Source organism: Adiantum capillus-veneris, chromosome 6 (genome assembly GCF_014529385.1).
Source record: "Adiantum capillus-veneris isolate H3 chromosome 6, ASM1452938v2, whole genome shotgun sequence".
Lineage (NCBI taxonomy): Eukaryota > Viridiplantae > Streptophyta > Polypodiopsida > Polypodiales > Pteridaceae > Adiantum > Adiantum capillus-veneris.
The window spans coordinates 11,600,793-11,672,881 of NC_140936.1; the positions used below are offsets into that span (position 1 = coordinate 11,600,793).

The following is a 72,089-nucleotide window of genomic DNA, read 5'->3' on the forward strand; positions in this document are numbered from 1 at the left end:
AGCTGGCACATGAGTAAAGGGAAGTGCCATGCCCTGAGGACAGGATCAGTCTACAAAGGGGAGTAAGCCCAAAGCTTTGCGGAAAGCTTCAAGCTTCTCACGAGACAATGCCTTTGTGAAAAGATCTGCAAGGTTGTCCTGTGTTGGCACATAAGCCAAGCTGATCTCTCCTGCTGAGAGCCTCTCCCTGACATAGTGGTAATGCACCTCAATGTGCTTTGTGCGAGCATGAAAAACTGGGTTCCTCGCAACTGCCAATGCGCTCTGACTGTCAGTGTAGATAGTGTTGGCAGTGTCCTGTCCAACACCCAAGTCAGCCATAAGGCGTCTGAGCCATACACACTCAACCGTAGCTGTGAAGACTGCCCTGTACTCAGCCTCACAACTCGAAGTGGCCACAGTAGGTTGCTTCTTGCTCAACCATGATATACATGAACTGCCAAGCATGAAACAAAAACCACTTGTGGACACTCGCATGTCAAAACAACCAGCCCAATCTGAGTCCGAAAAGGCATGTAAGTCTGGCGGCAATGATCCCCCTTGGGATAAAACAAGCCAAGATGTAAAGTGCCACTAAGGTAGCGGAAAATCCTCTTGACAGCCTGCCAATGCTTAGACCCTGGGCTATGCATAAATCTGCTGACCTGCGAGACTGCAAACTGAATATCTGGCCTCGTGTTGCATACATAAATGAGGCAGCCAAAAGCAGTTTGGTAAAGAGTGACATCAGCAGGATCGCCAGCATCATGTAGACTCAACTTCAAACCTGTTTCCATGGGAGTGGCAATAGGTTTGCAATCCTCAAGTCCAAACTTACATAGCAATGTCTCTATGTAACTTTTCTGACACAAGGCAATACCACCATCACACTGCTTAAACTGTATACCCAAGTAATGATGCAACAGCCCCAAATCTTTCATCTTGAAAGTAGCATTCAAATCAGCCTTAAATTCAGCAATATGTCTCTCATTTGGTCCAGTGATCAGCAAATCATCAACATAAAGAACCACAATGAGAAATACATCATCCTCACGCTTTACATACAATGTGCTTTCTGTTGGACTGTTACGAAAGCCTCGTTTAACCAAATGAGTGTCAGCTTTCTCATACCAAGCACGAGGAGATTGCTTCAACCCATACAAAGCCTTCTTACATTTGCACACTTTGTCTCTTGTCCTTTTATGACAAAACCGCGAGGCTGCGTTACATAAACTTCCTCAAATATGTCACCATTCAAGAAAGCAGTAACAATGTCTGATTGATGTACATCCCAACCAAAATGAGCTGCCAATGCACATAGAAAACGCACAGTAGTCATATACGACAAGTGGGAGCAAAAGTCTCTTCATAATCTATGCCTTTTTGTTGTGCATAACCCTTTGCAACAAGTCGAGCCTTATGGCGATCGATCTCACCATCCCTTGCGTTTCAACTTGTAAACCCACTTTGTACCAATGGCCTTTTTGCCAGGAGGCAAATCACATAAAGTCCATGTGTCATCTCTATAAGTGCATCATATTCTGATTTCATGGCAACAATCCATATTTCTGAATTCTGTGCTTCATCAAAAGACAGAGGCTCCTCAACATCATGTAAACTAGACACAGCCAAAGCATAACAATCTGAATGCATAAGATGCATGGCGAGAGCCTGAACGAGTACGACTAGATAAGGGTGCATCCAATTTTACTGTCACGCAAAGTGTGCACCAGCCATTTTGGCATACCTCTAGCCTGCTCATTTTCAGCCCTTTCCTCATCAAGTACATCATTACATCTGCATCAGTAATAGGCTGTTCTAAAACATTTTCAGAAAACCCCCCATAGGCTGTACATTTGCCTCATTGGAACTTACATTCGTATTTCCACCACTGAAAGAGGCAACAAAGTGTCATAAATGTCCTGTGAGCTTACATTACTGTCTCTCGTCGACATGATAGCAAGGGTTGAACAGAATCTTCCACAAACACTACATCCCGTGAAACCAGAATAACGTTTTGTTTGCGGATGATACAACTTGTAACCTTTGCTTTCAGCACTATAACCAACAAAAATACATTTGACAGCCTTATCATCCAATTTTCTGCGCTGCACTTGTGGCACCAAAGCATAATGCCAAACAGCCAAAAACACGCATGTGCCTCAATAGAAGGTTTTCTATCATGCCATGCTTCATATGGAGGTAATAGACTGCCCAAAGCTTTAGACATATACTCCCCCCCTCGATCGGAACGGAGGGTGCCCATAGTACATTCAGCAACACCATTTGGCTGAGGTGTATAAGGCACTGTACATTGGTGTTTTATCCACGACTAGCCATAAATGCATTAAATTCATGAGACATATACTCCCCCCCTTCGATCGGAACGGGGGTGCCCATAGTACATTTTGAGACATTTTCAGCCATAGCCAAAAAATTGTTTGAAGCACATTTCGGACTTTGCTTTAAGCGGAAATACCCATGCATGCCTGGAGTAATCATCAATGAAAGTCACGAAGTACAGGTAATTGCCCAAGGACGGAGTTTGCATGGGCCCACAAACATCACTATGCACAAGCTGCAACCTGCATGTGGCCCTAACTGAACCATCCTTTGGAAACTTAGAACGCTGCATTTTACCCAGAATACAGCCTTCACAAACATGTTTGATAGGTGCTTCAAGAGGCGGCAAAGAAGCAACCATATCAGATTTCTGCAAACGCAGCAAACTGGCAAAATTCAGATGACCAAAACGTGCATGCCAAAGTTTTGCATCTGAAATAGCCCTTGAATCTGCAACAGCATTTGCAAAATTTTGTCCACACTTGTCATACAAAGTGAGCTTATACAGCCCACGGCACAAAAGCCCAGATGCAACAATTTCATCACCAAAACTGAGATCATGAACTGTACATCTGTCATCCACAAATTTGACTACAAGTCCAAGTCTAGCAAGTGCGGATACAGACAATAGATTCTTCTTGATCCCAGGTACATAAAGTGCATCAACAAGTGTGAAGGAACTGCCATTAGCAGCAATGAGCACAATCTTTCCAACTCCCTGAACTGGATAAGAGGCGTTGTTGGCACAAGTGACTGAATTCCCATGAGGGACAGACTCGAGAGAGGTAAACAATTCACGATGTGAGGTAATGTGCTTTGTAGCACCACTGTCGAAATACCACACATGTGAATCTGCAGCAACTGACAAGCATGCATCATGGACAGCAGGATTGTAAGTGCACTCTGCGCTAAAAGCCCATTCTGCATCAACATCAGCATCAAAATCTCCTTTCACAGAAGACTCAACAATGGCTGCATTTGTAGTGGAACCAGCATTTGCAGTGGAACCACCCTCTTTCTTCTTAGCCTCTTTGGCCTTCAACTTAGGACACGACTTGATCAAGTGATCATTGGCTTTACAATAATGGCAACGCATCTTCTTTTTGCCCTTATCACAAGAATTGCCAGACGAAGTGCTGCCAGCAGAAGCATTAGGAACAGAAATTTTGCCACTCGCAGTAGAACCATAAGAAGTGGCTGCATTACTGTTACCACCCTTTCTTTGAGAAGCAATAAAAGCCTGTTCAACTGCACGCTGCCTAGTCCTGTTTTTTCTAGAAAGTGACTCTTGCAACAGCAATGTGCATAATGCATCAAACTTGACAACTTCAGGATTTCCTTGGGTCATCAGTCTCCAAGTACTAGCAAAAGTCTGGTAGGAATCTGGTAAGGCATCAAGAACAGTCTGCACAAGGGAACTGTCAGAAATGACTTCACCTGCAGAAATGAGTTGCTCATTGATATCCTTGACACTAGCAAGGAAAGTGTCCATATCATCTTCCTCATGCATAATCTTCGACTCTAGCTCTTTACGCAGCAAAGCAATTTTAGCCTCATTGCGGCTTGCATAAAGACCTGCTAGAATATCCCAAGCCTGTTTTGCAGATTTTGCTGAACGGATGTGAGGAATAATGGTGCGCTTCACAGACAACGCAATCAATGCATGAGCCTGCGCATCCTTAACATCCCAACGAGCTTGTTCTGCTGTAGGCAAAAACAACTCTAACAGCTGCAATCCTTGCAGCAAGACCTGCAACATCCTCAATATCGCCTACATCTTCAGAACCAGGACGTACATCAATGCCCTGCACAATGTTCCAGACACCTTTTGACACAAGAACGTGTTGCATCATATAAGCCCACATAGGGTAGTTGTCCCCATCCAACCTGTCCTCAGCAGCAAACATCTTGAACACATCTGTGTTGTTGTTGTCAGCCATGGTAAATGCTGCACCTGATGTGAAAACTGCCCGAAAATAGGAGAAATGGAGCGGGAACAACTTGTGCTATATAGCACAAACCGTAGAAGACTATAAGGCACCTGTTATGCAGAAAACGGCACTGACAGAAAATTTGCACAAAATGACGAAATAACCTGTGCAGTACTGCCCGTAGTGGAAACGGAGGCCGAAATGAGCCCAAATCAAAATTCTGAGCAGACCAAGCTCTTCGAGCTTACCCAAAATATTTGTCGACCTGCGAACGCTTGCCAAAGCTCACTGAAATCGGAGAAAGTGAGCAGGCGTGTGCTGGAGCAGTTGGCGACTAAGCCCGGGAGGACGTGACCTGCTCTGATACCAATTGTTGGAATTAGGGTTGCAGAGAAACACACACAGCTTGGAGAAGACGAAGGAAGCTCAAGGCACACAATAGAGAGTGTGTTACTTAGTGTGCAATGGAAAGATAGATAGCCCTAGAGTGATGGGCGTATATACAATGCACGGGGGAAAAAACCTCCTAAAGAGGGAAAAAATGCCCCGGCGGTCCTAGTGTGTTCACACACATCACTACCACATGTATATGGTAACATTTTTAACAAAAGCCTTGGCTTCCAAAATCTGGCAGGGATGAATGTTTATGAAGCTGAAGTTGATTGCACAAAGAAGGTCGAGTTTATCTAAAATTTGGGTGTACATCATGAGATGGCATTTGGTATGACAGTCATCTAAAAGTTTCATGTCAATGTTAAGTGTTCTTGTTTCTTTTTTCCACTTTGCATAGTGGGGTATTCAAAAGTTATAGGTGTTGTACATTGTTGGCCAACCATCCTCGTTCAAACGATGAAGCTATTCGTGCGGCCGATTCCACATGTATGCCGTGAGTATTTTCACTTTTATATCTGGGGGCAATGTACATTGCAAGCTTTGCTAAAATTGTCTAGAGTAGCACTTGTGTTGCTTTATTTGGGAACCTGCATAATTGGAAAGAATGCATGTGCAAGGTTTTTAAAAGTAAGGAGAGCATGATGGTGAACACAGTGGAATTGAAACAATTGAAAATGACATGAAGGGATAAAGTGCAGAGAAATATCTTAATGGCAAGGGGGGTCTTTCGAGCATGAGATTTCTTCCTAGCTTCGAAGTCTATTGTGGCACCTATGTACATCGTTGTGTTCATGGTACATGTAATGGAGTACACTATGTATTCGGTTTCCTCGATCATCGTTGTCTCTTTGCCCGTGGCATGTTGATGGAGGTTGATGCAAAGGTGTCCGCTTGATGTGCCATTGTCCTTGCAGGTGGTTGTCTAGTGTTTACTTATTCTCTTGCACTGTAATTGAGAATGTAAGCATATCAATCATTGATATAACAATTCAAAGTATAGCATTGTATATTGATAGTTTATTCACCCGGTTGGTTCTCCTTTTTGGCGAATGAGTTCGTCCCATCTCCAAAGCGTATGTTGTAAATCTCTTTATCGAAGTGCCAAGTGAACTTGTCATTGGTCTGTATAGGCTCGTTCTCTGCATATCAAAGCTTTGTCAAGTGTGGTGCACTTGTTAGTCCAACAAGTCCTCGACAAGCTTGCTGTTCAGAATGTCTCCTCTAGGAGTGTATTGATTGTGGATATGTCCAACATGGGGATAGCGCCAGTGAGGGCTGCTTTCAATAGGTGTGACTTGAGGACACTATGCAAGACATTAATACAAGCAAAACAATTCATGTTGATATGGTTAGTTAAGGGTTGTTGAAGAAAGACGTTGAGCTTAAGGAGTTTCGCGTCTAGAATGTCATCTCTTGGAGCGCACGAATTATAGGATATGCCCAAGAAGGGGGTATTGCTAGGTTGTTCTCATCAGATGTGAAGCAAGGGCATCGATCCTAATCCACTTGTGTACACTTGCATCTTGACAGAATATGAAACTACGTAAGATGCTAAAACGGGCACGTCAACCTTGGCACTCTGTTGATCGACATGTATGCGAAATGTGCTTTACTTCAAAAATCACAAGAAGTGCTTAAGGAGCTTCTCGTTTGGAATGTCATCTGCAAGGTATGCCCATCGGAATGGAGCGAGAAAGCACTGTGTTATTTTCTCTGGATGCAAAGCGTGGGCATCTCTCTAGATGCAATGATCTATGCTTGCATCTTGAAGGCATGTAGCGTTGTGCAAGATGTTGATATGAGAAAAAAAATTCCTGTTGATATTGCTACTCAAAGGATGTTGAAAAAAGACGTCTAGCTCAAGCAGCTTCCCATCTGGAATGTCATCTCCTAAAATGCAATGATTGTAGGATATGCGCAAGAGGGCGGAGGTAAGGAGTACTAGGCTATTTTCAATGGGTGGAAGCAAGGGCATCTTTCGATATAAAATAATCTACGGCTGCATGTTGAAGGCATGTGGCATCACACAAGACACTGATATGGAAAGAACAATTCACATTGACATTGTTAGTTTGTGGATGTTGTAAAAAGATGTCGTGCATGGGTATGTTGCCTCTTGGAATGCACCGATTACGGGACATGCCCAACATGAGTAGGGTCACGAGGCACTGGGCTATTTTCACTAGATGCAAAGCAAGGCATCTCTCCAGATGCAATAATCTATGCTTGCATGTTGAAGGTGTGTGGCACTACGTAAGATGCTCCGGTGACAATAGACCAGTGCTTCCTGGCCCCGTCATGGTGGGCATATCCCGCAATGGCATTGCCAAGAACGATGTCTTTTTTCAGCAGCACCTGACTGACAATATCAACTTGAATTGTTTTGCCCATATCAGTGTCTTGTGTGGTGCCACGTGCCTTTAAGATGCAAGTGTGGTTGATTGTATCTGTAGAGATTCCCTCACTTTGCACCCACTCAAAACAGCCCATTGTTTCATGGCCATGCCCTTGTTCGGCATACCCCACACTGAGTGGATTCTAAGAGACAACGTCCCAGAAGAAAAGCTCCTCAAACACTGTTTGCGCTTTTTGAAGTACACCACATTTGGCATACACCTTGACCACGTCATGGCCAAGCACGACGTCTTTGTCAATAGCGCTCAACTAACAATGTGAACGTGGATAGCGACATCTCTTCAGATGCAATCATTGACGCTTGCATCTTGAAGGCCTGGCGATGTCTTGGCTGACATGAATGCCAAATGTGGTGTACTTTAGAAAGCACAGAGAGCACTCGAGGAGCTTCTCATTCAGAACGTTGTGTCTTGGAATGCACTGGTTGTGGGATATGCCCAACAAGAGGAAGGCTAGGTAGCACTAGGCTTCTTTAGTGGGTGCAAAGCGAGGGCATCTCTCGAGAAGCAATCATCCATGTTGATATGGGCAAAACAATCCACATTGATATTGTTAGTCATGGCTTGTTGAGGGCCAGACAACACTAGGCTGTTTTCAACCAGTGTGAAGCAAGGACATCTCTCCAGATGCAATCATCCATGCTTGCTTCTTGAAGGTATGTGCCACCACGCAAGATGCTGATATGGGTAGAACAATTCACGTTGATATTGTTAGTCAAGGGTTGTTGAAAAAAGATGTCGTGCTTGGCAATTCCATTGCGAGATATGCCTAGCATGGCGGGCCAGAAAGCGTTGGGGTGTTTTTATCAGATGTGAAGTGAGGAAATCTCTCGAGATGCAATCATCTAGGCTTGCATCTTGAAGACATGTGGCACTACACAAGATGCATCTTGAAGGCCTAGCAATGTCTTAGATGAAATGCATGCAAAATGTCGTGTACTTTAGAAAGCACAGAGAGCGCTCGAGGAGCTTTCCGAATGAAACATTATGCCTTGGGATCAGCTTTAACTCTTGCGAGGTCCCTGGTCTTGCCTCATGACTAAAGAACATGGGGTCTTAAATGACCCCCCAACCATGGGATCCACGGAGGAGAAGTGCACGCACAAAAGAAGAGACACTCGGCGCCGTCAGATTTGGAAAAAGCAAACTCCGACAGATTTTGTAAACTCGAACATCTAGAGAGTAAACTCAGACAAGAATAAGTAAATGTAAACACATCTAGGTAACAACATGCACATGCGCGGCCGATTAGGGCCTTGGGCTTCTGCAACATCCGTCTGAGTTCGATTACATGAGCACACGACGATGCAGATCCAACACGGGTCGGTGAGGGGCAAAGCGGGGCCGCATGGCATTTCGGTGACCTAAAAGCTGATGTGGGCATTGCCTCGTTGGAGAGAGAGAGAGAGAGAGAGAGAGAGAGAGAGAGAGAGAGAGAGAGAGAGAGAGTCTGTGGGTACTAGACTTGAGGCTCCTCCAATCGACAAAGAGAAAGAGGATGTACAAAAGATTCCACTTATTTTCCCATTTTTCCCATCGAATCTTTGAAAACTAAAAGAAAAGTGCACTGCATGTCTGTGCTCCCACCCCCAATGACTGCCTCTGCGAGCACCTCTCTGCCATCCCCCTCTCTCTTGCCATAGCTTGGTCTGCATTGCATTACAGAGCATAACCGCTTCGCTATGCCATGCCAAACTAGATCCTTAACTCCATTGTCATCATCACCACCGGCAGCACTAGTACTGTCCTATTGGCAGTGCCCTCCGCAAAAAGAAAGTGGGATGCGACTCCTTCAATCGGGCCTACCTTGCACAGATAGCGATAGGGGACCAGGGAGAGAGTCAGGTTGGGGATGCGAAGAAGAGAGACAGAGTCTCTGCAGGAAGGAAAAAGCGAGAGAGAGTTAGGCTGGCGCTACAACTTCGGCCCCCCTCAGATAGGGATACAAAAAAGACAGAGAGAGTCTCTGGTGCGTCGGCTAACTCGGCAGCTCTACAAGTCTTGTCGTCAGACATGCGACCCACCTCATGCTCTCCCCCCTCCTCTCTCCTCCACGTGGGACTTTCCCTCTTTTTAACCCTTGAGGCATGGAAGCATCTGTGCTTGATTCCCTTTAACACACCCAAAACCAAAATTGGCGAGGCTTAGTCGTCGTCAAATTTTTGTTTGCCGTCGGAGATCCACGCCCTCACTTCTCCTAGTCGCTTGGCTTCGTTATTACCTGATGACACGTGGCTCACTTAGGCCCCGCGCGCTCTCTCTCGTCTGTCTGGAGAGCTACGGTGGTGTCATGAATCCAGCTGGTTCGGGCAGCGTACCCCCTCCATCTTCTGCATCCGCATCAGCAGGTGGGGTGGGTCGCTCACTTTCCTCGTCTTCTTCCTCTGCAGCCCTCTCCTCTCTCCAGCACGCCGCTGAGGAAACTCTTTTCGCCCATCTTGAGGACCTTACCTTCTCTCATGACGCGAAGCTCGAAACACAACGAGGTACCCCGCAACTTCTGTCGTTGCTAAACATCCATTCTCGTTACATTCGCCGTGTCATGCACGAGAGAGAGAGAGAGAGAGAGAGAGAGAGAGAGAGAGAGAGAGAGAGAGAGAGAGAGCTGCAAAGGGGAGCACTAGGGGGCTAGGGGGAGGAAATAAAGGGAGAGGGGAGACGCGGGGGTGACAGGCGATGGTGACGATGAGAGGGAGGGGAAAGAGAAAGAAGTTGGGGTTCTGGTCTTGGCAGTGCATCTCTCTTGCTTTACAGTTACAGTTTTGGTCATGCATTTGGAGCTTAAGGATATGTTACTTCATGTGGCTGAGTGTACATGCAGGACTCCTTGTTAGCACTTGGGTTGCACATACTGGCCATGACCAGACATGTAAGCGATGTACTACACAGTAGGAGGGGCATGCCTATACACACAACCGGTTTGGTGGGCAGTATTTTATTTGCTTAACAGAGTGGCATGCATGAAGGGCTTGTGACCAATCATCTTGCTCTCATCTTTGGGCTGAAGACAAGGCACTCTTGATATGCTTCCACACACCGTGCATCAGTTTGATCTTTTTCTGTGGGTATGGTTTTTACCAAGATCTGTTGCATTATGTTATAGATTATTGGCTCGTTGTACTCATAGCTTTCCCTAACATCTACTCCCTTGACAACTATTTGGTCAAAGTTGGTGGGTACTCTTCGCGACAGGTGGGATACATTAGCACGCTTCTCTCAGGGCTGCGAAGCGGAGTGGATACTCTTTTCTTTGGCTATGGTGTGGTCTTTTGTGTTTTTTAGTTTAGACATGGGACACATCATATGGCATTATGCACATCCTCGGTGGTTCATACTGCATTCTTCCTATATGCCACCGCAATGTATAGCTAGCACCAATATTGCACTGCTCCAATTTGTACTTGCTCTAGGAGATGGGCCTATTGAGCATCCCCATCCCCCAAGGTCTCTTATACACAATATATAGCTCCATTTTGAGAGAGAGAGAGAGAGAGAGAGAGAGAGAGAGAGAGAGAGAGAGAGAGAGAGAGAGAGAGAGGTGTCAACTACTCCGCCAGATCAGCCATTGCAGGACATACGCTCTACTTCGAGGTCTCCACCTTAGGGCTCCTCAACATCTAGGCCCATCACCACAGTTGCTGCCTCACACTTAGCTATGGAGACTAACTTTCCACCTTTGCCATCTTCAATAGCACCTCCGTCCCTTCAGCCTCCATTCACTGATAATCTAATCACCCCCACACGTGCCCCTCCCTCAACCTCTCCACTTCTATTGTGTGCCCCACCACCTCCTCATGTTCCTCGATTCGTCATAGCTAGTGCTTCAAGAGCTTGGCAGCTCTCTCGAGCCGAGCACAGTGGTGATAGCATAGGTCCGCTTAGTATTTTACGATGCGCGCCTTCTATCCGCTGAGGGTCGACATGAAGTGGTGGATTTTTGCTTCTAGATGTACTGTCCCCAAAGTTTTGTGCCCCACAAAGGTACGGGAGACTTGTCCTCTGCTTCCGCACAATGGAATGCAGAGTGAGTCCTTAAGACACGTTTTTAAAGGTCCTTGGCCTAAAAGCATTCAACATGAAAAGCTTTTGCAGTCAAAAGCTAACACCCGGAAGGTTGCTCCATGTTTTGTGGCCTTGTCCATATAGTTTGCCACGGCAGCAGGTGCTTCCGCAAATCGCACTTGTTCCGTACAGCCACGACATCATGTTTATGCGATCTCTTTCTTTTAGGATTTAGGCCCCTTGGTCGGTGAATCCAAAGCAATCGCTAACCCCCTAGGAGCCTTGCCACGTAACTAGCTTGTGACATCGGAAGGAAACACACAATTTGCAACACTTTCACTTTAAACAACTCGAAACAACTGAACTAGAATAGAGAGTTAAAGGAGAGAGGAAGATGTCAGAGCGGGATGCCCCTTAACGTAGTTGGTGGCCTTGAATTGCCACTGTTGGCGTTCCCATTCGGGTATTTCTTCATTGATTTTCTCGTACAAGGAGTCAGATTCATGTGTCATTCTGCAAAACCTATGTGTGTCAAGTGAACAGGCAGGTTGTGTTGGCCTCGTGAACCCTAATAATAATCTTTCTAAACTTGGAAATTTTGATTCTAAGAGAGAAAATTAGAAATTTAGGTAGAGAGAGAAAATTAGCGCTCTCTAGAGAAGAGGAGAGAGAATCTAGAGAGAGAAAACGCGTAGCCGAAAGGATTCTAGCTTTCACAAAGAGATTGGCATGGACCACCTTTCTAGAGAGAGAGTTTTGATTGTCAAAACGAACGCAATAAATCCTAGCCCTAAAACTATTAGTTTTCATTTTTGTCGTGTATTTGCTGTGGATTTACTGCCTTGGAAGTGGCTTGCCGGTCACACAAGGAGTTCTTTGACAAACGCTTGCGGCTTGTTCATCTATAAACCCAAGGTCTTATATTAATCTCAGGTGCAGTGGAAATGAATTGGTGAAGGTCTAGGTTTTACACTTCCACAAATCCTTTACATCTTTTCCTTGCGTTAGTGTTTGCTTCTAACTTGAATGATGGTTCCTTACCTTTTTTTCTTTTTGCAAGAAAAGAGATCCTTCCATTAGTTATTGATAATTGCTTGAAGGCTACAAACCACCTCTACGAGAGAGGGCTACAACAGAAAAAGGGGGAGACCCCCAGTGAGAAATAATATGTACAATGAAGCTACATCAAGAGATGGGAGGAGGGAAAAGCCACGTTGGTGGCCTGTAGTGCCATCTAGGCACACCTTGAACCATGGTGAAGAAAGGCCGTGGGTGCCATAGTGGCAAGAAAGCCTCTCGACGCTCCCGCATGCAGTGGCATGTCACAACTGGGTGACATGGCAGCAGACTCGGACACACACTGACACGTGGCAACAGTACAGACCCCCGCATATTGCGTTGGTTGGCTGTCGTGGCCACTGTACGGATTTTTTGAATTTTGCGGCAGCTTTTGTGGAGCTGCTGACGTGGCATTGCGTACGGAAAATCTGCTGGCTGATTTACGCAAGCTTTTGGGATAGATGCTTTTGAATTGGAAGCTTTTAAGTTGAATGCTTTTGGGGCTCTGCTTTTGGGCATCCCTTGTAACAATAAATAAGTGGGCAGGGTCTCACTTCTAGAGCATCTGGACGTAGAGTATGAGATTGAGCACCGGGCACCCTCCCACTCTCTTGGTACTTTCAACATAGATTAATACAAAAAGAAATATCGAAAGGGGCGCTAGTCTTTGGGGCCAATATCTCTAGGCACGGAACTACGCCGGGCCGTGTCGACTCAAGTGTGAATTGTGAACTGTTTTGAAGTGAATCTCTGCTGTGTTGCGATAGAATCTTGACTTGGAGTGTCCAAGTTTGTTACAGTGGTATCAAAGCGGCTGGTGGATAGTCAATTAAGTTTGTCACTTTTTCTTGATTCCGAGATGCTTTGAGGGCTTTGGCATTCATACTGCAGTTTGATATAGCTTTCTCTGGAGGGCATTACTCAGAGCACTCCAAGATTCGGAGGGCTACCTCTTTCTTCAAGGGAAATGCTCAAGCATGGTGGTCCACTCTTCTATTGAACAAGGAAGCTCCAGCTACATGGTTGAAATTTAAAGGCTCTTGATTTTTTCTTCTTGGTTGACTCGGGAGTACGAACGAGATATACGAACTGCTTGGAATCATCTTCAGATGACCAAGGGAGATTCTCTGGACGTTTATTGTGAGAGATTTTGGAGCTCTTTTCTACCAGCCTCTTCATTTAAGAAGGTCTCGTTTAAAGAATAGAATGAGCAGTTTTGTTGCGGACTTCCTCAGAGATTCGAGACTACTGCTTAGAACAAAAGTCAAATTCTATTCAAGATTTGATGGGTCATGCAAAACGGGCTTTTGCCATACATTTGGGCAATCTAACTCAACCCACAGATGAGATCTTGACTTAGAGAACCCAACAAACTTCTAATAATAAAAGTAGAAAGAGAAAGAGTTTCCATGACAAAGCAAAGAACGATACACGTTCTCGACAGACTCTTCGAGAAAGGGTTAACTATCTCAAAGGAGGGGAAGTGTTTTGGTTGCGGGGAATTTGGACACATCTCCGCAAAGTGCCCCAAAAAGCACAGAAACAGACTGAGGACAGGCCAGAGAGTTCTAGAGCAATAGAGGAATGTGGCAGAAAAGGCAGATGAAAACAGAACTGGTACCGCATTGCATGGGCCCTGAACTGAATCAGATGAACGAAAGTACAAAACTTTGCCGCACTTAGGGCAAAGTTAAAGATCAGGAAGCCCTCATTTTCTTTGATGGAGGAGCCAAGGCCAACTTCTTTTCACTTGAATTGGCGGCTTGATTTGGAATTACGCCCGATAGGCCACAAACGGAGGCAGTTCTAGTGGCACCCGATCAAGATGTTACCATTACACCGATCATTGGCAAACTTTGTTTGCAATGTCAGAGGTGTTTAGGGCACGAGGACTTTTCTGTAATGCCCTTGGGAGGTTGTGACGTCCTCCTTGAAATCCCTTGGTACCACAAGAACAACGCCGTGGTTGACTATTGGATTGAGAAAGCGACTTTGACAAACGAAGGGCAAAGAGATTGTACTTGATGTAATACAGTTTCTTTACTCAATTTTTTGGAGAGAACTGAATGATGATTGAAGGTCGAATATGTTTTGACCTTGATAAAGCACGCCAAGATTTTTCTCCACACTCATGCCGATTGCTTTTCAAAGGGCCTGCCAGGCGAGCTGCCACCAGCTCGTCCTGAGGTTCATACCATTGATATGATACCTGGAAGCACACCACAGATGCCAACAGATGCCTTGATGATGCTAAAAAAGAGTATGCTTAAAGTGAGCACAGATGGGAGTTTATGATTTTGAACTGCAGTGCTTGAAGTGCTCTACCGGTCTGTCTTTACGGCTCGTCGATAGGAGCTAGGGTGAGAAAGTTATGTCAATTTGAAGTTTGAGTTGATGCAGATCTGTACCGGATTGGGCAACCGCAGCTCAAGGGACAGAAATGAAGTGAATGCATGGGGCTAAAGTGCTCACTTTGTGGAGCGCGTCGGTCTTTTCAGATTAGTGATTGGAGTTACGATTACCAAGATATCGCTAGATTAAATTTCACCGAGAGCCAGTTCCGAGTATGGTCGGCTCGGGTCAGAGTGCCATCCGGGAATTTTATAGCCTAGTAGGGTTTGCATCTGTTCTATGCAGCTTGAGAAGTCTTCAAGAATTTACGACTCATCAGACAGAGTCCGGGTTGATGAGATAATACGGTTTGAGGCCGGTGTCAGTTGTCGAAACTGCTGAGCTGGATGAATTTTTGACATTATTTAAGACATTGATATGAGCAATGAAATTCGGGACGATATTGTCATTTAGGGGCTGTCGGATGTTGATAAGGTTGTGGCAAAGAAGCTCAGTGAAGTTCTAACCGAATGCGATTGGAATGCCTTCCGGCGAATGCAATCACCTATACTTGCATCTTAAAGGCATGTGGCATTATACGAGGAGATGTTACGCGCATTGAAATTCATGATGATAATGTTAGTCAAGGACTATTGGAGGAAGATGTTGTGCTTAGCCATGCTTTGGAGTGTTACGACTTACTTCTTCTGGCCGAGACTCAAGAAGGATGTGGACGATTTTGTACGTAGTTGCTTGGTATGCCAGAAGGTCAAGTTTGACAGGCATAAAGCACAGGGATTGTTACAGCCTTTACCCATTCCCACCCGCCTCTAGGAAAGTATTGCTATGGATTTCATTTTTGATCTCCCGAAGATAGAGTGGGCACGATGGTATGTGGACTGTTATTGACAGATTAAGCAAGCTCATTTCATTCCAGTGAAGAAAACAATCAAGCTGGATCACTTAGCGAGACTGTGCATTGCTCAAGTATTCAGATTACATGGCATGCCTGAGACAATTGTCTCTGACAGAGATCCTCGATTCAAGAGTTTATTTTGGAAGGCTATTTGGGAGAACATTGGCACGCAGTTGTAGTTCTCGTCATCTTTCCACTCGCAGACAGATAGGCAATCTGAGATTGCAAATTCAGTCGTACTGGATTTATTTAAGTCTTACATCTCGGATCAGAAGACTCAATGGGAAAAGTATTTGACCTTGGTGGAATTTGCCTACAATAACAAGATTCACTCTTCGACGGGGAAGGTGCCATTTGAGATTATTGAAGGTGCTCCAAAGGTTCCACCCTTCTTAAGCACGAAAGATAAGATTTTTGAAGCCGACCAGTACACGAGTGACTTGGACACTGCTTTTGCCAAGGTCCGGGAGGCTTTAGAGAAATCTCAAAAAAGACACAAAAAGGCAGCAGATCGACATTGTCGCAAATTGAAATCAAAGGAGAACGATTGGGTGCTCTTTTGTTTTGAGAAGACACGCCTGAGAAAGAAAAGGAAAAGGAGCAGCTTTTTACAAAGCTTAGCATGAGATACTATGGATCTTTCCAGATAAATGAAAAGATAAATGATGTCTTTTTTAGACTGAAGCTGCGCGATACTCGGAGAATTCACAATGCTTTTCATGTGAGTCTCTTGAAGCCTTTTAAAGGCGATGTGCCCGATGATGGGAAGCCAGATGAGCAACCCGAAGTGGAGGAAAACGAGGAGATACGCGTTCTAGAACAGATATTGGCACATAAAGATAGAAAGATAAAAGGTAAAGTGATAAGGCGGTTCTTGGTTAAATTCAAGAACTATCCCTCATTGGATGCGAAGTGGATGGAGGAGGAGGACCTGACAGATACTCCTCAGATTGTGAAACTTTATCTTGAAGCATTCGGTTTGCATAGTCTACTTCGATAGAACCCCGATTTCAGCATGGGTGGAATTTGGTACAGCGGACTTGCACAAGAGGGGAGTCACTCCGCTCCTTTGTCAACAGATTGCCCCGATTTTTGATAATAGTCATTGATGTCCCTATTGGGTTTCAGGGATATTGCGAGCTGACAGTATTATGCTGTAATGATTTTAAGATTTGGAATTCTCGATAATATGATACTGATTTGTACTTGACTTGTTTACGTGCAGGAACTGATAGACGAGGTGACTGCAACATTTCGGTTTGATAGATCTCTATAGACATGATTGCAATAAGGATTAGTTAATCGGGCATATGAGAGGTCCCGATTGGATCTAGATGCAATTGCTAAATACGATGTCGATTAATCATGGTTTGAGATTTGAAATGATATTTGAATGTGATTTGTCATGTGATGTCCTGTTATGCCAAGTGATGTCCTGTGATGTCTTGTGATGTGACTGTCGATTGGCGTAATCGAGGGCGATTACAATGCTTTCAAGAGGGGGGTATGTCACAAATGGGTGATGTGGCAGCAGACCCGGACACACTTGACACGTGGCAACAATACGGATTCCCGCATATTGCGCTGATTGGCTGCCGTGGCCACTGTACGGATTTTCCGGATTTGCGGCAGCTTTTACCGAGCTGCTGACGTGGCATTACGTATGGAAAATTTGCTGGCTGATTTATGCAAGCTTTTGGGACAGATGCTTTTGAATTGGAAGCTTTTAAGTTGAATGCTTTTGGGGCTCTGCTTTTGGGCATCCCTTGTAACAATAAATAAGTGGGCAGGGCCTCACTTCTCTGAGCATCTGGACGCAGAGTCTGAGAGTGAGCACCCTCCCACTCTCTTGTACTTTGAACACAGATTAATACGAAAAGAAATACCGAAAGGGGCGCTAGTCTTTGGGGCCAATATCTCTAGGCACGGAACTATGTCGGGCCGTGTCGACTCAAGTGTGAATTGTGAACTGTTTTGAAGTGAATCTTTGATGTGTCGCGGTAGAATCTTGCCTCGGTTTGCTACATCAGAGCTGCCCTGAAGTCTCTCAAAATGACCACTGAGTGTGTATATTAGCTCCAGCCAAAGGTCCCGAACAGTCTCTGTCGGTGAAACAGGTTGAGCCTCGAAGATGCGAAAGCAGCGGGCCCGCCAAATGAACCAGTGTGTCGGGCTGCAAATGAGCTTCCAACACCACTCTATCATTGCACCACTCTTGAGGGATGAGCTCTGTGGCAAGTTGTAGTGTAGGGCGACCCTCCTGGTTCACAATCATCCTGTTGTGGAAGCTAGCTCCAAGTGAAGTGCTGGGTCTGTGAGAGTGGATCAAGCTGCAGCACCCCAAGTGTACTGTCGGGTTGTAGAGAGGGATGGCATCAGCGGGAGAACTGGAAGCCAAAGCTGCTATGCCATGGGGCAGTCCCACAAACAGTGTCGTTGACTCTCCACAAGATGGCCATAGGCTGCAGATGCTGCCAAAAAGCCGTTGTGTACCAACGGCCCCCAACTAGCTCTGTGCGGTACTAGCCACTGAAAAATAGTAGCTCTCCTTGGTTGCCTGCTGTCCCACAACCACTCCCAAAAAGCTGACAAGAACTTAGTCGTGAGACCCTCCTCCTACGAGTGAAGTGCAGTAGCTGGGCGAGCCTCTGTGTGTTGTCAGTATGTGTCACCCCAAACGAGCTGTGTAGTGGAAAACGGGAGTCCTTTGGTGGTCGAGTGACGAGAAAGGATCCCGTTAGAACCACTCACCTGGTTTCCATTGCACTTGTGCCACTGAAAAATAGTAGCTCTCCTTGGTTGCCTGCTGTCCCACAACCACTCCCAAAAAGCTGACAAGAACTTAGTCGTGAGACCCTCCTCCTACGAGTGAAGTGCAGTAGCTGGGCGAGCCTCTGTGTGTTGTCAGTATGTGTCACCCCAAACGAGCTGTGTAGTGGAAAACGGGAGTCCTTTGGTGGTCGAGTGACGAGAAAGGATCCCGTTAGAACCACTCACCTGGTTTCCATTGCACTTGTGCCAGAGGGTGGCTCTCCCACGCCCAAAGCCTTCAGTGTCCTGCCTCAAGATCTGCTGGTCAGGATTATGACAAGTCCTCCCAGAGATGTCCACAACTCTAATCCTCTGAAAGCAGCACTCTGCAACCTGTGGCGCCTCAATTGAGACTGTGAAGCTGGCCCTCCCCCTGAATCTCGAAAAACATGGGGGGTACTCTATCCGAGCAAGCCCTAACTGCAATGAGGACCTCCAAGCGCGTGAAGGCCCCCATCCACCTAAGAGCTGCATCCTTTAGAGGGGTGTGCCTCTCAGTTGGGATGGCCTTTGTGATATCTTGACACATGCTCTGCACTCCACTCGTGCCTCGCAACTGGGTGCTCTGAACCTCCTTGAGAAGGTACTAGCACCGAACTTGCAAGCTGGACCCTCTGCCACGGGACCCCAAGAAACATGAGGCCTGCTGCCCACCAAGTGGCCTCTGTGTGTGCTAACGATGGGGTTCCAAACAAGTGGTTGTCTCAAGCACTCCTCCATGCAAGTTCGTTGGTGCTGCTCCAGGCCACTCCTCAGCTGCTCTTAGGCCCTAAGCAGACTCATGGCAAAACGGTCCTCCCAACTCTTGCTCAGGCCGACCCGACGCATCTCTGTGAAAATCCATTTGATGGACGGGCTCCATGAACTGCCCGTATGAGGAAATCGAGCACGAATCACTGTAGCAACAACTCTTTTCAGGGCTTCTACCTTGGAAAAAGTCTTCTGACCACCAGCTTCCCAAGGAGAGCCAGCTTCCCAAGGAGGGCTTTGCTTTGCCGTGCTAGGTTGATGAGCCCTAACCCTCCCTGAGAACATGGTAAGGTAATGACATGCCGGGACACTTTGGCCGTGGTTGACTGAGTGTCGCACCCTTACCATAAAAAATTCATGATTAGCCTCTCCAACTGGCTGATATAGGAACTCGAGAAGATCCAATAGGACGTGATGTACCACATAGTAGCCAACAACACCTGGTTGACCACTACCACTCTACTAGTCAAAGAGAGCCGTGCAAAACTCCAATGTAGCAGCTTCCTCCTGATGGAAAGGAGGGGAGTAGTCTGTTGTTCTGGCTACAAATCGAGGCCAGCCTGACATCCCAAATAACGTACAGCAGTCCTTGGGGGTATCCACCTGAAGCCCTCACCACCTATCGACGAGTCAAGCGTTTGGAATGCCCACGTAACCATGGCAAGTCCTCTGTACGATGTCTCATGAAACTGCCAAGTAACTCCTCAAAGATAGAGGCTCCTCTTGGGGCTTCGACTAGATTGCTGTACGATGGAAGCTCTAGATGAATCCTCGTCTTTGCTACGGATGTGGCTACAAGTGTAGGCTCATGATGCATGCGAACTCCCACTGTGGTTGCCTTGGATTGGAACCCTTTGGCTCCAGATTGATGGCTATCGATTGCTAAGAAGATGCAGATGGTGTGGACTGTTAGGTGCAACGGAATGATTGTTTGCACTTTGCTCAAGATGAGTGCTCCAAACTGTGCTCAAGGTTCCTTTTGTTCTTATGGAAGGTAGAGCCTTCCGTTCTTAATGAGAGAATGCTATGATCATCAAAGTGAATGGACACTGTGCGTGCAAGTGTATGAGATTGAGAGATAGAGAGAAGAGAGATACGACACCAGAGACGTAAAAGCCTCCTCCGAAGGCCCCACTCTCGTCGGCGAGAGTGGTCTACTTATGATTGCACAAAGTGGTACAATGACGATGCAATGGACTGATGCAATCTGGGACTATGCCGATGACGACGACAGTGATGACGATGACGACTTTAGGGCTGGAATCTGTGATCTTCTATTTTCTGAATTTCAGGACTGTTTCGGTGGCTGAAAATGACTGTTTTGGCTGCGTTTTCGAGGGCTGAAAATGGGGGTCTTCTGCAATGCTTCCAGGGCTAAATCTGCTACTGTGTCTAATGCTGAAAACGCTGCCGTTCTGATGTGAAATAGGCTGAAAAACCAAAAACGCTGGCTGCCTCTCTAGCGTTAGTGAAAAACGCTGCCTGTCTGGGATCTGCTGGCGATCATTGCTGAAAACGCCAGGGCCTTGTGAAGGTGCTGAAGGGATGCAAAAACGCCAGGGATCTGGAGTTGCTGGCGATGACTGCAAGGGAAAAACGCTGGGGCTGATGTGGTTATGGGCGATGAGGGAACACCAAAACGCCAAGGTTCTGATGGGTTCTTGTTGAGAAGGTGCCTGTTGAGTGGGAGCTCCTGTTGCCTCTTCTGCCAAATAGTGCTAGCTTGGGTTTGCTTATATATTAACTTAGCAAAATTGCCCTACCTACTTTTGTTGGAAAGTCACTTAAAAATAATAAGTGAAAAATACCAAAAATAGGGAAAATAGGCTAAATGCACTGGAAAATTCCCATGACTGAATCTGATGGATTCTGAAGGGAATACTGATCATCAATGCTGTGTGCAACCAGAGGATATGCATCTACACTAAGTGATTGGACATGCACGGTCTACGAATAGACTCACAAAAGTGCCAGATCACCTCTAATCTAGACTGATTGAACTGACTGACTGAACCCTGATCATGCTGTAGCTTGTCCACAGACACATAGGGTTGGATGTGTCACGTGACATGGACCCATGTGTTGCCAAAGATGTCTACAAATCAATGACGATACAATGCCTCTTCTGGAATGATGGAATTCTCCAAAAAGATGGGAGAGATGGTTCTTCAAACAATGCCAAGACTCCAAAACTAATAGGCTGATTTGGATGGCACCTTTCTTTGTCGTTATAGGTTGCTAACAAATCCTGATACTTGCAATCAACATCTTCATGTTTCTAATGCATCTCTTCAATGATGCGATCTGTCATGTCGAAGAATTTATGACTGCAAATATCCATGCTAGGATTTCTTTATGTCGAGGTGGTCGAGTGCACACACCAAGTCACATCCTCTCGCAGGCGCACCACAACTGTGTGTGCATTTCCTATGTTCAAGGCGCACGGTCCCACGCGCAATGGGTGAGAAGCATCCTTGGACGAAACGCTACAATACACACTCAAACACTTGAGAAAAAAAGAATAAAAAAATCTTCAAAGTTTAGTGGATTAGTGCAAAATCACAAAGCTCTGATACCAATGTCAAGTGTAGCGGAATTGAAATGGTGAAGATCTAGGTTTTACACTTCCACAAATCCTTAACTTCTTTTCTTTGCGTTAGTGATTGCCTTTAACTTGAATGATGGTTCCTTTTACCTTTCCTTGAAGAGAGGGAATGAGAGAGTGCGGGAGAGATGTGTTGCGGGAGAGAGAAGGAGAGAGAAGAGAATGATGACACCCGATGGGGTCCCAACCAACCCTCTCAAGGGGCCCCCACACCGTTGCCGATGTGAATTTGCTTTAGATTGCGTAAATGGAATGTACACACAATGCAATACCTCAAGTGCAAACTCTATTGACTCGAATGACGACTGTTGCCGTGGTAACTCATCAAGACGAGGCACCTCCGGGGCTGATTTATGCACTTTTGGATCCTGCTCGATGTGGGATTGCGGATGGCCACCAAGGGGTAGACCTAGGGCTGAATTGCGCTCCCGATATGAGAGGAATGAAGGGCTGAAAACGAAGATCTCGACGATGCCGATGATGGACAGCAATGAAGCGCTCGATGCCGGCGAAGGAATGATGGGCTGCCAAAGTACCGGACCGCAACGGAGATGGCTAACGATCGCAGATTTGCGCCGATTTGGCGAGGGAAGGGCTGATATCTGAAAACGCTAGCTGGTCTGTAACCTCTGGAGCTGGTGCTGGGTTGAAAGGTTGGATCGCAAGGGACAGAATCTGCAAAATGCTTCCGTTGGGCTGAAGTGCTGAAAACGCTAGCGTTGGGAATCTGCAAACGTTGAGCTTTGCAACTTTCACCATCTGCATCTATGCCAATCGATGGGCTGCCTGGCTCCTTTTATAGGTAAGATATTTGGGTTATAAACCCCAGACCTAACAAAATAAATCATAAAAATGATTTATTAATAAGTTTGGCCAAGGGGGTAGTTTCTGGGGGAAATAGTAGCACATCTACCCACTCGGGAATGCGATCGACGCGGGGAATGGCTTGTTAGATTCCTTTGACAAAACTACATGCATGTCGTACCAGATGCCCACTATAGTGTAATAACATCTGTCAAAACGCTTGTGCAAACCATTTATGCAAGAGGGTTCCAAAATTGGAAAATCTAAACTAATGGACTTGTCGAGACATACAGGTCCTGCGAACAGGCTCACAAAATTGCCGGTACTAATCCTCCTAGGATTCTAGACACTCCTATCTAGGAAGAAGGGGAAAATTGGCTTTGGAAGTCGATGAAGCATGTCCACGTGGCATACAAAGCCATGCGCACGTGACAATCAAATGGAGGGAATGTCTTGGTTTCTTGAATGATATTACACATCTTCTTAGTTCAGTGATGCAAATGCAAAGAATGACGAGTCAAGAGGACCCCTCCTCTCGATTAGCAACGACTTGTGGTTAGAGAGACATCCCTCTTCACTGAGAGCCACACTCCTTTGATCCTGTTGTCGATCAGTTATGATCCTTCATCCATTGGTTGCAGCTGCTCACTTACAGAAATGACTTTTGGATCTAGACACGTCTCTCTACATTAAGGGACATGACTTTTTACTAGTGTCTTCCTTTCAGTTTCCAGTCTACTTTTAGTTTCAGTTTCAAGAGGACCCCTCCTCTCGATTAGCAACAACTTGTTATTAGAGAGACATGCCTCTTCAGTGAGAGCCACACTCCTTCGATCCCGTTGCCGATCAATAATTGTCACGTGACACATCCAACCCTATGTGTCCGTGGACAAGCTACAACATGATCAGGGTTCAGTTAGTCCAATCAGTCTAGATTAGAAGTGATCTGGCACTTTTGTGAGTCTATTCGTAGACCGTGCATGCCCAGGCACTTAGTGTAGATGCATATCCTCTGGTTGCACACAGCATGATCATAAGCATTCCCATCAGAATTTATCAGAATCCTTCAGGGGAATTTTCCAGTGCATTTAGCCTATTTTCCCTATTTTTGACATTTTTCACTTATTATTTTTAAGTGACTTTTGTTGGAAAGTAGGTAGGGCAAATTGAGTAAGTTTGTATATAAGCAAACCTAGACTAGCACTAAATGGTAGAAGAGATAACAGGAGTCAAGCTCAGTAGGCAACTTCTCCAACAAGACCTCGTGGTGGATTTCCTCCAAGCAAGAAGCAAGAACCTCCCCTAGCGTTTTTGAAGACCCCTTTCCTAGCGTTTGCAGCAGGCACCCTCGCCAGGCAGTTCCAGTCACTAGTGTTTTTGCATCTGGATGCCATCGCCACAGATTCCTTCAGCTAGCGTTTTTGCAAAGCTCAACATACCTAGCGTTTTGACAGTTTTCAGCCACAGCAATGCAGTGTTTTTAGCAATGAAGCACCTGCAAAAGTCAGCCCTAAAGAATAGCAATGCAGCGTTTTTAGCAATGAAGCACCTGCAAAAGTCAGCCCTAAAGAATAACAGATTCGACCCGGAAAGACCATCAATTTTCAGCCTAAAGAAACCTCAGTTTTCAGCCCTAAACCTACAGATTTTCAGCGACAAAGACCCACAGAAACAGCCCCCCAAATCAGCGTTTTTGGACTAGTAGCAGATTTCAGCCCATAGCATTTTCGGACAACAGTAGAAAGATTGCAGATTTCAGCCCTTAGGTCGGTCTCGTCATCACCGTTGTCATCGTTGACATAGCCTAGACTTGCATCAGTCACATGCATACAATTTGTACCAGTTTGTGCAATCATAAGTAGACCATTCTGGCCGATGAGAGTGGGGCCTTCGGAGGAGGATTTTACAACGTCTTTGGTGTCGTATCTCTCTTCTCTCTCTATCTCTCAGTCTCATACACTTGCACGCACAGTGTCCATTCACTTTTTTTGTGATCATAGCACTCTCTCATTAAGAACGGAAGGCTCTACCTTCCATAAGAACAAAAGGAACCTTGAGCACAGTTCGGAGCACTCATCTTGAGCAAAGCGCAAACATTCATTCCGTTGCACCTAACATTGGTATCAAAGCTTTGGCAATGTTCTGTATCACTCAAGGAAAGAACCACAAGAATCACAAGAATTTTTTTTTTGCTTGTTGCGGTCACTCAAACCAAAGTTCGCTTGGGCGTGTCGATTCCTAATCGTGTTTTTGAAGAGTGACAGGAATCCCAAGAAAGAAGGGCTTGTCCAGCCTCCCCTTGTGTCTCTTTTCACTCATTGAGAGCGGACCGTGCACTTAGCGGCTGGCCAATCGACGTGAGGTGAGAAAAAGCAACCTTGGTGTGAGCGTAAGGCTGCCAAGGGGTGCGCCCGCAGAAAAGAGAAGAACTCGGGTGAAGAGAAGATCCTTCTCAAACACGGTTTGCAAGCGAAAGAAAACCTCAAGAACCTCAGGAACTCAAGACCCGCAGGAACCCAAGTTCCTCGTGAACTTAAGAATCCAAGATCCCCAAGAACCTAAGTTCCTCGTGAACTTAAGAACCCAAAACCACAAGAACCAAAGACTTCAGTGTATGGTCATCACTCGAAGCGGAATGGATACTTCGCTTGGAGGTGATGAGCATGATAGAGGCGAAGAAGAATTTTCCCCACCAGGAGGTTCTCCCGACCCTCCCGTTCCCCATCTACGTCAAGGATTGCACTAACTTCTATGGAGGAGTTGGACCAGATGTTTATGGAAAGGAAGTTAGAATGCGAAGCAAGACATGCAGAAAGAATGGCAGAAATGGAACGCAGACACGCAGAAAGATGAGCAGAAAGAAAAGCAGAAATGGAACACAAACACCAAGAAATAATGGCAACAGCCAAAGAAAGACAAGAACAGAGCGACCGACACATGAAAGAGTTCTTGCGACTCTTTTCTCAAGTTCAGGCGGAGTTTGCACAGCATCAGGAAAAGGAGACTCTCTCAGTCTCTTCTTCTCCAAAGCATGACACATAGGATTTGCATGATTATGAGAAGCATGATGAATTGAATGATAATGATGAGCATGATGATTTGCATGATCAAGATGTGATTTCTCACAAGCGTGATGATTTGCATGATCAAGATGTGATTTCTCACAAGCATGAGAATTTTCATGAAGATGATGTGATTGTTCACAAGGATGATGTGTTAGTGGATGCTTTTTCTAGCGAAGCTAACCTCGTTGCAGATTCAATCAATCATGAAGGATCGATCTTGGCTCTCGAGTCGAGGTCCAAAGAACTGTTGGGTTAAAGGCATAAATGGCGCCCTTAAGCTACGTGACTCCCACCATCTCTATACATAGATGATGTTGTGCTTTGGATAAGCACTTAGTGAGAGCATTAGCTGGATTTTGTGATGTATGGACCTTAACCAATGTAATAAGGCCATCCTCAAGAGCTTCTCGTATGAAGTGATACCGCACATCAATATGCTTTGTGCGTGCATGAAACATGGCATTCTTTGCTAGGCATATGGCACTCTGGCTATCACAACCAAGCATAGATGCCTTGGCAGGCAAACCAAACTCACTGCATAGGCGTGCTAACCAAATAGCTTCTTTAGAAGCCTCAGTGGCTGAAATATATTCAGCCTCTGTCGTAGACAATGCAACAATCTTTTGCAATCTAGAACACCATGAGACAGCACCTCCCGCAAGAGTAAACACATAGCCACTTGTGGATTTGCGTGTGTCCACATCACTAGCCATGTCAGAGTCACAAAATCCCTTCAACTCCAATGGTCCTTTACCATAGCAGAGACATTTGTTTTTAGTCCCTTTCAAGTACCTCATAATGGACTTCACTGCATCCCAATGCAACCTGCTTGGATTAGCCATAAACCGGCTCACAACTCCCACTGCATGGGCTATGTCAGGCCTAGTAGCAACCATAGCATACATAAGTGAACCACAAGCTGACGCATAAGGCACACTTTGCATGTCATTGGCTTCTTCCTTTGACTCGGGACAATCATCCTTGGAGATCTTGATATATGGTTGTAATGGCACATCAAGAGGCTTTGCTTCAGCCATGTTAAATCTGTCCAGCACCTTTTCAATGAACTTTTCTTGCGACAAATACAATAGGTGCTTGTCTCTTTGCCTTGTAACACGCACTCCAAGTATATGTTTAGCTGCCCCAAGGTCTTTCATTGAAAATGCAGATTTCAGCTACCCTTTAAGAGCATCAACAGTGCTTCTTTTCTTTGTAGCTATCAACATATCATCTACATAGAGCACAAGAATGATAGGACTGCCATCCTCATCACGTTTGGTATACAAACAATGGTCTGCATGGCTTCTTTTGTAACCATGTTTAAGCATGAAGCGATCAAACTTCTTGTACCACTGTCTACATGATTGTTTCAGCCCATACAAGCTTCTATTGAGCATACATACCAAATGTTCCTTGCCAGGAATAACAAAACCCTCGGGTTCCTCCATGTAAAGCTCTTCTTTCACATCACCATGCAAGAAAGCGGTATGTACATCCATTTGGTCCATTTCCAAATCAAGAGCAGCCACTATGGCAAACAATACACGCAAAGTGGTCATCTTCACAACAGGAGAGAACACTTCCTGAAAGTCTATGCCCTTGGTTTGAACATATCCCTTTGCAACTAGCGTTGCCTTATACTTGGGTTTTGCATCAACTGTCTTGATTTTATTCACCCATTTGTTAGGAATAGCCTTCCTTCCTTCGGGCAATTCCACCAAATCCCAAGTATGATTAGCATGCAAAGCTTTAATCTCTTCCTGCATAGCAAGCTCCCACTTGTCGCTGTGCTCACATGTCTTTGCCTCTTTATACATAAGAGGCTCTCCCTCATATGTCAACATAATGTAATGCAAAGAGGGGTCATATCTACTCACAGACCGTCTTTGACGAGTAGACCGCCTCACCCAATGATCCACATTATCCGACAATGGGTTTACATCAGGTGGCATGATAAAATCATCAACAATGGGTTGCTGTACATCATTTTCAGCACCATTTTCAGCATTGTTTCGTGGCTGCAAATGCCCCTCAGGAGCCTCAATTTGTTGCCCAACATCATCTGGCTCAAACACCACTGGATCATCTACATGTTCAGCCATACGTGGTGCATCCTGAGAATCAAAAATAGGCCTAACAGGTGGTTGGTCATGCTGAAATTTGACCCTTTTATGGTCATGCTTTGAGGCACAATTGTTTTGAAGCAGCCATAGTTTTTCCATACGTCAATCACACGTCGGACGCACACGGGTACGGAAGTACAGAATAAGTACGGATCAGACCACCCGAAATTCCACACGTCATTCTTAGGATGCTACATAGTAATTGTAGAAATACTTACTGCACCACCATGTTTAAAACTTTATAAGTTTATAGACAGACAAAAGTTAAAACTTAAAACTTAAAACCATAGAAACTTTAGAAATTAAAAGTGGACTCTGGAGGCTGGAGAGAATCAAGATGGTGCCTTAGACCTCTAAGTAATGATTCATAAAGTAACCTCCAAACAGAAAGGAGTCAAGAGTCAGGACAATAGAAGCAAGCCAAAAACATTCAGGAGTGTAGTCTCCTGAAGGCTGAATCCAAAACATAAGTAGAGAGGCGAGACTAGAGGCTAGAATCTAAACTGTAGACTCTAGAGTCAACAGTGAACATAACACCATACGGGTAACGGCATAAGTAAATGTCAAAAACCATGGTCCAGACTCCATAAGCAGGCGGCTAGGCACAGTGAGCTCTAACTCTCACCATAGCTCACATCCTCATCGTCATAAGCAGCATCATCCTCGTCCTCGTCCTCATCCTCATCCTCATCCTCATCCTCATCACCACCAAATGAGCATGATGCTCCAATATGACTGGTCCCAACAATGGGAATAGGCTCTATCGCATCTGTAGTACTCTCTGCAATGGCCTCCTGAATCTCTTGCAAGGCAAGCAAGCGGTCCTCATCTTTTTCCTTATTGAGCATTTCCAATGTGACCTCCATTCTCTCATAGCCGCGCTCTTTGATTTTGGATATGAGCCTCAAGTTCGTGTGTATGTACACAAGATTCTCTGTATGAGATGGGAGTAGCCTATTTCTTCTCTTAATATGAATGAGAGAGAAGGTGCTCCAATTTCTCTCACATGGAGAGGCACATGTCCCTTGCGAAAGCACTCTCAAAGCAAGAGCTTGCAAAGCGGGTGTGCAAGCCCCAAAAGTTTCCCACCATTTCACTCCCTCTTGCATCCTCAATGCATCTTTTGCAATTGGATGAGCAAATGACTTGCTTTCAGCTTTATAAATGTCAAACTCATCAATTAGGGTGCCTTGCAAGGTCAAATCACCCTTGGTGTACCTGTCCAAGAATGTCATCCATCCTTCATGCACCTCGCCATCACTTTCTTGCCCTCTTCCTCGCCATATGGGATGCAACATGTATCCAACAACATGTAACGGTGTGTGCAACATATTCCATCTTTCAATGCATATATCCCTAATCTCTCTCATCCTTGCAGCATCAATGCCTTGCATGTTTTCAATTTGCTCTACCATGCGATCCGTAAGCTCGTACATAAGCCCCATGGTGGCTCCTTCCCTATCAGCCAAACGGAGAATTTTCAAAATCGGAGAACACATTTTCAAAATCAGCCTTGCCTCTTGCCAAAAGGATGCATTAAACACAATGTTCGAGACCTCAATAGCCTTTTGAGTCTTGGATCTCTTCATCTTAACAAATTTTTCATCAATCATAAGCTTGCGCATACCTTGCATGCATCTCTCATCCACAAGATTGGCCAACATAATAAAGTAGTACACAAATCGAGTGGCTAACGGCTTGACCAAGTCCTTCTTGCTAAGTTGCGGAAACAATGCCAACACAGTAGATTTTCTTGTCACAAATGTGACAATCTTTGTTGCATCCTCAAGCACTTTTCCAACCCAACCAATCTGTCCAATGTCCTCAAACAAAAGGTCCAAGCAATGGCAAGCACATCTGGTAAAAAAAAAGTGTTTCCACTCCCTTTCAATCATCTCCCCAGTACCAACACAGTTGGTTGCATTGTCCATGCATACCTGCATAACATTTGCTGGGCCAATCTCTCTGATAACCTGTTTTGAGATGCTTAAAAATAAATTCCGATGTCTTTGTTTCCCCAGATGTGTCTACAGCTTTCAAAAACACTGGCCCATGAATAGAGCATGCAAGAAAGTTAATGATAGGCCTGCGCCTAGTGTCAGACCATCCATCACACACAATAGAGCATCCATATCTTTTCCATTTCTCGCGTACACCCATGATCTCAGTCTTTATGCATTTAACCTCCTCATTCAATTATGTGGTGCGCAAAGCATGATAAGAGGGGGGAACATACGAAGGACCTGCTTGCCCAATAGCTTTCACCATTTGCAAAAAGTAAGGGCTCCTTACTTTCCATGTAGGAACATCCTCAGCATAAAAAAACTTGCGCAAGGCTTGGTCTGCTTGCTTCCGTGTTTGCAAGCCAAATGCACTCGCCAAACCCCCTTGAGAAACCTTCCTCTTTTTGCTTGAGGACCCCACATTGGACTTGGAAGAGCCACTTACATTAGTTGTTCCCTTAGCATGCGTACTCATTGAAGCACCTCCTTGAGCTTGAGAGGCATCTCCTTCCAAATCATTGACTAGTGCATCTACAAAAGTAGCTCCGTCTTCTCCCTCTGGCCTTGCATCTGCATGCAATCTTGTGACAATCTCTACAACATCTGCTGGGGCCTCATCACATGGGCCTCCCACACCATGGCCAGCAATGCCCAAAATATGTGCACGGATACGCAAAGGACCACCATCCCATGAATGCCCACAAAAATTACATTTACATGTCCATTTTCCTTTTGGAAGACACTTCACTTGCTGCACATACTGCCACTCGGGACGCTTGGTTCGACCCATCTGCAAACTTGCAAAGAATTCGGCTTGGAAGTTGGAACTTGGAAGATGGTACAACGAGCTTGAGCCTTGGAGTACTGAGCTGGCTGCTTGTTAGGTGCAGCGGAATGAATGTTGTATTTTCTCAAGATTAGTGATCTTTATTGCTCAAGGTTCCTTTCAGTTCTTTAGGGAAAGAGAGAGCTTTCTGTCTTGTAGAGTGCTGTGGTCACGATAAAAGTGAGTGGATGTTGTGCGTGCAAATGAATGAGATTGAGAGAAGGAGAGAGAAGAGATACGACACCGAGAGGTTTGTAAAACCCTCCTCCGAAGGCCCCACTCTCTTGGCGAGAGTGGTCTATTCTTTGATTGCACAAAGGTGTACAATGCGTATGCAATGGACTATGCAACTTGGTCTATGCCGATGACGACGACGACGACGACGACGGCTGAAATCTGAGATCTTCTAATCGCTGATTTCGGGACTGTTTCGGTGGCTGAAAATGACTGTTTTGGCTGCGTTTTCTTGGCTGAAAAATGAGGTTTCTTAGGGCTGAAAACTGATGGTCTTCACGGCCTGAATCTGCTACACTTTAGGTGAATGATGCCGATCTTAATTTGCTGCTGAAATTCAAAAACGCAAGGGGCTGAAATTGGTCCTTCTGTCGCCGGGGTTCTGCAAATGCAAAAACGCTAGGTTGATCTGCTGTGTCGTGATGATGCCGGGGCTGATCTGCTATGCACAAATCTCCAATGCTGGTTTGATGCAAAAACGCTAGGTCTTCTGTGGAGAAAACGCCAGAGTAGTCGCGGGGGTTGGTCTTGCTGAGAAGTTGCCTGTTGAGCAAGGTGCTCCTGTTGCCTCTTCTGCCTTTTAGTGCTAACTTGGGTTTGCTTATATAGAAACTTAGCAAAATTGCCCTACCTACTTTTGTTGGAAAGTCACTTAAAAATAATAAGTGAAAATCCCAATAAATAGGAAAATAGGCTAAATGTACTGGAAAATTTCCCTAACTGATGCTAATGGATTCTGATGGGAATTCCGATGATCATGCTGTGTGCAACCGGAGGATATGCATGTATGCTAAGTGACTGGGCATGCACGGTCTACGAATAGACTCACAAAAGTGCCAGATCACTGCTAATCTAACTTGATCGGACTGACTGAACCCTGCTGTGGTGTAGCTTGTCCACGGACACATAGGGTTGGGATGTGTCACGTGACACTGTTGCGCTGTGTGTTGGCGGGAGAGATTGGAGGCAAGAGAGAGTGCGACCCGAGGGCGGAGACTCGAGAGGATGGGCGGGCTGATGTCCAAATCTCACTTCATACACGCTCTGTGACAGTGTCTGAGTCTCTGCAATCTCTGTATATTCTATGCAGACACATTTGCCTACAGACTATACGAGCACGCGGCCAAAAAAAGTTCAGCCGAAACCTTTGTGTCCCAAATTTTTTGCCACGCTGGCTGCAGGTACGAAATTCCCATCCGTACTCCATCCGTACCCGTACCCGTACGGCAGTACAGCAAGCCATCCGTACGCGAACGAAGAGAACTATGGAAGTAGCCTTGCCTCATTAAAAACAACATCTCGGCTGCGTCGACCCTTTTGAGCTGAGGTAACCAAATCCTGTAACCAATTTCGCCTTCTTCACCATATCCCATGAAGAGGCCTTTAATGGACTTGGCATCTAGTTTACTCCTCAACTCAGGTCTTGTTGGGGTATAGGCGCCTGTGCCTTACCAGGCCGCCCAGAGTCTGGGCGCCCACTGACTTGTATACCTTATACATAGCATAAGTGTATAGGGGGCTGCTCACTCTTTGAGTCTCCCCACCCACATCGTGTGTGTCTCCTTCTCTCTCTCTCACTCTCCGTCTGTGGTGCTCCCCGATCCCCTTCAATTGGTATCAGAGCGTAGGTGCGGAGGGAGCGCGTGTGTGCACAGTCACGACGACAGCGGAGAGCCAGTTTCATTCCCGAAATCGCGTCCACGCGCGCGCGCACTTTCAAGAGTGCAAACAGGGTTTCGAATTCGGCATCGGCAAATTCAGCTTTCCCCCTTTCGAAGCCATTCGAGCCATCAAAAACTTCATTCGAGCTACGGTTGAGGAGCTGCATTTTTCAGCCCTCTTTTGGCAGTTTATGCTGCGTTTTTTGGGTCGAAACGGAGGTTTTTGGCATAGCTTTCACACCCGGACTCGGATACATGTGATCTAGGAGTCTACCTTGGGGTTTTGGCACGCTCTGGACGCGCTCGTCATATCAGAATTTTAAAATTCTGAACGCTGAATTTTCTGCAGCAGCAATTGTTTATTGTGTGTCGAGGATTCCACACATGGTTTGCTCTCAGATGTGAGAGTGATATTTGCTGCAAGTTTCCTCACAGGTGGGAGGATACGATGTATGCCTTATGTGGTTTGATGCTCAGGGAGACTAATGTGATTGCATTTTGAGCTCGGCAATGTATGCCTCGAGCATGTTTTTTGGCAGTCACAGGTAGAGCAGATATTTGTGTACTAGATTTGCAGGTGTTTGCAATGATGTATGCAAAGTGTGGAGATTGGTGCATGCATTTGGAGTGCGGTTTGATGCGCTTTGGTTGCTCATGGTTTTGAGCGTGCAATCAGTTTGGTTACTGGTTTTGTGGCCGTTTTACTGACGAAACTTTGGCAAAATTTTCCCAGGAATTTTATGCATATCATTTATGCGATCTAGGTAGAGATTGCAGGTTGCACTCAGCATTTGCGTGAGGTATTCTTTGCAGGTGGGAGATTTGTACGTGTATGCATCGATACCGCACAGTGTGGGCTTGGTGATTAGCTCACGGGTTTGACAGGCGTACAGTTATCTTGACACACTCACAAGAGTGAATGTTGTGATGTATGCTTGTGTGGCTACGAGTTAGGTAGCCGGATTCGAGCACTAATGGCTTGAGGTTTTTCAGCAGCTTTCAGCTACAGGTTTACAAGTTTACAGGCAGGTTTGAGGGCTTATTTGGGCGCTGAATTTTCAGCCATTGTTTCCTCTTTGCAGGTGTCCATGTATGGCTCAGTTTGTAGGCTGATCTGGGACACGTTTGTGACTTGTTTATGCAGCTGTTGAAGAGCTGAATTTTGGGGTTGATTTGCAGCCATATCTTACAGCCATATTTGCAGACTTTTGTTGATGCGATTCGAGCCAGTTTAGGGCTGATTTGGTTGACATTTGCTACTCATTGTTGGTTGCTCTTTTGCGAGCATTATGGCTGATTTTTCATTTGACTTCCAGCGTTATGGTCTGACACAGTTTGATGGTGTAGATTTTGTTGCTTGGAAGGAACATATGCTTGTTGCATTGACAGATTTGGGGCAGGATAAACCCTTGCGTGGTTTATCGGCAAAGCCCAAGTCTATGAGTGATGATGATTGGCAGGATCTTGATGAGTTAGCCATGTCTACGATTTGTTTGCATCTGGTTGAGTCTGTTTACTGACAGGTCTCGAGGGAGACTACAACTCATGCTTTATGGCAGAGTTTACATGCTATGTACGCGACATCCATGTCTACAGGGGAGTCTAGTCCCACTTCTATGTCCATGGAAGAGATTGGTCCCACACGCAAGTCTCGACGGCATAGAGACTTGACATGTTGGCATTGTGGACATAGAGGGCACATTAGGCGTCGATGTTTCAGGTGTTTGAAACAACGGAGGCGACAGATGTGTGATGCAGATTTGGGCACGACAGATGCTAGTGAGATCAGTACGGTGGTTACTGAGTATGATTGTGACGGCGATGTCACATTTACATCTAGCTTGTCTTCAGACTATCTTATGTCTACGGATTGCATATCGGATTGCACATTGTCTTCACATTGGTTACTAGATTCAGATGCTACTTTCCATGTCACGTCGCATCGTGAGTGGTTTAGTACGTTTTCTAGTGGGAGACTTGGTTGTGTGTACATGGCTGATGGTGCTGTGTATGACATTGAGGGTACAAGAGACGTATGTTTGTCCTTGCCCAGTGGTATGAGATTTACCCTGCGTCATGTGCGTTATGTGCCAGATTTGAGACGGGATTTGATCTCAGTCAGACAGTTACGGGATAGTGGATGTCGAGTATCGTTGCTTGAGCGATCTTTTGCGATGCGTTTGGGTTCGCTAGTGATTGCGAGAGGTGCCAGGAGTGGTACAGGTTACCCATTGCATGTGGATCACGCGAGAGACGGTGTTGTCTCTGTGATCACGCAGCCAGGTAGAGAGCGAGAGAGAGCAGGCGAGTCTCTTTTGCTCATGGGTTGCAGGGTAGTGAGCTCGTTGTGCACACAGTTGGGGCACGACTTGAGCAGTCACACAGAGAGGTGACATAGTCATACATGCATGCTTTGCTAGTGACTGAGCAAAGCAGAGAGTCAGTTGTGCGAGATACTTCTATGCAGAATAGCAGGTAGAGCGGTCTTGCTCTAGTGAGTCACAACAGGAGGACGTTGTGCAAGAGTCTATGCATACGGAGTTAGAGCATGAGAGCTCTAGTGAGTCACAGCAGATTGAGTGGTCATGTTTGCAGTGGATGATTGCAGAGGAGACTGAGATGTGAGCGATTATGCAATCATTCCTTTCTATGCTCGACAGTGAGCATGGGGATATAGTTTTGCAGGATATGTCTTCCAGCAGACACCTAGAGCAACTGGTTTGCTCTGAGGTTGCACGACAGGTTGATGCGTCTTTTGCGGACAATCAGGAGATGCATGTGGCTGATACGCCTCGTCAGTCAGAGATGCCTATTGCCAGGGATATATATGTTGATGCATGCTCCGTAGAGCTAGCAGGGTCCACTAGCATTGCATCGGTATTCGGTGGCCTCGTGTATGAGATGCTGATCTTGAGACCGGATATCGCAGCTGTAGTGGGAGCATTTGCAGTTGGGGTTGTTAGTCGTTTGTTGACTGATGATGGCATAGTGCACGAGGGAGATATGCAGGTATTGCGTATATACTTGCAGTACGTGTGCGGTACGTCTGGTGGTGTATGGACTTACACGGGAGTAGGACAGCCGGATGCACATGATCACAGCCAGCCAGTGGGCATCGGTTGAGAGCGGTTTTCTCTCACCTTTTGTAGTCTTTAGACTAGGTTCCCTTGCTTAAAGGCACAGTCGCCTTTAAGTGGGAGGTTGTTGGGGTATAGGCGCCTGTGCCTTGCCCGACCGCCCAGAGTCTGGGCGCCCACTGACTTGTATACCTTATACATAGCATAAGTGTATAGGGGGCTGCTTACTCTTTGAGTCTCCCCACCCACATCGTGTGTGTGTCTCCTTCTCTCTCTCTCACTCTCCGTCTGTGGTGCTCCCCGATCCCCTTCAGGTCTAACATGCACAAAAGCCTCGCAACCAAAAATCCGTAAGTGATCATATGAAGCAGACTTGCCATACCAAACCTCTTCAGGGATGTCATCTTTCAAAGACATGTGAGGGGATTGATTGCATATATGCACTGCAGTTTTCAAAGCTTCTCCCCAAAATCCATGAGAGAGATTAGCTGTGGATAGCATGCATCTCACCCTCTCACAAAGTGTCCTATTAAATCTTTCAGCCACACCATTAGAAGAGGGGCTGTATGGCACAGTAAGCTCCCTCTTAATACCTAAGTTTTCACAAAATTTGTTAAATTCAACACTTGTGAACTCCCCCCCATTGTCCGTACGCAAGCATTTTAGCTTTCTACTTGTTTGGGTGGTCACAAATGCATGAAATTTCTTAAACGCAGTAAAGGCTTCATCCTTAGATTTAAGCAAATAAACCCAAATTTTTCTAGAATGATCATCAAGAAAGGAGACAAAATAACATGCACCTCCCATAGACTTAGTAGGCATGCTACATACATCAGAATGTACAAGATCAAGCACACAAGATTCACGAGAGACACCAGAGTAATAAGAACGCTTTACTTGCTTGCCATATTGACATTCATTACAAAAGTCAAGCTTTGTGCCTTTAGCATCAAGCTTGTTCAAAGTACAAAGTTTAGAAAGGCCCTTTTGGCTCATATGGCCAAGCCTCTTGTGCCACAACTCCATGTGAGACTTAATTTCAGCCAATGCAATAAACTTGCCGAACATGGCCTTTCCATGCATGCAGTAAAGTGTCCCTTTCTTTGTGCCCTTTACAATCAGCCTTGAGCCTTTAGTCATTTTCCATGATCCTGTCTCAAACAAGATGCTGTAACCATGCATATTCATCTGACCAACAGAAAGCAGACTCTTCTTGATTCCCGGCACATATCTAACATCATGCAAGACAAGCTCATTTGTGCCATCTATGGAGAGATGCACAGTGCCAATACCCTCAATGGAACATGCATGATTGTTTCCAAGGTATACATGGCCACGTTTGCCTGCATCAAAAGTAGAGAAACACTCCTTGATAGGAGTCACATGAAATGAAGTACCGGAATCAACAATCCAAGTCTGGGATAATGCATCATTGACAGTCAACAAAGCATCAATAAGATCACTCTTGGTGATCTACATGTCCTGTGAATGAACATTTAGAGAGGCATCAAAGTCATAAGCATCATCATCTGACAAAGTGGCACACAAGATGTCCTCTACATATGTCCTGTGAATGAACATTTAGAGAGGCATCAAAGTCATAAGCATCATCATCTGACAAAGTGGCACACAAGATGTCCTCTACATCTGACAGCTCCTCAATCACAACACTAGAGGCCACATTGGCCTTCTCTTTTCCTTTGAGCTATCGTGTGCATCTGTCTTGACTTCCTTCTTCTCTTTCTTTTTGTCTCCGCTATTCTTTTTCCGTTCTAACTCGGCTTTATAGTACCTGCAATCGGGTTTCTTGTGACCTTTCCTGCCACACTGATAGCAAGTCACATCACCCTTGCCTTCGCTGGTATGTCCCCTTTCCTTACTCTTACTCTTACTCCTTTGTGCATAAGCATTCTTCTTTTCTGTCCTGCCTCTAACCATGTTGGTAGAGTTGCCTCCCTCTCCACTTGCTTTCCTGCTGATTTCCTCATTCAAGATAGAACCCTTAACACCATCAAAGGTCAAATTGGGGTTATTGGACAATGAAACCACCAATGTTTCCCATGACTCAGGTAAGGTCATAAGCAAGAAGATAGCTTTCAACTTATCATCAAAAGGAGGTAAGCCTGAGTCCTTTAACTGCGACAAAGTACCTGCGAACAATGACAAGTGCTTTGCAGCGCTCTTGGACTCATCTAGTTGCATGCCAACAAGTTTTCGCATCAAATGCACTTGGTTGTCAGGCGTTGTATTTTCATACATTCCCTTTAACTTCTCCCACACATCAAAAGCACTTGTGAGACCTTTCACATCAATGACTGTCTCATCGGCCATGGCCATTTTAATGTATGTAACAGCCTTGTTGTTCGAGCTAACCCATGCTTCATCCGTCATAGTCTGTGGCTTTACCTGTTCAAGTGCCCCTTCAAAATCCTTAAGAAATAGGATTCCCTAGATCCTGTCTTTCCAAGGTCGAAACCTGTTCCATCGAACCTCTTAATCTCGAAGAAGATGAGGCCATAGTTGCACGAATAAAAGGGCTAATACGCTGAATTTTCGAGCAAAATGCACAAAAACCGGAGTATAGCCTCACAGAGATGTGCACTACATCTCCAAATGGTCACAGGAGCAATTTGGGGCAAAAAAAGTCGATTTGGGCACAAAAAACAATTTCTGAAATTTATGCGCAAGAAATTTCAGCGAGCGAATTTGTGCTCAAAAACAACAAATTTAGTTGTTTTTAGCCTCACAGAACATACATAAGGCTAATGTACAGCCTTTAGAAGCATGTAAGAGCAAAAGCCCCAATTTGTAGCATCAAATTGCACGAAATTGAGCCACAAATAGTCATACATAGCCAAAATTTGTCAAGCATGCGTAGATTGCATCAATTTGCACTTTCCCCAATGTAGTCGCATCATAAAAACACTTGCAAAAACCTACGTAAATCTGAAATTTGTTGAAAACACCTGTTTTAGGACCTGTTTTTCGGCAATTTCAGTGTTTTCGGGTAGCGGGGACTTAGCAAATGTGTTCCCACACCTTAATACATCATTTGCAAAACCTGTATTTTGCTGTCATAACCTGTAATTTGTTGATTTTGACCTAATTTCAGCCTGTTTTAGGTCAATTTGACTTGCCGGGAGCTCTCTAGTGTCCGGGGACGAGTCCTTTGGCGATGAAATTGCAAAATCTCGCGTGAAAGTTGACCTCCTTGGTTGAAAATCAACGTTTGCAGGTTTGGGAGCAAACCCTAATTGGGCTCTGATACCAGTTGATGAGCGCGAAGCGGTGTGTTCAAGTGAGAGCACGCGAAGAAGTGCACGGTGTGCACCTTGGAGAGGGGCGAGTGCAGACAAGGAGGAGGGCGCTGGTAGAACGAAGAGGAAGAGACAGAGAGCGCTACTCGTTAGCTGGAGGGCGCCAGACTCACTCACTTATTCCCCCCAGCTAACGAGTAGCGCTCTCTCTCTCTCTTCCTCTTCATTCTGCTAGCGCCCTCCTTCCTGTCTGACTCACTCACTTATTCCCCCTAGCTAATGAGTAGCGCTCTCTCTCTCTCTTCCTCTTCGTTCTGCGCCAGACTCACTCACTTATCCCCCCCAGCTAACGAGTAGCGCTCTCTCTCTCTCTTCCTCTTCGTTCTGCTGGCGCCCTGCTTCCTGTCTGCACTCGCCCCTCTCCAAGGTGCACACCCTGCACTCTTCGCGTGCTCTTTCACTTGCACACACCGCTTCGCGCTCATCAAGAACCCCCTCAGGAAGAAGCGATCTTGGCTCTCAAGCCTAGGTCCAAAGAACCTTTACAGGAAGTACTATGTGTTCGAATGATTCGTCAGCACGCATTGTTCGAGTGTTTTATTTGTGATCGTTTCTTGTATTTAGTCAGCGTCTTTATGTGATCCCTTTTCCTAGGCATGACATATTGTACGTTGAGCATGTTTCACTCATGAATGAGCACGAATGTATGCGGATTTTTCATGAAAAGCTGAAAAGTATGCATTCAAAGAAGTCACATTCCATGTCTCTTCCTTGGCATGACACATTTGTAGACAAAGCACATGAAAGTATGAGCACCAAGCATGGGCATTTCCGTTGTGAATTTCCACAGTTGATTGCTTCAGATCATAAGAGAAACATTTGATCTCATTGTTTGCGTGTGTGTGGTGAATGGTTTGGCACTCTGTCTCTTTGTTCATCTACATTGCATGCTCAGTCTTTGAGGAAGACAATATTTTTTCCAGTCACTTTACATGGAATAGGTATATTCATGTATTTGTGTTGGAAGTGGTTTCAGGAATTTTCAGCCATGGAGATTCTTGAAGAAGAAAGAAGCATGACTATCGATGAAGTTGAAGCATCGAAGGAGCCATAAATGACTTTGTGTCGCTTTCGGCGCGGCCCAAAGAAGCAAGCGTTGCAGACCTTTATGAAGTTCAAGTACCGCACGACCCACACATCAGAGTGGGCCGGCGAAGAGTCTCTTCCAGGATTTCGGATGCTATTGGCGATTTCCCTCGACGCCATACAGTTCGGTACCAGTACGTTACTTTGAAAAGGAGGGGATGTCACGTGACACATCCAACCCTATGTGTCTGTGGACAAGCTACAGCATGATCAGGGTTCAGTCAGTCTAGATTAGAAGTGATCTGGCACTTTTGTGAGTCTATTCGTAGACCGTGCATGCCCGGTCACTTAGTGTAGATGCATATCCTCTGGTTGCACACAACATGATCATAAGCATTCCCATCGGAATCCATTAGAATCAGTCACGGGAATTTTCTAGTGCATTTAGCCTATTTTTCCTATTTTTGACATTTTTCACTTATTATTTTTAAGTGACTTGTGTTGGAAAGTAGGTAGGTCAAATTGAGTAAGTTTGTATATAAGCAAACCTAGACTAGCACTAAATGGCAGAAGAGGCAACAGGAGCCAAGCTCAGCAGGCAACTTATCCAACAAGACTCCTTGGTGGATTTCCTCCAAGCAAGAAGCAAGAACCTCCCCTAGCGTTTTTGAAGACCCCTTTCCTAGCGTTTCCAGCAGGCACCCTCTCCAGGCAATTCCAACCACTAGCGATTTTGCATCTTGATGCCATCGCCACAGATTGCTTCAGCTAGCGGTTTTGCAAAGCTCAGCATACCTAGCGATCTAACAGTTTTCAGCCATAGCAATGCAGCGTTTTCAGCAATGAAGCACCTACAAAAGTCAGCCCTAAAGAGTAGCAGATTCGGCCCGGATAGCAGATTCGGCCCGGAAAGACCATCAGTTTTCAGCCTAAAAAAACCTCAATTTTCAGCCCTAAACCTGCAGATTTTTCAGCGACAAAGACCCACAGAAACAGCCCCCCAAATCAACGTTTTTGGACTAGCAGTAGATTTCAGCCCATAGCATTTTTGGACAGCAGTAGAAAGATTGCAGATTTCAGCCCTTAGGTTGGTCTCGTCATCACCGTCATCGTCGACATAGCCTAGACTTGCATCAGTCACATGCATACAGTTTGTACCAGTTTGTGCAATCATAAGTAGACTTTTCTCGTCGACGAGAGTGGGGCCTTCGGAGGAGGGTTTTACAACGTCTTTGGTGTCGTATCTCTCTTCTCTCTCTATCTCTCAGTCTCATACACTTGCACGCACAGTGTCCATTCACTTTGTTTGTGATCATAGCACTCTTTAATTAAGAACGGAAGGTTCTACCTTCCATAAGAACAAAAGGAACCTTGAGCACAGTTCGGAGCACTCATCTTGAGCAAAGCGCAATTTGCAAACATTCATTCCGCTGCACCTTACAATAATGATCCTTCATCCATTGGTTGCAGCATGACTTTTGGATCTAGACATGTCTCTCTACATTAAGGGACATGTCTTTTCATCGTCTATATAAGGAGCCTATTGTAACATTGCAAAATCAATCAACCAGCCATTCAGTTTCCAGTCTTCTTTTAGTTTCAGTTTCAGTCTTAAGTCTACATGAGAGTTAACACTTAATCTTCAAGATAAGTACACATTATCCTCACATATGCAGGGCGAATGCAAATAGGCAGCTATCTGAAGGCTTACAACCCACCTAGAGAGTAAAGAGGGGGCAAAAATTTTGCTAAAGAAGGGAGGAGAAAATGCTGGCAATGGGCTACTTCAGAGGGTGAAATATGCTGTCTTCAAATGCCCAACTTCCACAAGTCACCCATGACTTAAGAGAGAGAGAGATAAGCATATGCATGAGGAAACCCCCACGATAGTTGAAAACACACCTCCAGACCGAGGGAAAATTACTTTGTCTATAAAAATAAGTCCTGTAAAATAGTCAGCCACTGCTCCAAACATGCACTATGGATGACAGAAGTAACTCACAAGAGGCTGGGCAGAGCAACAAAACCGCCCTCTTGTCCTGAAGATTTTCTAGATGATACAAGATTTCTAGATGATACAAGAGAAATAAGAGGGCGAATACTAGCACGTGCATTGCCGCAGTTTTTTGGTTTGAGACATTGTTATGTTCTTGTAGAAAACTTCAATGCTGTCTCTTTTGATAATTAAAACCTTGCTCCAGCTTTAATGGAAGAACTTTTAGAATCCTTGCGTAAAGAGGAGAAACTGCTGGATGCTGATGCATGGAAATATGCTACTCCTCGGTCGCAGCTTTATCTCACGTCAACATCAGGTAAGCTTTTTCATTGTCCATAAGTGTGCATTGTGTCGTTAGGATTATGGGAAGTTTCTGCAACAAACATTGCTGACATACTGTGACCTAGGCGTGAGATTGGCGAAGGGAGAGCTCCCTGCTTTTGGAAACAAAGAAGTTAAGGGAGAGCAACATTTGGTTGGCTGAAATGCAAAACTTGTCTACTGAGCTGTACAAGAAATGTATTTATCTTTTATAAGCAGATGACCATCGTATTTTTGCCCATTTCTGGAGATGGTTTTTGGGCAACTTGAAAAATAAAAAATTTTCTTGTTTTTTGGCTTGTGGTTGCTGCTTTGATGAATTTGTCTGATGTAAGGTAATGAAGAAATCACTTTTGTGGCAGGACTTACTTTACGTCGTTCTCATCAAGAATCTCGGGTGAGGGTAAACAAGAGAAAACGGCCCTATGATATTGGGAGTATCTTGAACTCACGGGCTGTCAAGTAGACCTGCCATTACTTGCTTGACAGCCCTGTCATTACTTACCCCTAGCTCAATGTGCCTAATTGGTATGTGAAGAATGAGGGTGCTCTTTTGATCGGTTTAACTAGAATATCATGGCCATTCGCAGTCCAAACACAATTAAAGCTCGCTTCACCATTACTGCTGCCTGTTTGTCAGATCCAACAATACAGCCTTATATATATTTCTTATACTCTGAGTAATAATTTCTGTGGATCAAGTGTCATGACCTTCCATTGCTGGCTTATTCTATGTTGCCAATCATTAATGTTCAAATCTTGTTACAATTTCAGTAGCTCTATTTGATGGACTTCGTGTTTTAAGGATGGAAAATTTCTTGGCTTTGAAATTAGCTTTGGGCAGTAGCCCCGAGTAGTGTATCAAATAAGTGGATGGAATAGTCTTTTCTTTGAGGATTACGGATAGATGGGAGCACTTATGAAAGGGGATTTAGTCCTAAAAGTATTGACATTACGGATCATGTTGCTTTTTTGGCCTGCCCCACATCATGTTCATTTTGATGATGTAGTGATCTTTCTCATATTTCCTACACTTTCATGTCTGGTTCTATCGTTTGGTGTCTGTCAGGCACCAACAACTTTTTGGAAGTGTAAGACAAAGATGTTTGTAGGATCTCTACATAAATTCCTTGCAGTTTTGTCGATGCTTTTATTATATATCTATTTAAAGATATACACGTGCTATTTTTGGAGTTTGTGTTTAAAGATACACACACAAAGATTAGTATGTTTTGGAATTCATTCAAATTTGTCTTTAATGTATTGAAAGGCCAACTATTAGGTCATATTGTCTTGAAAAATGGTACTGAAATTGCTTATGACAAGAGAGTGACAACATCAATGCGATACAACAAGCTAAGACATTGACGAATGTATCGCAAAATTGTTTTCTACGTCATTTGCTACAAAGCTTTACCTCTATGCAAGGTAACACAGGAGTGTCAATTTTGTTTGAACATCAAAATGTGAGGCAACTTTCAAAAGCTGAAGTTAGTGGTCATGCGAAAAATAAATACTCAAAACAGCCACATTCTAAACTCAATAGTTCAGCTTTATTTGATATTGGTTGAACTTTAAGATGCGACCAAGTATCCAATGTATTTGCTTAACTGAAGGTACCAGCGAGAGGATTAATAAGGTTGGATAGGCTACCAGCCATTGAGAGAAGCATTGGGAATGGTATTTGTTGCCACTAAATGTTATCATTATTTGTTGGGAGAGATGTCTCACTTTTGTGCTGATGATCCAGTGCTCTCTCTTCAACAAGGTGGTTATCCATGGCAGACTCGTGGATCATGCTTCCCTTAGACTTGTATTCCACAACCATACCCAGACACAGAGTGGAGTGGCAACATATAAAAAATAGGCATTAATTGTGTAGTATACTATAATTGAAGGCCAGCTATATAGACTAAATATAGATGGTATACTCGGAAGGTGTGTTCCCACCACTGCAAGAACTGTTCTTACTAGAGAGGCTCGTGCTCGATGTTGGAGGATACTTCTTAATTCAAATTACCTATAGAAAGATCAAGCAATCCAATTCATAGTGGCAACTTGTGATAGGTAAAGTGTACCAACACCTACATTTTCTAGCCAAGACTAACATCCCTTGTGAATCTTCCACGATCCACTACCAACTCATTTATTCAAAGATTTTGGTTGCTTAAACAAAAAAAAAACTTGAATTTCTCTCTTTAAAATGAGTAGCTACTACCATCAATTTTTTTTAATGTTAGCTTCTTGTTAGACTTAGAAGCTTCCTTATTCAACATAAGAGAATGACAAGCTCACATTAATAGGTTGGCAGATTATTAGTAGTAATTTGGCAATATCCAAACAAAAGCTATGATAGAAATATACATAAATCTATCACATAAGCTATGACAAGGATCTAATAGAAATTTTGGCAGTATGTTGGTATCTACATTAAATTCATCACCCACATATAGTGAGAGAATTATAATGTATTAAAAATTATTTGTATAATTGAAAAAAAACTAACACCTCTACCTGATCTATACAAGGCTTATGGTGATGCTACAAAATTCATATTTTGTGGTACCAAGGAAGCTTCCCACATTTAGGTTCAAAACATAAAGCCTTCAAAATCTATGAGATACATATGCCTATACTAAACTCCTTAGAAAAACCAATATGGTGATGTACAAACATTCAAAGATAGTATCCACTTACCTATCTGTCAAAGAATGAAATTTATTCAAAGTTTGGGCTATATAATGGGTTATGTTAACTATCAAGCTTTTCCCTCTTTTTGTTTTTGTTTCGCGAAACTCTCTCAATAGGCATAGTTTTTAAAGCTACCATCTTGAATCTTTGGCAGGCCCAAAGGACAAAGGCTATAGTGATGTTTACTCTTCTTTCAAGTAAAAAATATTGTTTTGGCTTTTTTTAAGTAAGTGCAAAATTTGTTGGTGGCTGGATGATAAGCGAGGGACTCACTTACTATAATTACTAACTGTAAGGTTTTTCCTTTTTGAAAATTAGTATCAAACATTTATTTGCATTATAAATAAATGGAGCAATGCTTTAAAAAAAACCATTTTTACAATTGAATTTTTGCCTTAGTGAAGAAAGAGAGTTAGTTTTGACTTTTGCATGTCAGGCATTGAATAAATGAGGTCCTTGAGGTGTCTTAGATGAGCTCTTTTTATTTTTTGACCTACATAAGGCCTTAGTGAAGCATGCATCTCTTACAAGCAACAACACCGTTGGATAAAGCTTATTGATTAGTGCCACATGGCAAGGTAATAATGGAAAATCTTTTCTCTTCTTTTTCTTGTAAGAGGGGCATCGACTAAGCATCAACTTTTTTTTTTCTTGGCCATACAATTGTGAGTGGATAGATTGAATTAACATTCATTTAGTACAACAAAAAAAAGAATTATAGGGAAATATGACGGGCGTCATGTGGAAATTAGACCTAGAGATTGCAAAAACGAGAAAGGAGACATGGGGGAGCTCGAGACTCCATTACCAAACGAGAGGGAACAAATCGACGCTGAGGCACAAACACAACCACCAATCCAAAATTGAGAGACAAACATTACGGGTTGAATAGGGAGCCTCGCCCATTCCTTCTCGAGACGATGCCACGACGCTCAACAAATTTGTCACCTCTATTGATCGCCTCACAGACTAAAAGCACTTCAACTTGGATGCATTCTTTTCCCCCCAAGAGAGGGGCAAGAGGACATACCTCTGACTAAGCATCAAATTATGTACATGTAGGCCACTGCCAAGATAGGGTTCATATTTGTTTTCTATTTTGTATTTGAATAGGGATATTGAAGGTTTCTCATCCTCTTTTTTAGGACAGTGTGACTTTTCACCTTGTTTACTTTAGACTGCCAACATGATTCCTTCACCTTGTTTCTATGGTGTTGGAAACAACTAAGGGGTTTAACTAAGGGGCCTTTTTTTTATTTATTGAATGTATTGTGTACTCTCAACATCAATGGTGGGTACTAGTGGGTTTGTTGCAGCCAAGAATGAAAAAGTAATATTTATATTCACAAGTTAATTGCTCTTTAATTTGGTTCACAAAGTTGTAGCGCGTCATGCAATTGTTGGTGCACGTAACCCCTTGATTCAAACCCTCCCTTGATTCAAATCCTCCATCCCACTTGCATTCTCTAACACATGCTATGTAATCATGGGGTAGTTGTGGGGATATGGAGAATGATAAACTAACTTAAAGATTATTTTGATGAGGTAGCAATTAAAGTTTGAAAGATGCCGCGGTGATTCGAACTTGGGTCTTTACGAACCCACACTTCCACCTTAACCACTACGTTACGATCTTGCTGGAAAAAATTAAGAATTTTTACATCTTACATTCATATAACAACTTTGGCCTTAGTAAAGCATGGGACTCTTGGGAGTAATTGTGGACCCTTGGATAAAGCTCGTTGGTTAGTGCCACCTGGCAAGTTAATGATGTCAAATCTTTTTTCTTGTAAGAGGGGCATGACTAGGCAACATCTTTTAAAATAAAATAAAAAGTGCTCTAATGAGTTTGATTTGAATTAACCACAATATGTTACAAGCAACCCTAGCATATCTTTTGCACAGGGTTCTCCAAAAAAAAAAAATCAAAGCCCAAGAGGTCACACCTCTCTTATTACTCTTTCTTGCGAAGCTTGCAATGCTTATTTCTTCTACTAAGGAGTTGCCACCAGCAAGTTTCTAGAATTAGATTTGTCCAGAGGCTCATACTTCTTTTGAAAGAGTATCACATTTTTGGGATGCCAGATTGCTCTCAATATCGTAACTCTTACTATACAAATGTCATTCAAGAGATCCTCATTTTTTATGTGTCTAGAGGCCATTGCAAGGTCGCAAAAACTAAAGAAGATAGTATAAATGTGTGTATACTCACCTACAGAATATGCCCGTAAAGACTCTCATTACCAGACATCCCTAGAACAAGTGCATGAGGGTCTCATTCGAGTCTTTACATCTGACACAAGTGCCTTCGCCTAAGCCTCTCGCTTTTTCCTTATCCCCAATTGGCATGGATCCAAAAAGAACTTTCCATAGGAAAACTTTGTCCCTCTCTTCACATTGGGCCTTCCAAATATTTCCAACTACTCGGATCCATTTGCTCATTGTCCACTTTTTGGATTAGATCTTGTTGAGGTGTTCAACCAATCTTCAATCTTCTCTAAAGCAAAGTTTCTCATTAATTATTTTAGTCTTAGGTGAACTAAAAAGCCTCTCTCCAAGCCACTTCCAAGTTTTCCAATCTATTGGTGTGAAGAAAGGAGAAAGGGTTAGGTTTGAGACTTTTCCCATAACTCTTCCGATGAGGATCTCTTCTTGGAGTGAGAGATTGGTGCATAGCTTTATATGCTCCACAGATTGCCAATCCCCTTTCTGTTAATCCCAAAAGGCATCCAAGGTGCCAAATCCCTTGTTTTTTAGATTCCTAGCAATTTCAAGCCAATGTATATTTTGGCCCAAGCCTTCCACCATGGGTCCCAAGGATGCTCATGTAGGCTATGCCGATATAGGGTTTCTATTTTCTTTTTAAATAGGGCCATTGTGACTTTTCACCTTGTTTTTTTAGAATGTCAACGTGACCCTTTACCCTTGCTCTATGTTGTTGGCCTATATATAGACTTTTAATACATAAGAGGAAGCTTTTGCAATTATGTTAATAGATTGTGTTCTCTCAACGCCAACGCTGAGCACTAGGGGTCTCTTCCACCCAAAAGTGGAATTTAACGTTTATATTCACAATTTTTTACTTTTTTTTGGAGTCATACTCTCAACTTTGAGTGGATGTAGTAAATTCTCCATATAGAAATGTTTTTTTTTTTTGCAATACTCACAATTGTGAGTGGATAGATAGTATTAAGAACATCAGAAATGTACACCAACCTCGAGCTCAGACCGAGCCTTGAGGGTCAAAGGATTATAAGTTTTCTGCTTGCCAGAGAAACCAGAACTACTCTTAGGCTTTACAAGAGGTCATCATGACATGTATTGTTCTAGACCAGTCCTTTGAGGCTTGTTTGCCTCCAATCATGTGGATCGTCACTCTGCTCTCTTGTATGATTTCACAAAAGCTTGCCATAGCCAGATCCCCCTCAAACACGCGGCGGTTCCTTGCTTGCCAAATATGGTGACAGAAGTAGTACGTGATTATTTGAGTGCAGACAAGAAGAGCAGGACTTCCCAACCTGTTACTACCAAAGAACAGATTAGTCTTGACGAACTTAATTTGCCATGTCCTTTGAATTCACTTGCATATTTTCCCAGCCATGCCACTGATTGCCTGGCATCCCATGAAAAGGTGGGCTAGGTCTTCACTAGCTATTCTGCACCCCGAGCAACGATCGGACCTGATTCCTCTTTCTTGTATCTTTACGCCCGTCTCGATAGAGCACCCCACATCACTTTCCACAGAAATATCTTCATATACTCAGGCCACCTTGGCTTCCAGATGTTCTTCATGACTCCCTCCCACCGTTTTTCCGTCCAGTGCCTCTTCCATAATTTGTTGAGGGGGCTACACCAATTAGTCTCGTGCATTAATGCATGGTAAATGCCTTTAGAATGTGGTTTCCAAAAGAGGCTACTCTCGCGCCATCTCCAAGCGTCCCATTCAAAGTTGGATTCACAAATTGGCATCACCACCTTATCAAGCTCTTTCGTCACCCTATAGACTAGTAAGATCTCAAATCCATTCAACTGAAATTGGATGGCTAAAGAGTCAGCAGTTTTCCAGCACTTACTATTGTCCTCCCAGAATTTCTCTAGTTGAACGAGCCTCTTATTATTCACATTCCTAGCCATTTCTATCCAATAGGGGCTTTGCGGCGGTCCCAATATTTTAGAGAGCCAAGGGGACCAATGAAAAATGGAGTTCTTAAAGTACCTGGTTGCTTTCCGCCATTCCAAAACCTCAGCTGTTCTTTTGCACTTCCTCATCAATTCCCCTGAGAGTCCACCAGATCTAAGATAAAACCACTTCGGGGCGAGAAGTTTGTCGTGCATCACAACCCCCTTCCACTTTCCCCCTTTCGATCCCAATTTTACTGCATCAAGCATTTCCTTGGTCATGATAGCCCAAGCTTGGTTCTGTTTAGCCAATGAGACCATAAATTTGGCACAAAGGGCCTCAGCATGGGATATAGGGTTAAGAATGTTGAGCCCTCCTTGGTCTACCGGGCGAGCAACTACCTCCCATCTAACCCACTGCCATGGCCGGGAGGTTTTCGTGTTGTTCTTCCAGAGAAACCTTTTCACTGGTTTTAAGAATTCTTTCCAGTTACACTTGACCATCTTGAGCATGGGGCTGAGGAAAGCAATATACGGGATCATAAAAGCATTAATCACTTTAATCCGGCTTTGGAAGGGGAGGAGAACAAACTCCCATCTTCTCATTTTTGAGCTTATTTTTTCAAGGACCCATTGAAATCTTTGCCTGTGGGTTACGTCCACCCCTAAGGGGGACTCCCAGGTGTCTGAATACTTTTTCTTTTGAGATAGTCTCTCCTGTCTAGACTACAGGGTCAAAAGAGTCGTTCTCCGACGAGGGAGATAAGTCTTGACTTCTCTATACTACACTGGGATCTCGAGGCCACGGAAAATGTTTGCACAATCTCCAGAGCTCTCCTGACAACTTGAGGGCATGCCTTCAAGAATAGGAGCGAATCATCTGCGAACATTTTTTCCAGTAGCTGGTCGTTGCCCGATAATGCCAGACCTTGAATCTCTCCCCGCACAGCACTGGCTTCAAGCATCGTAATGAGAGGAGGCGACCCGGTGGCAAAAAGCAAGGGGGCTAGGGGACATCCTTGCTTAATAGACCTTTTAACCTCAAAAGAGCCCACAATTTTGTCATTAAACAGGAGCTCTAATTGGCTGCCAACACCTAGTGTGTGTATGAGGTGACAAAGGTGAGGCCCAAAGCCAGAGCTCCCATGACTTCTTCTATATAGGACCATTCTATTCTAACATAGGCTTTGTCGAGGTCCAGCTGCAGCAAGATGCACTCTTGCTTAGAGAAGGATGCATACTCTATTCCTACCATTGCTGCCAAGATATTGTCATATATAGATCTCCCTTTAATGAACCCGTGTTCATGGGAGAAATGACCCGACTCAGGAGGGGGGCAAGTCTGAGAGCACTTGCACACGGCCTCGACTCTTTCTCACTTTCAGAGCCCTAAAAAAATGTGCTTGGTTAGAAGGCTTTGGTTGAAGGAAAGTTTCCCTAGAGAGCAATCTCCCCTTCTTGATTTCCTCCAGCTGTTCGTTGGCTAGGTGAGATTTAGCTTCAAGCCATCGCTTGTGCTCATCCTTTGTAGCCAGTCCGGTACCCTTCCTAGAGGCTAATTGCGCTACCTCCTCTGTGAGATGTTTGATATGTGCCTCACTGGCTTTTTTAACCCAAGGACCCAAAGTTTGATAGCTTTTTGTACACTCCAAACAAAGAGATTCCAAGCACTAGGTTTATTCATCCCCACATATTTCTTGAGCTTTCCCAACGCTTTCTTGGTGATGCTTCTGAAGAGAGGGTCTTTGAACAGGTGTGTCCCTGTAACCAGAAGCTTTTTCTCCCCTCTTGGGGATTTCCCCCTCCCCCTTTATCTTTCTTGAGTTGTAAGTGTAATGGCATGTGATCGGAGAGACTTTTTGTTGAGATTACCTTCATCTCTAAGGTCGATGAGATCCAATCAGCTTGATGAGAGCAGTAGCATCTGTCCACCAACCGGGAGGCAGTGCGGGCATACTGAAGGCTTGTGTAGGTGAATCCAGGCATGCTGTTCCATGGGCCCACTTTCCACAAGTCAATCATAGCCTACTTCTCACACAAGCTCAGCCATTTAGACTTTGCTGAGCCAGCCAGTATACTAGCGGAGCTTGTTCTGTCCTTGCTTTTCTCGACCATATTGAAACTTCCAACCATCAGCCACTCCCCTTCGATCGGAGTATCCTTGAGCTGCATCCACAGTTTAGCTCTATCCTTTGCATTGCAAGAGCCGTAAACATGTACCATGGTGATACGTTGACCGTCCCATCTGATTCTAACACCAAGGACTCTTCCGGAGGGGTGGTTTAGAACCATCTTTGGCTCCAAATCTCTGTCAGCAATGAACAAGACACCACTGAAACCGTCACTTCCTTCCCCATAAAAGATAAGTTTTTTTCCTACAGCCTGTTTTCTCTTGCTACGAGCATCAAAATGGTGCTCTTGGATGGCCCAGCAATTGACTGCCTTCTCTTTCTTCACTTCTTCCTAGAAGAGAGTGCCCTTCTTTCGGGTTTTTAATCCCTTCACGTTCCAAGATTGAATAGATAATCCATCATTGGGAAAGGGGGACAAATTCTTCTGCCTCCAGAAACTCTTCAACAGAGTTCCCATTCAGGTTGTCCTCTTCCATTGACTCCTTTTCCGCTGGAACCTGTATGGTATCCAGCTTGGAAGTGAAAAGGTCCTCTTGATTCGGCTTCCCCAAAACTTCGAATACGTTGTCATATAGGAAAGGAGGCTTTGGGAAATCCGGCGGGAGACCTTTGATTTGTCCCAAGGCCCTAGCCTGCCTTTGAACCATTTACATGAAATATGAGACACTTGTTGCCAACCCTCATCTTTTGACCTAAGAGTTGGAGACATCACAATCTTCTGCATTATTGGGGTGGCCGTTCTTTGCTGAGTGGTGGATGAAAAGCGGTAGCTTTGGGTGGTCTTGCCCTTACCCCAGTTGCCATGCTCTTGTTTCTCCACATCTTTATCCGAGTTGACTTTATTTTGACCACCCTCTGTCTTGTCAAGATTTTCAATAGGCTTCTTTGTTGGATCTACTGCATTCGTGCCACCCGTGGGGTAGCTTGTAATTCGCTTCTTTCCATCATCTGGTTTGTAGGCTTTAGCAATCTCTTGTTGCTAAAAATTTGTTCTCTTAGTGTTAGTTTCTTTTCAATTTGTTTCACGAACTTGAAAAGTGGTATTTAATTACATTGGGGTGTCCTAAACTAATCTCTTGATTCAAACTCATGATCCCCTCCACCCCACTCACAAGCTCTACAACATACTCAATGCACATGCTATGTAACCACATTGAGGTTATCTCTCCCTTCCTATCTCAAACATTCCAAAGTTTATTATTGGCCCTACACCCCCCCTCTCTCTCTCTCTCTCTCTCTCTCACACACACACACACACCCTCTCTCTCTCTCTCTCTCTCTCTCTCTCTCTCTCTCTCTCTCTCTCTCTCTCTCTCTCTCTCTCTCTCTCTCTCTCTCTCTCTCTCTCTCTCCGTCCCTTTTGGCTAACATCTACAACATGTTTATCAAGCCTCTCATTGAATCAGAAGCAAGATGGAAATTTTTCCACTTTGCTTTTGAAACTTCCATGGAGGCCTTATCCAAACGATCTAGAGTAGTTGTGGTTGGGTTGGAGGAATCTGATAAAGTTGCAATACTACCTCAAAAGCTCCTTCCATCGGGCCCAAACTTACGGATCTTGAGTTTCATAAAGTAGATATCACACTATTTACTATTGAAGACCTAAACCTTGCCATGATTTTGTCATGGCAAGGTTTTGTCATGATTTTGTCAAACTTTGTGAGGCTTATTCAGTTTAATCAACATTACTCTCCTTCTCCTACTGGGTCTAGACACTGTCATTAACCAAAATCTCGCGAGATCCCCTAAAACAGCCTCTCTCTCTCTCTCTCTCTCTCTCTCTCTCTCTCTCTTCCCCCGCGTGCTCAGAAGCCCACTTAGCCATGGTCGCCTCTGTGTACTCCTCCCCCTGCACCCCTGCTTTCCTCTCGCTCACGCAACCCCAACTTCACTTAACCCCTTCGTCCGTGCACTCTCTCTCTCTCTCTCTCTCTCTCTCTCTCTCTCTCTCCCCTCCTCTTGCGCGATGGAGAAGGCAAGATTGCCTCTTTCTTTCTCTGCATTCACGATCAAAGGGCCTCTCCCTCTCTCTCTCTCTCTCTCTCTCTCTCTCTCTCTCTCTCTTACGTACTTGGATAGAGCTTCTTCTGGCACCTACGACCAGGAAAATCTTACCTCTGAGGCTAGGCACGACGAACCTTTCGCTTGTCGACGACTTTGATTTCCTTGATGTTAGGGGAATATATAATGGAAAGACCGTTTCCACACCCACACCAGGAATAACTCTACAAATTCTGAAGTCCTATGAATATCTGCATTCTGTCTGCCTATACAAATCCTGCGAACTAGTGAAACCTCCACTCTAGCATGACGACGATTGGGCATGCTACTCCCTCATCAGCCTTCGCTTTCCAGGCCCGTGTGATACAGAGAGAGAAATAGCCGCAGCGAGCTCGCGAGAGTGTGCAAAAACAAGATCTCTCTCTCTCTCTCTCTCTCACACCTTTACACCTGTCCGTAAAAATCTATCCTTCTCTTTCTTTTCCTCTTCCATTCAAAACCAAAGCATCTCCCAAGATTCTCATTAGAACAAATGGGCTCAAAATTGGGGACGCCTACTGGCTAAAATGTGGACATTATTACAGCTTGAACGGAGATCCAACAACTATTTGTATGTGTGTGTGTGTGTGAGAGAGAGAGAGAGAGAGAGAGAGAGTCATTGTTTGAAATAGACAGAGTGACATATATGTTTAACATAAACAAGCTGACAATTTTTGACTTTCTAAAACAAGCCTTAGTGAAGAAGAGAGTTGGACATACAATTAATGTGATAGTGAATTAGTCATACATTTGATGTGAAGTATCGTTTCATTGAATTTTTTTGTGATAGTTTAGTTTGTAAAAGAGTCATTTCATTCAAGAGTCTCATATGGTTCCATTCATTGTATTGTTTTAGAATTTCCCGCGTGACCCTTCACCTAGTTGAAATTTAGGTCTAAATTTCAAATCCAGACGTGAAAATACCCACAAAATTTGAAATATGGTCAAGTTACATCTATCATTTTGCTCATGAAGCTTTTGCGAGGGTATGGAAAAATAATGGTCTTGAGCATGTTACAGCACATGCAAATCAAAGGCTACTTTGAAAGTGACCCCAAAGGAAAGGTCCATGGGATCCACTCCCTAAGGCTTGCCGACATCTCTATAAGGTGGTTCCATCCATGGTGGCGGTGGTGGTGGTGAAAGCTTACTATTATATGAAAGCCCCTATGCTTATCATTGTAGGACAAACTTCCAAGGTCAGGTCAAAAGGGACACTAAAGATTCCTAGTTTGCATTGCATGCACACGCTATGATTGTTTAACAACCCTCGTTATTCTTGCTCTTTTTGTGAGTAAAACACCCCATTGTACAATCAACACTTATAAGACCTTGGGGAAAGTCTATTTAACATTGTGTTGGAAGCCAGCCTATATCCTTTCAATTTGTGATGTGAGAATCAAAATTGACCATACACCAACCACTTTGCTGTACTCGGAAACCCACGAACATGCACCTTTTCATCAACACTAAGTGCTTAGTTTGAAGTAGGCTGTCTTTTTCCATTACGTTCTAAAAAGGTTTTTCATGTTGTGGTTGTCGTTGAGGACTAAAGCCTCTCAATCTCACACTCATAGGACCATAGTAAGTTGCATGGAATATATGCACATGTGTGTGTGCGTGTGCGTGGGTGCGTGCGTGCATGGGGCATATGATATATGTTATATACAGATAAATAAACAATATAGTGTATGCATATACAAGTTACATACATATACACAGACACACACACGCACTAAGAATTATTGTAATTACTATTTGAGCATGTAAGTTATTTGGCATGACCTATCAAGCACGAAGCTTTGGATTAAATGCATCCAAGTGCAAATACATGTTATCACATCATTATCTTAGATCATTTTGCATGCATCATCATCCTATACAAGAGGGTTGCATGTATGTTTGTACTTGGATGTGGCCACAATTTGTCTATGTATCAGAAGCACGTGCACCGCGTATGTTTTATCAAGGGATCAATGACCAAAATACAGCTATTTAGGTTGCACATATCCTTCTCTTTTGTTCCTTGCTAAATCTAAGTGGAAAAGGTGGCCACAATTTGTCTATGTATCAGAAGCACGCGCACCACGTATGTTTTATCAAGGGATCAATGACCAAAATACAGCTATTTAGGTTTCACATCTCCTTCTCTTTTGTTCCTTGCTAAATCTAAGTGGAAAAGGTGCTTAAAACATGGAGCTTCTACCAATTAGCAACTAACACTGTAGGACAATAATTTTACCGAAAACGGAACCATCAGGGCACTTTGTTCACTCATTTAAAATTTCCCCCCCTTGGCTTGTATATACACCAATAGAAGGCATTTGAAACATGTGTAGGGCTTTGAATCAGATGTACGACAATGTTGGACTACACAGTAGCAATGAGGGCTAGATTTTCATTTTATTGGTAACATGCTTGTACAACTATGTTGTGATTAAGATTTCAAAAGTGTTTGATTGCATTATGAAGTCTTTGTTCTGCATAAACCAAGAGCTATCACACATAGTAAATCACTTGTAAATACAACACTTGATAAATAAGTCCATCTGAAGGATTGAAAACCACTTGGGTCAAGTAGCCTTGCAGAGAGGGAATTGTACGTTGAGTGAAAATTATATGGCTTTGTTGTATGTGGCTATGGTATTCCTCATAACGAGGATCCATTTTCTTTTTAAAATGTGTGTCAATGGATGGAGTCAACATATGTTGATCCACATTAGCTTATATTTTATGATCTTTATAGTCAATACACACTAAATTTACATAATAGAGGCTGTTTTCTAAGTGATTTTGTCCCAAAAAATTATTGTCAAAATCCCTAGAAATTTTCCTAGTGGCCTTTGTATATAAATAAGACTAATTTATCATTTCCTAGACTTGTTAGTACCTTTCAAGTTAACTTTATGTCTTCCATCTATGCATTACAAAGCGTTCTCTCCCTCTAGCCTAAAGCTGAGTGTGTTACCATATTACGGTGGTGATGTGTGAACACACTTAGGACCCACTGGCCACTTTTTCCCCTAGCTAGGATTTTATTTTCCTCCACCTTGTATGGCAATAAATGTATCTTGTTGTACTATGGGAACCCTATGTTTTGATCGAGGGCCGAGTATATGTTTTAACAATTCAATGCATTTTGGCAAGTCATGAGATAAAACAACAATGTATAGTGGAATATACCCTTCACAAGATGGCATTGCATCATCGAGAGGGAAAAAGAGGTCATTTATGGAAATGGAATGATGTATGGTCAAAAAACAAGCTCCGCTACATATGTTTTGGCTTGAGGCTATCATATGTGTTTTGTATGTACTAGTATGGTGTTCAACAAAATCATTAACTCCATTTGAGGTCTTGCATGGCAAGAAGCCATCCATTGATCACTTGTATGGGCTTGGTTTCTTGACTTATGCTTTGGTTTTTGAACAACGACTGTGTCATCAATGTGTCAAAGAGGTATTTCTTGAGAATCCAACGTTTAATTTCTCATGTGCTACTTTTCTCAAATGCATAGTAGGCTCTCTTCTCAGATTCCAAGGATCACATAGTGTAGTCATTCCGTTTATGATTGGATGGAACCTCAAGATCGAGGTACTTGAAACTTTCTGCCACTTCAAGGGGCTCTTTATTGTAAACAATCCATTGATCCTCCTTGTTGAGAGTTTCCACAAGCATAAGGATTTATTTTTAATCCACTCACAATCATCCCACTATGCAAACAAAAGTTTTCCAAGACAATTATAAGCTTTTGTGCATATTTTAAAGTCTCGTCCAAATGCACTACATCATCCACTACCACAAAAGCACGTGTTCCAATTCATTAATGAGTAGTCCATAGAGAGTCGGCGAAAGTGGGCCCTTGCTTGTCACCATTAGTACTTGTGAAAAATCATAAAATTCCCGCTCCCATAGACACTCAAAACATGACCTTCTTGTAAATGTGAGAAATCGCATGACTTGGCACTTAGAGCTCCTCAATATGTCCCCAAGGATACTAGGTAACCATATCAAAATCTTGCTTGAAGGCCACAAAGCAATAATACAATCCTTTACCTTTCAATTGGCTTTCTTCCGTGAGAACTTGATGAATGACAAGGTGATCAACGGTGCTTTGATGTTTTCAAAGATCCGCTTGTCCCATATGAAAGTTTGCTATTCTTATCAACCCATTCACTTATATTCATTTGTATGACATATCCAAAAAGCTTTTCCATAAGAGGACCAACCATTATAGTGGATATTTGTTTACATTCTTCACATCTCCCCCTTTATGTAAAGCTTTGATCCAATTTGTAATCCAATCATGGGGCATGCCATGATGAAGTGAAAATTTAAACATATCATGTATTTAGAAATGTGTTTCCTTGCTTTTCCATTTGAGCATTTTGTGCTTGCTACCTTGAAGATCTCCTACCTTGCAAGTGGCCAATTTATTAAGCCCTCCACATACAACTTTGATGGAAAAGAAGGAAGGCATACATGAAAGAGATGTTGGAATTAGGGTTGCAGAGAAACACACACAGCTTGGAGAAGATGAAGGAAGCTCAAGGCACACAATAGAGAGTATGTTACTTAGTGTGCAATGGAAAGATAGATAGCCCTAGAGTGATGGGCGTATATACAATGCACGGGGGAAAAAACCTCCTAAAGAGGGAAAAAATGCCCCGGCGGTCCTAGTGTGTTCACACACATCACTACCACATGTATATGGTGACAAATCCCCCCTGGAGTGATGCGGTGAACGAGAGCTGGCACATGAGTAAAGGGAAGTGCCATGCCCTGAGGACTGGATCAGTCCACAAAGGGGAGTAAGCCCAGAGCTTTGCGGAAAGCTTCAAGCTTCTCACGAGACAATGCCTTTATAAAAAGATCTGCAAGGTTGTCCTGTGTTGGCACATAAGCCAAGCTGATCTCTCCTGCTGAGAGCCTCTCCCTGACATAGTGGTAATGCACCTCAATGTGCTTTGTGCGAGCATGAAAAACTGGGTTCCTCGCAACTGCCAATGCGCTCTGGCTGTCAGTGTAGATAGTGTTGGCAGTGTCCTGTCCAACACCCAAGTCAGCCATAAGGCGTCTGAGCCATACACACTCAACCGTAGCTGTGAAGACTGCCCTGTACTCAGCCTCACAACTCGAAGTGGCCATAGTAGGTTGCTTCTTGCTCAACCATGATATACATGAACTGCCAAGCATGAAACAAAAACCACTTGTGGACACTCGCGTGTCAAAACAACCAGCCCAATCTGAGTCCGAAAAAGCATGTAAGTCTGGCGGCAATGATCCCCCCTTGGGATAAAATAAGCCAAGATGTAAAGTGCCACTAAGGTAGCGGAAAATCCTCTTGACAGCCTGCCAATGCTTAGACCCTGGGCTATGCATAAATCTGCTGACCTACGAGACTGCAAACTGAATATCTGGCCTCGTGTTGCATACATAAATGAGGCAGCCAACAGCAGTTTGGTAAAGAGTGACATCAGCAGGATCGCTAGCATCATGTAGACTCAACTTCAAACCTGTTTCCATGGGAGTGGCAATAGGTTTGCAATCCTCAAGTCCAAACTTACATAGCAATGTCTCTATGTAACTTTTCTGACACAAGGCAATACCACCATCACACTGCTTAAACTGTATACCCAAGTAATGATGCAACAGCCCCAAATCTTTCATTTTGAAAGTAGCATTCAAATCAGCCTTAAATTCAGCAATATGTCTCTCATTTGGTCCAGTGATCAGCAAATCATCAACATAAAGAACCACAATGAGAAATACATCATCCTCACGCTTTACATACAATGTGCTTTCTGTTGGACTCTTACGAAAGCCTCGTTTAACCAAATGAGTGTCAGCTTTCTCATACCAAGCACGAGGAGATTGCTTCAACCCATACAAAGCCTTCTTACATTTGCACACTTTGTCCTCTTGTCCTTTTATGACAAAACCGTGAGGCTGCGTTACATAAACTTCCTCAAATATGTCACCATTCAAGAAAGCAGTAACAATGTCTGATTGATGTACATCCCAACCAAAATGAGCTGCCAATGCACATAGAAAACGCACAGTAGTCATACGACAAGTGGGAGCAAAAGTCTCTTCACAATCTATGCCTTTTTGTTGTGCATAACCCTTTGCAACAAGTCGAGCCTTATGGCGATCGATCTCACCATCCGGCTTGCGTTTCAACTTGTAAACCCACTTCGTACCAATGGCCTTTTTGCCAGGAGGCAAATCACTTAAAGTCCATGTGTCATTTTCTATAAGTGCATCATATTCTGATTGCATGGCAGCTATCCAATTTTCTGAATTTTGTGCTTCATCAAAAGTCAGAGGCTCCTCAACATCATGCAAGCTAGACACAGCCAACAAAGCATAACAATCTGATGCATAAGATGCATGGAGAGAGCTTGAACGAGTACGACTAGACAAAGGTGCATCAAATTTACTGTCACGCAAGGTGTGCACCAGCCATTTTGGCATACCTCTAGCCTGCTCATTTTCAGCCCTTTCCTCATCAAGTACATCATGTACATCTACATCAGTAATAGGCTGATCTAGAACATTTTCAGAAACCCCCATAGGCTGTACATTTGCCTCATTGGAACTTACATTCGTATTTCCACCACTGAAAAGAGGCAACAAAGTGTCATAAATGTCCTGTGAGCTTACATTACTGTCTCTCGTACATGATAGCAAGGGTTGAACAGAATCTTCCACAAACACTACATCCCGTGAAACCAGAATACGTTTTGTTTGCGGATGATACAACTTGTAACCTTTGCTTTCAGCACTATAACCAACAAAAATACATTTGACAGCCTTATCATCCAATTTTCTGCGCTGCACTTGTGGCACCAAAGCATATGCCAAACAGCCAAAAACACGCATGTGCTCAATAGAAGGTTTTCTATCATGCCATGCTTCATATGGAGTAATAGATTGCAAAGCTTTCGTAGGACACCTGTTAAGTACATAAGTGGCACACATAATGGCCTCAAGCCAAAAAGAATGCGGAAAAGCTTGACTTTTGACCATACATCGTGCCATTTCCGTCAGTGACCTGTTTTTCCTCTCAGCAACATCATTTTGCTGTGGTGTATAAGGCACTGTACATTGGTGTTCTATCCCACGACTAGCCAGAAATGCATTAAATTCATGAGACATATACTCCCCCCCTCGATCGGAACGGAGGGTTCCCATAGTACATTTTGAGACATTTTCAGCCATAGCCAAAAATTGTTTGAAGCACATAAAAACTTCGGACTTCGCTTTAAGCGGAAATACCCATGCATGCCTGGAGTAATCATCAATGAAAGTCACGAAGTACAGGTAATTGCCCAAGGACGGAGTTTGCATGGGCCCACAAACATCACTATGCACAAGCTGCAACCTGCATGTGGCCCTAACTGAACCATCCTTTGGAAACTTAGAACGCTGCATTTTACCCAGAATACAGCCTTCACAAACATGTTTGACAGGTGCTTCAAGAGGCGGCAAAGAAGCAACCATATCAGATTTCTGCAAACGCAGCAAACTGGCAAAATTCAGATGACCAAAACGTGCATGCCAAAGTTTTGCATCTGAAATAGCCCTTGAAACTGCAACAGCATTTGCAAAATTTTGTCCACACTTGTCATACAAAGTGAGCTTATACAGCCCACGGCACAAAAGCCCAGATGCAACAATTTCATCACCAAAACTGAGATCGTGAACTGTACATCTATCATCCACAAATTTGACTACAAGTCCAAGTCTAGCAAGTGCGGATACAGACAAGAGATTCTTCTTGATCCCAGGTACATAAAGTGCATCAACAAGTGTGAAGGAACTGCCATTAGCAGCAGTGAGCACAATCTTTCCAACTCCCTGAACTGGATAAGAGGCGTTGTTGGCACAAGTGACTGAATTCCCATGAGGGACAGACTCGAGAGAGGTAAACAATTCACGATGTGAGGTAATGTGCTTTGTAGCACCACTGTCGAAATACCACACATGTGAATCTGCAGCAACTGACAAGCATGCATCATGGACAGCAGGATTGTAAGTGCACTCTGCGCTAAAAGCCCATTCTGCATCAACATCAGCATCACAATCTCCTTTCACAGAAGACTCAACAATGGCTGCATTTGTAGTGGAACCAACATTTGCAGTGGAACCACCCTCTTTCTTCTTAGCCTCTTTGGCCTTCAACTTAGGACACGACTTGATCAAGTGATCATTGGCTTTACAATAATGGCAACGCATCTTCTTTTTGCCCGTATCACCAGAATTGCCAGACGAAGTGCTGCCACCAGAAGCATTAGGAACAGAATTTTTGCCACTCGCAGCAGAACCATAAGAAGTGGCTGCATTACTGTTACCACCCTTTCTTTGAGAAGCAATAAAAGCCTGTTCAACTGCACGCTGCCTAGTCCTGTTTTTTCTAGAAAGTGACTGTTGCAACAGCAATGTGCATAATGCATCAAACTTGACAACTTCAGGATTTCCTTGGGTCATGAGTCTCCAAGTACTAGCAAAAGTCTGGTAGGAATCTGGTAAGGCATCAAGAACAGTCTGCACAAGGGAACTGTCCGAAATGACTTCACCTGCAGAAATGAGTTGCTCATTGATATCCTTGACACTAGCAAGGAAAGTGTCCATATCATCTTCCTCATGCATAATCTTCGACTCTAGCTCTTTACGCAGCAAAGCAATTTTAGCCTCATTGCGGCTTGCATAAAGACTTGCTAGAATATCCCACGCCTGTTTTGCGGATTTTGCTGAACGGATGTGAGGAATAATGGTGCGCTTCACAGACAACGCAATCAATGCATGAGCTTGCGCGTCCTTAACATCCCAACGAGTTTGTTCTGCCGTAGGCAAAACAACTCTAACGGCTGCAATCCTTGCAGCAAGACCTGCAACATCCTCAACATCGCCTACATCTTCAGAACCAGGACGTACATCAATGCCCTGGACAATGTTCCGGACACCTTTTGACACAAGAACATGTTGCATCATATAAGCCCACATAGGGTAGTTGTCCCCATCCAACCTGTCCTCAGCAGCAAACATCTTGAACACATCTGTGTTGTTGTTGTCAGCCATGGTAAATGCTGCACCTGATGTGAAAACTGCCCGAAAATAGGAGAAATGGAGCGGGAACAACTTGTGCTATATAGCACAAACCGTAGAAGACTATAAGGCACCTGTTCTGCACAAAATGACGAAATAGCCTGTGGAGTACTGCCCGTAGTGGAAACGGAGACCGAAATGAGCCCAAATCAAAATTCTGAGCAGACCGAGCTCCCGAAATATTTGTCGACCTGCGAACGCTCGCCAAAGCTCGCTGAAATCAGAGAAAGTGAGCAGGCGTGTGCTGGAGCAGCTGGCGACTAAGCCCGGGAGGACGTGACCTGCTCTGATACCAATTGTTGGAATTAGGGTTGCAGAGAAAACACACAGCTTGGAGAAGACGAAGGAAGCTCAAGGCACACAATAGAGAGTATGTTACTTAGTGTGCAATGGAAAGATAGATAGCCCTAGAGTGATGGGCGTATATACAATGCACGGGGGAAAAAACCTCCTAAAGAGGGAAAAAGTGCCCCGGCGGTCCTAGTGTGTTCACACACATCACTACCACATGTATATGGTGACAAGAGAACCATCACACAAAGTCTTATTTGAAATTTGGTTGCTCATATAGAATCTCGCAATGCATATACAGTCAAGTGCTTGAAAATCTCATGATTGCCCTTTATATTTCTTGAAAATTTACCACATGTGTGTGCCTTCTCTTGAGCTCGAAAAAATATTGATTAAGCTCACTTTCTTCTCTTTTTATTATGAAGTACTTTGGATTCTTTTAATAGTTTTGTGTATCTTTGTGTGCATCTAAGTTCATCGAGTACTTGCATTCTTCTTGATAATCCATACCAAACCATTTCTTCTTTGACCTACCATTGTTGACACGTTTGCAAGACACATGCCTCACGACCAAACATTCTTTTGCACAAGAGAAAATGACTTGCTCAAAAACTTCCCACTTGCATTCTAGTGTGGGATAATTTGGAGCCTTTGTCTTTTGTAGCATTTTCTTCACCACATCAATCTACATAGGTGCACGTGTGAAGTCCATATACACATATGATTATCCCACATCATGGTTGGAGTTGACAAGCTCGGGTCTCTCTATACATTTTAGATCAATACATAAAGTTCTATGATCCAATTGTGGATTCCATTGGCCAAGTGTAAAACTTTGTATGAAGTCCAAGACGAACTTTGAAAATAAAATATAGTCAAATCACACTATTTCCATTGTGTTTTCTACATGTAAATCCCTCCGTGCCATTCCATAAAGATACATATTTACAATGAGCATTGCGGTGCTATTGTACATATGTAAAAGTGACTTTCCATATTGATCCGGTTCCTTTTTCACTAGAGACGGTATACAATTGTACATCCCCTAGTCTCCTAGATGTCAATGCACAAATGCAATGCATGTGCGGAGAGGGAGAAGGGGAGAGAGAGAGAGAGAAGACATTATCTGTATAGAACAACTCACCATAATGTGTGACAGAGCCCCTTATTCTTCTATCTAGTAAATAATAAGATGTGTACAAATGATGGCGCATCCGACCGAGGTAAGAGGCACACCGCCTTCACCCCAATAATCTTCTATTTAAAGACAAATGTGCCGATAAGTGGTACTACTATAGAACCTAGTAGTATGTACAAGAAGTATAGGGAGGAATCTCATATCAATATATATCCACTAACACTCTCAAAGTTGATGCATGCCACTGCAGATTCTCTAGCGGTGTGCAGAAGCGTACATCCCTACTAGAATTAGCATGCATATTCTGCAGGTATTCTCAAATGACTTGCACTGGTCCATGATGCATCATGCTAGTGTCAATCATCACAAAATCGACAATCTCAATTGCAAACGCTCCCACTACAGCTACTATATCAGGTCTTGACACTAAGAGGACGTACGTGAGAGTCCCAAAGGTTGATGACAAATGCATAATCTCTGCCAGCAATCTCATCAACACCATAGTGACCTCTGCCATCTATCTACACTAGGTATCTCAACGCTCATTGCATCACCGCCAGAATTGATAATGTATAAATGCATCAATCCTCACTCTAGGGTAGTTGTCACTCCCTCATCGTCCATAGGAATTGTATCCACATATCCTGGCATCACCATATCAGCCTCTAGCATGAGCATGTCAAAGAACTCCGTATCGTTCATCTCTATGGCAAGAGGCATCTCTATCCTAAGAGGATCAATCTGTTGTGTCTTGCTAGAGCATGGCCGTTTTAACTCTACATCTACAAACATGTCAAGTATAATGCTCTGGAGCTCATTCGTGAAAAATATGTGTCCAGTCTCTCGCTGACATGACTGTAATGTAATTGAGACTATGTTATCTCGCACCTCAGATACATGCATATGGTATACCAAGCAAATCTTGGCTCCTCTTGCAATGAATAGCGAATCACAACACATCTAGAATAACTGCTTTCTAAGAAGTACCCGACATACACTCTCAATTGTCTCACTGAGATCAAACTCTGTGAAATCTCAGGAACATAACACGCATGTTGTAGCATATAAGATGCACCACTGGATAATGACAAGCATGCATCTCTTGCACCCTCTATATCACATGTCAATCTGTCAGCTAGATGCAAACAACCAAGGCTTCCACTAGCAATTCTAAACCACTCACGACATGATGTGAGGTGGAATGTTGCACCTCTATCAGACATAAAATCAAGAATAATACTAGAGGTAAATGTAACATCACCATCACTAGCATACAAAGCAACCTCTCTAGTCTGTGTCATCAAAACCATCTCTATATCATGCATACATTTGTGTCATTACCTCATGCATCTAAAGCAGGGTCATACCACAATGCCAGCATTGCAAGTGTTGACATGAACAAGACCGCTGTCTCATATGACTCATCGTCGTGGACTCAGAACGATCACATATATTAACTATCATAAGTGAAGCTATGGCTCTACGTCATGTACAAGGACAATGTGCATAAACCAATGTCCAAGATAAGTGCATCAAACTTGGAACAAAAGAAGCTTCCTATGGGGAGAAAACACTCTCAAAAGAGCTCACTAGCACTTGTAGCAGGCAAGCGCATCAACGCATAAAATCTTTTGCAATAATGTAACCACAATGTGCTTTGCAATGGTCACACTGATGCAAGTCTCAACTCCCAAAAGTACATGGAGCTTGTAAGGAGTGACTACCTATAAAATGTATGCAGTAGACTCACACTCATGGAGCCTGTAAGGAGTTACTACCTATAAAATGTATGCAGTAGACTCACACTCGAAATATTCGTCGATTGAAAATAGTGCATACCATAAGTCTATATGTAGCCACTATGAGTATACATAGATCTCACTCTTGCGAGCATGGATACAAGAACACCAATCCATGTCCAAAAACAACCATATGCTCATCAATGTGGGAGCAAAGTCGACCACAACAAGAGATAATCAACATCTCAATCCAATACATCAAAAGAGCATATGACAATCAAGTCGAGAAATCTAGGGAAAATCCGAGAGATTCTCCCTTGCAAAATGAACAGATTCAATGCAAACTCTCAAACCATAAACTGCATCCAACGTGCCAAAGTGGGACATGATCTCGAACACAATAAACTGACCAAAATCTGTTAGCAGAAGTTATGGCAAAGTGGGTGTAAACCTCGACCACTATAGTGTTTGAAAGAGGACTCAAAACCATAAACCAATGTCAATGAGTATTAACGCCAAAATGGCTCCACAATGTCACATACAATGGCAATCCACACTCAACGTATATCCACGGAATGTTTGCACATAAACAAGCGTCGAAAGCGGTACAGTCCAAAAAATTGTTCAATGTGGAAACAATGCTCTCAAGAGAGCACACCCCCACTCAATAGTGCTCGCCAAATTGCATGTAAAATGGGAATCAACCATGCACTATAACCATATGCAAACCAGTTCACAAAGATCATGAACCGAAGTACAAAATTGTTGTCAAAGTGTCTTGTGAAAACTTGTGAAAGAAGCTCCACCTATAGTGCCAATGTTGGCAACTTTGCCTTGGCCACATAAATGGGTGTCCCTCGGCCAAATCTACTAACTTATTCTTTACCCAAATCTACCAAAAATCTCAAATCTCAAGCTTTTCATAAGCTAAAATTGTATCTTCAACCTTAAAATGTATGCACCTAATTATGAGCACCTGTCATGCTTTCAAAAGTGCATCATACTCGACACTACACAAAACAAAATCCCAAATTTTTTTTATATACAATCAGTCTGAGCTGAATATCAGCAAAACGGTTAGAAATTTACAAAAAAAATCTTCTACAAAGTTGTAGACCACATAACAACGATGGGGATCTTGAGAAGAAATTTTAGATCTTAAATCTACAAGGAAAAAAATTATCTACAAAAACAGTGTTGCTATGCACATAGTTTTTAGAACCGCACCTTCACCTACACACTATCTTCCATACTCTTTTTTAAGCTTCCACAAGAGCACTCTGCACACATTACTCATCGCAGAGCTCACAAGCTCCCAATTCATTCTCACAAAGCTTCCAAGATTTCTTGATCTCTCCACCGTCAAGAGCAAGCAAGGTATTTCCTCAAAGCTCTCGACATTGCCATGCTCCTTGTGATATCAATTCTGAGTGCATGAATGTGGTGGGTGTGTGGAGAGGGAGAAGGAGAGAGACAAAGAGAACACAAGATGTGGATGGAGCAACTCACCACAATGTGTGAGAGATCCCATTATTCTTCTATCTAGTAAAAAATAAGGTGTGTACAAGTGATGGACGGTTGGACGCCTCTGGCACATCCGATCGGGGTAAGAGGCACACTGCCTTTACTGCAACACTAGAAACATGCAACATGTCGAATTTTTGTACATCCTCTAGTCCCCTAGAAACATGTAGTATATCAAATTGTTGTTTGTCATGTTGCAATGTTCTTGTGCGTGCATTTATATCACCCAAGACAATAACCTCAGTCTTGTCCTTGAAGTGAACAATGTCTTCCTCCAAATCAAATAAAAAAAGGTTGATCTCTATCCAAGTAAGCAAAAAATTTGGAGTCACAGTGCGAAATATAACAAGCTTCCACAAAAAGAGGTGTGACGGTTGATGTCATTATTTATAGCCATATGTAGCATTTATGATTGTCATCTTTGACGATAGTTACATAATCTTCCAATCTCTTTTTGTTATACATGCCACACCTCCTTGTCCTTTTTGTTGCCTTGTTTTTTTGGTCCACATCAAAGAATGTACATTGCATTTTTCCAATTTGAGAATTCATTGGCATCATGCTATGTTTCAAGAAGAAGTATGATTTCCAATTCATTAGTAAGCTTACATAGGCCAATTCTCATTCATGGATGTCCATTACAATTCCAAATCACACTTGCAACCATGAATTGGTCTCATAGATCATGTGTCCGCTTTTCAATTCTCTCTTCATATGCTTGACGGCAGCAAGCATTTTGTTGCATAAAGGTGCGGTACATCCCATCTCCTTGAGATAGATCCAACTATTACAAAAATTATCTTCGTCTTCGTTTCTTCAATTGTAGTGCATACAATAGGCCTTTCTCCCAAGCAAGTGGCTCCTTGTTTGCTGACTCTATGTGTACCATAAACGGTGATTCTGTTACCATATACATGTGGTAGTGATGTGTGTGAACACAATAGGACCACCGGGGCATTTTTTCCCTCTTTAGGAGGTTTTTTCCCGCGTGCATTGTATATACGCCCATCACTCTAGGGCTATCTATCTTTCCATTGCACACTAAGTAACACACTCTCTATTGTGTGCCTCAAGCTTCCTTCGTCTTCTTCAAGCTGTGTGTGTTTCTCTGCAACCCTAATTCCAACAATTGGTATCAGAGCAGGTCACGTCCTCCCGGGCTTAGTCGCCAGCTGCTCCAGCACACGCTTGCTCACTTTCTCCGATTTTAGTGAGCTTTGGCGAGCGTTCGTAGGTTGATTTGGGCTCATTTCGGCCTCCGTTTCCACTACAGGCAGTACTGCACAGGCTATTTCGTCATTTTGTGCAGAATTTCTGTCAGTGTCGTTTTCTCCATAACATGTGCCTTATAGTCTTCTACGGTTTGTGCTGTATAGCACAAGTTGTTCCCGCTCCGTTTCTCCTAATTTCGGGCAGTTTTCACATCAGGTGCAGCATTTACCATGGCTGACGACAACAACACAGATGTGTTCAAGATGTTTGCTGCTGAGGACAGGTTGGATGGGGACAACTACCCTATGTGGGCTTATATGATGCAACATGTTCTTGTGTCAAAGGGTGTCTTGAACATTGTGCAGGGCATTGATGTACGTCCTGGTTTTGAGGATGTAGGCGATGTTGAGGATGTTGCAGGTCTTGCTACAAGGATTGCAGCTGTTAGAGTTGTTTTGCCTACGGCAGAACAAGCTCGTTGGGATGTTAAGGATGCGCAGGCTCATGCATTGATTGCGTTGTCTGTGAAGCGCACCATTGTTCCTCACATCCGTTCAGCAAAATCTGCAAAACAAGATTGGGATATTTTAGCAGGTCTTTATGCAAGCCGCAATGAGGCTAAAACTGCTTTGCTGCGTAAAGAGCTGGAGTCGAAGATTATGCATGAGGAAGATGATATGGACACTTTCCTTGCTAGTGTCAAGGATATCAATGAGCAGCTTATTTCTGCGGGTGAAGTCATTTCAGATAGTTCACTTGTGCAGACTGTTCTTGATACCTTACCAGATTCCTACCAGACTTTTGCTAGTACTTGGAGACTTATGACCCAAGGAAATCCTAAAGTTGTCAAGTTTGATGCATTATGCACATTGCTGTTGCAAGAGTCACTTTCCAGAAAAAACAGGACTAGGCAGTGTGCAGTTGAACAGGCTTTTATTGCTTCTCAAAGAAAGGGTGGTAACAATAATGCAGCCACTTCTTATGGTTCTGCTGCGAGTGGCAAAATTTTTGTTCCTAATGCTTCTGCTAGCAGCACTTCGTCTGGCAATTCTGGTGATAAGGGCAAAAAGAAGATGCGTTGCCATTATTGTAAAGCCAATGATCACTTGATCAAGTCGTGTCCTAAGTTGAAGGCCAAAGAGGCTAAGAAGAAAGAGGGTGGTTCCACTTCAAATGCTAGTTCCACTACAAATGCAGCCATTGTTGAGTCTTCAGTGAAAGGAGACTGTGTTGCTGATGTTGATGCAGAATGGGCGTTTAGCGCAGAGTGCACTTACAATCCTGCTGTCCATGATGTATGCTTGTCAGTTGCTGCAGATTCACATGTGTGGCATTTCGACAGTGGTGCTACAAGGCACATTACCTCACAGCGTGAATTGTTTACCTCTCTCGAGTCTATCCCTCATGGGAATTCAGTCACTTGTGCCAACAATGCCTCTTATCCAGTTCAGGGAGTTGGAAAGATTGTGCTTACTGCTGCTAATGGCAGTTCTTTCACACTTGTTGATGCACTTTATGTACCTGGGATCAAGAAGAATCTCTTGTCTGTATCCGCACTTGCTAGACTTGGACTTGTAGTCAAATTTGTGGATGAAATTGTTGCAATTGGCCTTTTGTGTTGTGGGCTGTATAAGCTCACTTTGTATGACAAGTGTGGACAAAATTTTGCAAATGCTGTTGCAGATTCAAGGGCTATTTCAGATGCAAAACTTTGGCATGCACGTTTTGCTCATATGAATTTTGCCAGTTTGCTGCGTTTGCAGAAATCTGCCAGTTTGCCACCTCTTGAAGCACCTGTCAAACATGTTTGCGAAGGCTGTATTTTGGGTAAGATGCAGTGTTATAAATTTCCAAAGGATGGTTCAGTTAGGGCCACATGCAGGTTGCAGCTTGTGCATAGTGATGTTTCTGGGCCCATGCAAACTCCGTCCTTGGTGATGAAATTGTTGCATCTGGCCTTTTGTGTTGTGGGCTGTATAAGCTCACTTTGTATGACAAGTGTGGACAAAATTTTGCAAATGCTGTTGCAGATTCAAGGGCTATTTCAGATGCAAAACTTTGGCATGCACGTTTTGCTCATCTGAATTTTGCCAGTTTGCTGCATTTGTAGAAATCTGCCAGTTTGCCGCCTCTTGAAGCACCTGTCAAACATGTTTGCGAAGGCTGTATTTTGGGTAAGATGCAGTGTTCTAAATTTCCAAAGGATGGTTCAGTTAGGGCCACATGCAGGTTGCAGCTTGTGCATAGTGATGTTTGTGGGCCCATGCAAACTCCGTCCTTGGGCCGTCCTTGGGAAATTACTTGTACTTCGTGACTTTCATAGATGATTATTCGAGGCATGCATGGGTATTTCCGCTTAAAGCGAAGTCCGAAGTTTTTATGTGCTTCAAACAATTTCTGGCTATGGCTGAAAATGTCTCGAAATGTACTATGGGGGGGGAGTATATGTCTCATGAATTTAATGCATTTCTGGCTAGTCGTGGGATAGAACACCAATGTACAGTGCCTTATACACCTCAGCAAAATGGTGTTGCTGAGAGGAAAAACAGGTCACTGACGGAAATGGCACGATGTATGGTCAAAAGTCAAGCTTTTCCGTATTCTTTTTGGCTTGAGGCCATTATGTGTGCCACTTATGTACTTAACAGGTGTCCTACGAAAGCTTTGCAATCTATTACTCCATATGAAGCATGGCATGATAGAAAACCTTCTATTGAGCACATGCGTGTTTTTGGCTGTTTGGCATATGCTTTGGTGCCACAAGTGCAGCGCCGAAAATTGGATGATAAGGCTGTCAAATGTATGTTTGTTGGTTATAGTGCTGAAAGCAAAGGTTACAGGTTGTATCATCCGCAAACAAAACGTCTTCTGGTTTCTCGGGATGTAGTGTTTGTGGAAGATTCTCTTCAGCCCTTGCTGTCATGTACTAGAGATAGTAATGTAAGCTCACAGGACATTTATGACACTTTGTTGCCTCTTTTCAGTGGTGGAAATACGAATGTAAGTTCCAATGAGGCAAATGTACAGCCTATGGGGGTTTCTGAAAATGTTCTAGATCAGCCTATTACTGATGTAGATGTACATGATGTACTTGATGAGGAAAGGGCTGAAAATGAGCAGGCTAGAGGTATGCCAAAATGGCTGGTGCACACCTTGCGTGACAGTAAATTTGATGCACCTTTGTCTAGTCGTACTCGTTCAAGCTCTCTCCATGCATCTTATGCATCAGATTGTTATGCTTTGTTGGCTGTGTCTAGCTTGCATGATGTTGAGGAGCCTCTGACTTTTGATGAAGCACAAAATTCAGAAAATTGGATAGCTGCCATGCAATCAGAATATGATGCACTTATAGAAAATGACACATGGACTTTAAGTGATTTGCCTCCTGGCAAAAAGGCCATTGGTACGAAGTGGGTTTACAAGTTGAAACGCAAGCCGGATGGTGAGATCGATCTCCATAAGGCTCGACTTGTTGCAAAGGGTTATGCACAGCAAAAAGGCATAGATTATGAAGAGACTTTTGCTCCCACTTGTCGTATGACTACTGTGCGTTTTCTATGTGCATTGGCAGCTCATTTTGGTTGGGATGTACATTAATCAGACATTGTTACTTCTTTCTTGAATGGTGACATATTTGAGGAAGTTTATGTAACACAGCCTCGCGGTTTTGTCATAAAAGGATAAGAGGACAAAGTGTGCAAATGTAACAAGGCTTTGTATGGGTTGAAGCAATCTCCTCGTGCTTGGTATGAGAAAGCTCACACTCATTTGGTCAAACAAGGCTTTCGTAAGAGTCCAACAGAAAGCACATTGTATGTAAAGCGTGAGGGTGATGTACTTCTCATTGTGGTTCTTTATGTTGATGATTTGCTGATCACTGGACCAAATGAGAGACATATTGCTGAATTTAAGGCTGATTTGAATGCTACTTTCAAGATGAAAGATTTGGTGCTGTTGCATCATTATTTGGGTATACAGTTTAAGCAATGTGATGGTGGTATTTCCTTGTGTCAGAAAAGTTACATAGAGACATTGCTATGTAAGTTTGGACTTGAGGATTGCAAACCTATTTCCACTCCCATGGAAATAGGTTTGAAGTTCATGA

At 43.7% G+C, this 72,089-nt stretch overlaps 3 protein-coding genes across 4 annotated transcripts; 1 reads left to right on the forward strand and 2 right to left on the reverse strand.

Moving 5' to 3' along the window:
* The first annotated feature begins 9,005 nt into the window (after window positions 1-9,005).
* Window positions 9,006-42,778, forward strand: LOC147455148 (uncharacterized). 2 transcript variants are annotated; one of them, XM_086513987.1, is made up of 3 exons: window positions 9,006-9,546; window positions 41,872-41,982; window positions 42,350-42,778. In XM_086513987.1, the coding sequence occupies exons 1-3, from the start codon at window positions 9,285-9,287 to the stop codon at window positions 42,451-42,453; spliced, it is 477 nt and encodes a 158-aa protein (XP_086370113.1). In that variant the 5' UTR covers window positions 9,006-9,284; the 3' UTR covers window positions 42,454-42,778. The 2 variants fall into 2 exon arrangements, with proteins under 2 accessions (XP_086370113.1, XP_086370114.1); XM_086513988.1 differs by lacking the exon at window positions 42,350-42,778 and adding an exon at window positions 42,074-42,286 and having other exon boundaries at window positions 9,148-9,546.
* Window positions 27,313-29,469, reverse strand: LOC147455149 (uncharacterized). The gene has a single exon (XM_086513985.1). It carries the CDS (start codon window positions 29,467-29,469, stop codon window positions 28,141-28,143), a length of 1,329 nt encoding a protein of 442 aa, XP_086370111.1. The 3' UTR covers window positions 27,313-28,140.
* Window positions 29,723-30,319, reverse strand: LOC147455150 (uncharacterized). Its single transcript, XM_086513986.1, has one exon. The coding sequence runs from the start codon at window positions 30,317-30,319 to the stop codon at window positions 29,723-29,725; it is 597 nt and encodes a 198-aa protein (XP_086370112.1).
* Window positions 42,779-72,089: the final 29,311 nt, after the last annotated feature.

What these genes read in the sequence shown, in the direction of transcription:
- LOC147455148 (XM_086513987.1), top strand. Translation starts at nt 9,285, where the DNA reads ATGACACGTGGCTCACTTAGGCCCCGCGCGCTCTCTCTCGTCTGTCTG. An exon ending in GAAGCTCGAAACACAACGAG is followed by an intron (nt 9,547 to 41,871) that starts GTACCCCGCAAC and finishes ACCTTGCTCCAG; the next exon opens with CTTTAATGGAAGAACTTTTA. An exon ending in TTATCTCACGTCAACATCAG is followed by an intron (nt 41,983 to 42,349) that starts GTAAGCTTTTTC and finishes CTTTTGTGGCAG; the next exon opens with GACTTACTTTACGTCGTTCT.
- LOC147455149 (XM_086513985.1), bottom strand. Translation starts at nt 29,469, where the DNA reads ATGCAGGTATGCATGGACAATGCAACCAACTGTGTTGGTACTGGGGAG.
- LOC147455150 (XM_086513986.1), bottom strand. Translation starts at nt 30,319, where the DNA reads ATGGGTCGAACCAAGCGTCCCGAGTGGCAGTATGTGCAGCAAGTGAAG.